The sequence below is a fragment of the Coloeus monedula genome (assembly GCF_965178545.1).
Source record: "Coloeus monedula genome assembly, chromosome: 35".
Taxonomy (NCBI): Eukaryota; Metazoa; Chordata; class Aves; order Passeriformes; family Corvidae; genus Coloeus; species Coloeus monedula.
The window spans coordinates 1,926,518-1,997,987 of record NC_138815.1 but is presented as its reverse complement, the minus strand read 5'-3'; the positions used below and the strand labels follow the sequence as shown (position 1 = coordinate 1,997,987).

Genomic DNA, 71,470 nt, shown 5'->3' with positions numbered 1-71,470 from the left:
CACCCGAGGGGAAAGGGCCTGACAGCCGAGAAGGCTGGGACTGGGTTTGTGATTGCTGCTACTGCCATAGTTGTTGCTGTTTTGTTGGGCTGGTTATATATATATATATAGAGAGAGAGAGAGAGTAAAGAACTGTTACTCCTATTTTCCCACATCTTTGCCTAAAGGCCCTTGATTTCAAAATTGTAATAACTCAGAGGGAAAGGGCTTATATCTGCCACTTCAAGAGAGGCTTCTGCCTTCCTTAGCAGACACCTGTCTTTCAAAACCAAGACAGAACTTGGCGCCCAACTGTGGGGCCTGAGTGCATTAAGAGATGGAGGTGAAAAAGGAATAACAGTTCCTGGATAACTTAATTTTGTGTGCTGGATATAGGAACCTTGTTAGGCAGCACTATGTGGTCTAGTTTACCCTGGTTCGGGTGGCATGTGGCCGTGGCTATATTCTTCCCCTTTGCAGCTCCTTACTTGAATATGGGTCCTCTGACTAAGGCTACCGTTGCTGTTTTCCAGCTTGCGCTATGGGTCGAGAAGGTGAGGAATTCATGGGTTTTTAACTTCCTCCGGAATGTGGGCACATGGATAAAGGGCTATCACACACTGAGCACATGTTTTTGGGGTTATGTTAACAATGGTACCTTCTGTGAGGAAATGACACCAGGGGAAGTTTTCCCCCAACCCCTCAACCAGTTTTTTGGGCCCACCCCATCAATTTTCAAAGGGTTTAGATTCCCTCTGAATACTAACCATCTGCTGCTGGTAGGCCTACTCTATTTAGCACTCAAGGATAAGTTGAGATTGGCTTGGATATCTACCCGGACACCAGCCCCAGAGACTAAAGATCCTGCCCCAGAACCTGACATGGCCCCAGAGAGTAGAGTTCCTACTCCAGAGCCTGATCCTGCGCCAGAACTTGTCACGGCCCCAGACACTAGAGATCCTACCCCAGAGCCTGACACAGCCCCAGACACTAGAGACCCTGCCCCACAGACTGATACCACCCAACAGTCCAGCTCAGAAATGGACTACCCAAACTGGGTGGGGGTACTGGCAAAAGGGATGCAGGAGATGTGCCAGGAGATGTGCCAGGTGAGCCAGGAGATGTGCCAGGAGATGGGCCAGGTGCGCCAGGAGATGTGCCAATTGCTAAGGGAATACACCTCCTCAGCTAGTGGAAAACCCTCTCCCTGCCCCAAAGAGGGTGAGTCCGATGGTACAGCAGTGAAACCCAGGTTTCAGCTGAACCACAAGGACAACCACAGCCAGCAGCAGTCGCCCCTGTGCAAAGGAGGAAGTGTAAGACCAAATCAGTACGACCAGTTAATGATGATGGGCAACCAGGGCCCTCACAACCAGCAGGAGAGCCAGAGCCAGAAATCATCACTGAGTCCCTGTCGTACGACAGTCTCCGCGCTATGCGAAAAGACATTGCGCGAAGGGGGCGTGAGCCTTATACAACCTGGCTGCTTCGGGTTTGAGACCTTATGGGCACAGGTGTGCAACTGGATAGTGGTGAGGCAAGGTAGCTGGGATCATTGACCCAGGACCCAGGTGTGGACCAGATATTTGTGAGGGAGCCAGGGCCCCTTTCTCTCTGGGAGCGGCTCTTAACGAGTGTGAGAGAAAGGTTCATTCACAAAGAAAGAATGCAGGAGTACCATCATAGAATGCAGTGGAAGACACTCGAGCAAGGGATTCAACAGCTAAGAGAGGTGGCAATATTAGAGGTACTCTAATATTGGGAGGGATGGACAGCATGATAATGACCCCGATAAGGTCAGGTGCACAGGACAGACGATGTGGAACCTGGCAAGGCTAGGGCCATTGCAATACACCACCTTCATTGCAACGATTGATGCTGACAATACCCGAGAAACAGTGGGCTCTGTTGCCAACAAGCTCAGGAATTATGACAGTATGGTCAATGGCCCGCTGAAAGCTCATGTCTCTGCTGTGGTCCAGGACCTCAAAGAGGAGATGAAGGAGATGAGGAAGGAAATGAGGGAGGAGATGAGGGAGGAGATGAGGGAGGAGATGAGAAAGATCAGTGTGGCACCAGTGCGAGTCACAAGCCCCCAGGTCAGAGAGAGAGGGTACACCCCACGAGCTGAGCTGTGGTTTTTTCTGTGCAAGCATGGGGAAGACATGAGAAGGTGGGATAGGAAACCCACCTCTGTCCTGGCAGCATGGGTGCATGAACTCAAGGATCTCTGGTGAAGAGATGTCCTTAGACATGGCCATTAAACAGGAGAGGTGGAAACACCTGAGTGAAGAGGGACATGAAATAATAGACAGAATAGTGGTAACACAAGGAGAGGGGAAGATCAGTGTTTCTTCTCCTGCCATCCGTACACTTCCTGGAAATTCCTGTTCTCTCCTGGTGGGAAAATTTGCCATTTCCTAAAAGCACTCAAATGACCCAGCTAATGAGGATGTGCTCGTGCACCTCGCAAGCTGCAGGTCCCTGACAGCCCCAGAGGGCTCCTGTCCCATAAACATCTGCTCTGCTCCAGTCTGAAACAGGGAGCAGCATCGTCCTGAGATCATCAGAGAGCTGAGGTTGGAAGGGACCTCAGCAAGTCTGCAGCCCAACCTGGCAGAAACTAGCTCAGACCAAGGCTTGATTTGCTCTGCATTGGAAAATCCCAAAGGGCAGGGACGGGGCAGCATCTCAGCACCTGGCTGAGCCCATGGGAACAAAGGCTTCCTCATGTCCTGGCTGAACCTCCCCTCATTCCCCTGCCACCCATTGGCTTTTGTCTCCCACCAGGCCCCCGGGGAAGAGCCTGGCTCTGTGTTCTCCATCACCTCCTGGGTGGCAGTGCCAGGCTGGGATGAGGAGCCCCTCAGCCTTCCCTTCTTGGGGCTGGACAAGGCCAGCTCCCTCAGCCTCTCCTCAGAGCCAAAGGGCTCCAGCCCCAGCTTGGAGGCCCTTCCCTAAGCCTGCTCCAGCTGCCAGACATCTTTGCTGCCCTGGGGAACCCAAACCAGGCCACAGTGACCGGGATAATGCACGTCCTTGATGTCCTGGTCACACAGCCCCGGCCCCTTTTCCCCATGTCCAGCTCTGGGGGTTGATTTGTGGAACCTCCTTGGGGGAGGCTGCAGCGCTGGGGGACAGGAGGGAGCTGGGGGGAGAGGGGACCCTGCTCTGCACGAGCAGCAGGGGAGACTTCTCTGGGGGGTGGAAATTTGCGGGGGGCTGGAGCAGAGTGACCAACCCAGTGACCTCCCACAGCCTCTCTGTGATGTCACACAGCCCCCCTGTGATGTCACAGCCCACTCTGCTATCACAGTTTGCTCTAGGATTTCACAGCCCTCTCTGTGATGCCACGGCATGCTCTGCGATGTCTCACAGCCCCCCTGGGATATCACAGCCCACTCTGTTATGTCCCACAGCTGCCCTGGCATGTCCAAGCCTGCTCTCTGATGTCATACAACTGCTCTGTGATGTCACACAACTGCTCTGTGATGTCACACAGTCCCCTCTATGATGTCGGAGCTGCTCAATGACCTCACATAACCCACTCTGTGGTGTCAGAGCCCACTCTGTGACCTCCCACAACCCATTCTGTGATATCACACAGCCCCTTTCTGACATCACTCCTGCTCTGTGCCTCTATCACACACAGCCACAGAGGTGCCTCTGTGACACAGCCCCCTCTGGGACATCCCACAGCCCCTCTCTGACCTCACAGCCCCCTCTCTGGAATGTATCCGTGATTTGTTAAATCCCGATATCCACGGATAAAAGACCCTCTAACTAATTAAAGTTAGAAAGTGGTCTGTTTATTCAGGCACCGGCGGGCAGCATGGGAGCAGCCTCCTAAAGACATGCCAGCCAAGTACAAGGTTCTCCGTTCTCTCTTGATTACTCAAAGTTTTACATCTTCTACATATGTATGACCCCAGCACCTCCCATCCTCTGCTTCATATTAAAATGAGATCATTGGTCTTTCACGCATGTGCAGTTTCTCTCTTGAATTGGGTCAGTGGTCTCGAATTGGGTCAGTGGTCCTGAAAGATGAAGCCAGGAATGCCTTCCTCACAGTGACCTTTTTACCTTCGTGCTGTCGGCAGGCCTTCATGACCTCTTGGCGCAGCTCAAGATCTCCTCCTTTTGATTAATTATTCTGAAACCCAGGAGCTGTTCTTTGTTCTGTTAGTTTCAATTTGTTTTGATGACAGTCCCTTGTCTCCTGCTGGCCTCAGGGCCAGGGCCGGCAGCCGTGGCCCAAGTGCTGCACAAGTTGGCTCTGTCAGGGCCTTGCAGCTGCTGCCCATCCCTCTGCCCTCTCCAGCCCAGGCTGTGCCACGCTGTCCCTGCCCTGCGCCTCTGTCCCTGCAGGCTGTCCTCATCCCCCCGGCTGCCCCACCTGGCTGGCCCCTTCCTTTGCTGGCAGCTCTGCCTCCTGCCTGCCTCTGCCTTGGCACACAAAGCCTTGCGCTTGATACCAAAAGGGTTCATTCCATTTTTACCGTGTCTGTGAACTTTTAGCAGAGGAACAAGGCATGCAGGGGCTGCTTTCCCAGCAGGGACGGTTGGACGAGAAGAAGAAGACACCTGGCTCAAGGGTGCAGTGCTAGAAAAAACAAGGACTGAATCTGGGAACTTGGGGTGGGTTTTAAGGAAATGGGTGAATTGTAATACGCATGTAGCGACTGTATGTGAGCAACACACTTGTAGAGTCACGTGTCCACGTAAGGTTAGGAGTTATCCCCTGCTGGAGCTCAGGCCTGAATAAATGATGCTCTCTTTAACACCAAATTAGTGTTTTAAGGAGTCTTATGCTGATATTTTGGAGATTTGGTGACAGCAGGGCCTCACAGAACCAAGGAGTCAACAGTGACACTGTGGGACCCCATGGAACCAATGGTCCATTGTCATAGTGCAGATCCAAGGATCCATGGTGGCACTGTGGAACCAAGGAGATGGTTGCTGACAGTATGAACGCTCATGGAACCATGAGCCACTGTGACACAGAGTGGCCACATGGAGCCAATGGGCCATTGTGACTCTGCAGATCCAAGGAGACCCTTGTGACTGAGGAACCTCATGGAACCAAGGGTCCATTGTGACCCTGTGGGGCCCTGTGGAACCAAGGGGACCACAGCGACATTGCGGGGCTTCATGGAACAATGGAGACCATGATGACACTTTGGGACCCACTGGAACCAAGGGGCCATTGTGACACTGCAGAGCCTCCTATAACCAAGGGGCCATTACAGCACGGCAGGGCCTCATGGAATCTAGGGCACCATTGTGACCCTGAGGGGCTCCATGGGACCAAGGGTCCATTCTGACACTGTGGATCCAAGGACACCATTGTTACATTAAAGGGCATCATGGAACCAAGGAAGCCATTGTCAGGAAAAATCAATCCACAAACACCAGAGGTTTATGTCCACAAAGGAGACAGAGGAGTCCCATTACTGTATTTGAATAAAGGGAGAGGCCATGGGGCATTCCCCTGGGGTCTGTCAAGTTGTTAGAGGATGCAGCCTCCTTTCTCTCCTGATTTCCTGGCCGCATTTCCCTCTCTCTTTCCCCATTGCCTGAGGTACTTGAGAGGTACAGACTTCCCAAATCGCTTAACACAGACCCCATCTAATGTATACCCCTCCCTTTTTTTTCCAATGGAATTTATGGTTCTTTCCATTGCTTCTTTCATCTCTCAGTATCCATCTTTACCTATCAGCAGACCCACCCTTTGTTTGTAAAGACAAATCCCTCTCACTCCTTCCATCAATCAGTGGAATTGCTCCCACTGTTTCTTTGACCCCTCAGTATCTGGCTTTTACCTATGAGCAGACCCACAGTTTATTTGCAAAGACAAATTGATCTCATTCCTTTCACCACTGTGGGCCAGTGGGGCTTCATGGAACCATGCAGACCATTGTGACACTTGGAGGCCTCGTGGAACCTAAGGACCATTGTGGCCCTGCAGGGCCTTGTGGAACCAAGGGCACAACAGTGACACTGTGAGGCTGCAAGGGACCAAGGGGGCATTCTCACACTGCAGAACCAAGGGTCCATTGTGGCACAGTGGGGCCTCATGAATCCAAAGGGCCATTTTGACACTTTGAGGCCTTGTGAAACCAAAGGACCCTTGTGGCACTTCAGGGCCTTGTGGAACCAAGGTGACCATAGTGATCCTGTGGGGCTCAATGGAACCAAGGGGCCCTTGTGACACTCTGGGGTCTCATGGAACCAATGGTCGACTGTGACACTGCAGGGCCTTATGGAATCACGGAGACTGTTGTGACACCACAGGCCCCATGGAACCAAGGGGCCATTGTGACACTTTGCGGCCCTATGGAACCAAGGAGTCCATTGTGACACCACAAGGCCTCATGGAAGCAAGGAACCATTGTGACACTATGGGACCTCCTCGGGCCAAGGGGCCGTTGTGTCACTGTGTGGCACCATGGAACCAAGGAGAGCATTGTGACACTACAGGGCCCCATGGAACTAAGGATTCATGTAACGGTGTGGGGACGCATGGAATCAAAGGTCCATGGTGATATTGCGGGGCCTCATGGAATTCAGAAGACCATTATGACACTTCAAGGCCTCCTTGAATCAAGGGGCTGTGAATGACTTTGTGGAACCACGGAGACCCTTCTGACATTGTGAATCCCCATGGAACCAAGAGTCCGTTGTGATACTGCGGTACCAAGGAGACCCCTGTGACACTGCAAGGCCCCATGGAAGCAAGGGGGGAACCATTGGGACACTGTGGGGCCCCATGGAAACAAGGGGCCAGTGTGACACAGCGAGGCCTCATGGAACCAAGAACCCAGTATGACACCAACATTGTGACACTGCGGGGCCCCGTGGATCCGAGGGAACAGGTAACAGGTGTGGTTGGCTTGGCCCGACTGCTCCAAGTGACCTTGGCATGTCAAGGGTCTCTTTCATGTGCCCCTGAAACTCTGGGCCTCTGGGCTTTCCTTCAAAGAGAAAAGAACTGTTCTTCAGGCACTCATGGCTGAAATGGGATTCTGCCTCCAAAATTCCCTATATCCAGGGATTGCTCCCAGTCAAAAGCTGCCATTACCAGCAAGTCTGGCTGCCCTTGGCTTCCTGAGAGCTGGCTCTCACCTGCCTTCGCACACTGGGGCTCTGGGCTTTCCTTCCTATAGAAAAGAACCATCCCTCCTGTCCCGGCACCCATGGCCAAAACTGGTAGTTCTCCTCCAAAATTGCCTAGATGCAAGGGTTTCTCCCAGACAAAAGCTGCCAGGACAGACAGCTCTGGCTGGCCTTGGCCTCTGGTTGTTGCCTCTAATCTGCCCCTGAAACGCCAGGGCTCTGTGCTTTCCTTCCTATGGGAAAGAACTGGCCTTCTCATCCAGGTGTTGGGAGAGTCCCAGACTGGTCAGGCTCAGCAGGGAAGATGTTGGGGTTTTAAGAGATCTAGGTTTTTTTCTGTTAAAGGAGTTTTCCCCTATTCTGTTAAGAGGACGATAAATCATTGGGTGCTTAAGAGAAGACAACAGGGCCTGGCCACTCTTTTGTTTCACCTGGGTGTGGGTTCAGTTCGCTCTCAGCGTCCGGAGTGAGAAGCTGGAGAGAAAGGAGCTGCTGGTTCCTTTTTTTCGGCCATTTTTCTTTCTGCTGGAAACAACGCCGGGATCCCAAAGCCTCTTTCCCTGCCCTGCTGGAGGCCGGGCTGTGGCCGCCCTGCCCCGCTCCTGCTTCGAGCTTTCGCTGCGTTGTAGCCGTGCTCGCCCTGCCTGCTCAGACCTCCGGGGGGTTCCCCGCTTGGATACATCTCATCTGCCACCCGGGATTTGTGTTTGTGCCTGCTGCTCCCGCCTGCCGTTCCAGCCTGTTGTTCCTGAGAGTCCAGGATCGGCTGCCCAGCGGTTTGGGAAGCCTTTGTTCCATCCTTCCCCGGGATCCCAGGGCACCGGTGCCGCGTGCTCCCCGAGCTCGCTCCGGAGCGCCCCCTGCAGCCGCGGGGGAACCATCGCACCTGCCTTGCTCACCGGGAGCCGCCAGCGCCCCTGCCGGCTGCGAGCGGAACTGCACCCGAGGGGAAAGGGCCTGACAGCCGAGAAGGCTGGGACTGGGTTTGGGATTGCTGCTACTGCCATAGTTGTTGCTGTTTTGTTGGGCTGGTTATATATATATAGAGAGAGAGAGAGAGAGAGAGTAAAGAACTGTTACTCCTATTTTCCCACATCTTTGCCTAAAGGCCCTTGATTTCAAAATTGTAATAACTCAGAGGGAAAGGGCTTATATCTGCCACTTCAAGAGAGGCTTTTGCCTTCCTTAGCAGACACCTGTCTTTCAAAACCAAGACAGAACTTGGCGCCCAACTGTGGGGCCTGAGTGCATTAAGAGATGGAGGTGAAAAAGGAATAACAGTTCCTGGATAACTTAATTTTGTGTGCTGGATATAGGAACCTTGTTAGGCAGCACTATGTGGTCTAGTTTACCCTGGTTCAGGTGGCATGTGGCCGTGGCTATATTCTTCCCCTTTGCAGCTCCTTACTTGAATATGGGTCCTCTGACTAAGGCTACCGTTGCTGTTTTCCAGCTTGCGCTATGGGTCGAGAAGGTGAGGAATTCATGGGTTTTTAACTTCCTCCGGAATGTGGGCACATGGATAAAGGGCTATCACACACTGAGCACATGTTTTTGGGGTTATGTTAACAATGGTACCTTCTGTGAGGAAATGACACCAGGGGAAGTTTTCCCCCAACCCCTCAACCAGTTCTTTGGGCCCACCCCATCAATTTTCAAAGGGTTTAGATTCCCTCTGAATACTAACCATCTGCTGCTGGTAGGCCTACTCTATTTAGCACTCAAGGATAAGTTGAGATTGGCTTGGATATCTACCCGGACACCAGCCCCAGAGACTAAAGATCCTGCCCCAGAACCTGACATGGCCCCAGAGAGTAGAGTTCCTACTCCAGAGCCTGATCCTGCGCCAGAACTTGTCACGGTCCCAGACACTAGAGATCCTACCCCAGAGCCTGACACAGCCCCAGACACTAGAGACCCTGCCCCACAGACTGATACCACCCAACAGTCCACCTCAGAAATGGACTACCCAAACTGGGTGGGGGTACTGGCAAAAGGGATGCAGGAGATGTGCCAGGAGATGTGCCAGGTGAGCCAGGAGATGTGCCAGGAGATGGGCCAGGTGCGCCAGGAGATGTGCCAATTGCTAAGGGAATACACCTCCTCAGCTAGTGGAAAACCCTCTCCCTGCCCCAAAGAGGGTGAGTCCGATGGTACAGCAGTGAAACCCAGGTTTCAGCTGAACCACAAGGACAACCACAGCCAGCAGCAGTCGCCCCTGTGCAAAGGAGGAAGTGTAAGACCAAATCAGTACGACCAGTTAATGATGATGGGCAACCAGGGCCCTCACAACCAGCAGGAGAGCCAGAGCCAGAAATCATCACTGAGTCCCTGTCGTACGACAGTCTCCGCGCTATGCGAAAAGACATTGCGCGAAGGGGGCGTGAGCCTTATACAACCTGGCTGCTTCGGGTTTGAGACCTTATGGGCACAGGTGTGCAACTGGATAGTGGTGAGGCAAGGTAGCTGGGATCATTGACCCAGGACCCAGGTGTGGACCAGATATTTGTGAGGGAGCCAGGGCCCCTTTCTCTCTGGGAGCGGCTCTTAACGAGTGTGAGAGAAAGGTTCATTCACAAAGAAAGAATGCAGGAGTACCATCATAGAATGCAGTGGAAGACACTCGAGCAAGGGATTCAACAGCTAAGAGAGGTGGCAATATTAGAGGTACTCTAATATTGGGAGGGATGGACAGCATGATAATGACCCCGATAAGGTCAGGTGCACAGGACAGACGATGTGGAACCTGGCAAGGCTAGGGCCATTGCAATACACCACCTTCATTGCAACGATTGATGCTGACAATACCCGAGAAACAGTGGGCTCTGTTGCCAACAAGCTCAGGAATTATGACAGTATGGTCAATGGCCCGCTGAAAGCTCATGTCTCTGCTGTGGTCCAGGACCTCAAAGAGGAGATGAAGGAGATGAGGAAGGAAATGAGGGAGGAGATGAGGGAGGAGATGAGGGAGGAGATGAGAAAGATCAGTGTGGCACCAGTGCGAGTCACAAGCCCCCAGGTCAGAGAGAGAGGGTACACCCCACGAGCTGAGCTGTGGTTTTTTCTGTGCAAGCATGGGGAAGACATGAGAAGGTGGGATAGGAAACCCACCTCTGTCCTGGCAGCATGGGTGCATGAACTCAAGGATCTCTGGTGAAGAGATGTCCTTAGACATGGCCATTAAACAGGAGAGGTGGAAACACCTGAGTGAAGAGGGACATGAAATAATAGACAGAATAGTGGTAACACAAGGAGAGGGGAAGATCAGTGTTTCTTCTCCTGCCATCCGTACACTTCCTGGAAATTCCTGTTCTCTCCTGGTGGGAAAATTTGCCATTTCCTAAAAGCACTCAAATGACCCAGCTAATGAGGATGTGCTCGTGCACCTCGCAAGCTGCAGGTCCCTGACAGCCCCAGAGGGCTCCTGTCCCATAAACATCTGCTCTGCTCCAGTCTGAAACAGGGAGCAGCATCGTCCTGAGATCATCAGAGAGCTGAGGTTGGAAGGGACCTCAGCAAGTCTGCAGCCCAACCTGGCAGAAACTAGCTCAGACCAAGGCTTGATTTGCTCTGCATTGGAAAATCCCAAAGGGCAGGGACGGGGCAGCATCTCAGCACCTGGCTGAGCCCATGGGAACAAAGGCTTCCTCATGTCCTGGCTGAACCTCCCCTCATTCCCCTGCCACCCATTGGCTTTTGTCTCCCACCAGGCCCCCAGGGAAGAGCCTGGCTCTGTGTTCTCCATCACCTCCTGGGTGGCACTGCCAGGCTGGGATGAGGAGCCCCTCAGCCTTCCCTTCTTGGGGCTGGACAAGGCCAGCTCCCTCAGCCTCTCCTCAGAGCCAAAGGGCTCCAGCCCCAGCTTGGAGGCCCTTCCCTAACCCTGCTCCAGCTGCCAGACATCTTTGCTGCCCTGGGGAACCCAAACCAGGCCACAGTGACCGGGATAATGCACGTCCTTGATGTCCTGGTCACACAGCCCCGGCCCCTTTTCCCCATGTCCAGCTCTGGGGGTTGATTTGTGGAACCTCCTTGGGGGAGGCTGCAGCGCTGGGGGACAGGAGGGAGCTGGGGGGAGAGGGGACCCTGCTCTGCACGAGCAGCAGGGGAGACTTCTCTGGGGGGTGGAAATTTGCGGGGGGCTGGAGCAGAGTGACCAACCCAGTGACCTCCCACAGCCTCTCTGTGATGTCACACAGCCCCCCTGTGATGTCACAGCCCACTCTGCTATCACAGTTTGCTCTAGGATTTCACAGCCCTCTCTGTGATGCCACGGCATGCTCTGCGATGTCTCACAGCCCCCCTGGGATATCACAGCCCACTCTGTTATGTCCCACAGCTGCCCTGGCATGTCCAAGCCTGCTCTCTGATGTCATACAACTGCTCTGTGATGTCACACAACTGCTCTGTGATGTCACACAGTCCCCTCTATGATGTCGGAGCTGCTCAATGACCTCACATAACCCACTCTGTGGTGTCAGAGCCCACTCTGTGACCTCCCACAACCCATTCTGTGATATCACACAGCCCCTTTCTGACATCACTCCTGCTCTGTGCCTCTATCACACACAGCCACAGAGGTGCCTCTGTGACACAGCCCCCTCTGGGACATCCCACAGCCCCTCTCTGACCTCACAGCCCCCTCTCTGGAATGTATCCGTGATTTGTTAAATCCCGATATCCACGGACAAAAGACCCTCTAACTAATTAAAGTTAGAAAGTGGTCTGTTTATTCAGGCACCGGCGGGCAGCATGGGAGCAGCCTCCTAAAGACATGCCAGCCAAGGACAAGGTTCTCCGTTCTCTCTTGATTACTCAAAGTTTTACATCTTCTCCATATGTATGACCCCAGCACCTCCCATCCTCTGCTTCATATTAAAATGAGATCATTGGTCTTTCACGCATGTGCAGTTTCTCTCTTGAATTGGGTCGGTGGTCTCCAATTGGGTCAGTGGTCCTGAAAGATGAAGCCAGGAATGCCTTCCTCACAGTGACCTTTTTACCTTCGTGCTGTCGGCAGGCCTTCATGACCTCTTGGCGCAGCTCAAGATCTCCTCCTTTTGATTAATTATTCTGAAACCCAGGAGCTGTTCTTTGTTCTGTTAGTTTCAATTTGTTTTGATGACAGTCCCTTGTCTCCTGCTGGCCTCAGGGCCAGGGCCAGCAGCCGTGGCCCAAGTGCTGCACAAGTTGGCTCTGTCAGGGCCTTGCAGCTGCTGCCCATCCCTCTGCCCTCTCCAGCCCAGGCTGTGCCACGCTGTCCCTGCCCTGCGCCTCTGTCCCTGCAGGCTGTCCTCATCCCCCCGGCTGCTCCACCTGGCTGGCCCCTTCCTTTGCTGGCAGCTCTGCCTCCTGCCTGCCTCTGCCTTGGCACACAAAGCCTTGCGCTTGATACCAAAAGGGTTCATTCCATTTTTACCGTGTCTGTGAACTTTTAGCAGAGGAACAAGGCATGCAGGGGCTGCTTTCCCAGCAGGGACGGTTGGACGAGAAGAAGAAGACACCTGGCTCAAGGGTGCAGTGCTAGAAAAAACAAGGACTGAATCTGGGAACTTGGGGTGGGTTTTAAGGAAATGGGTGAATTGTAATACGCATGTAGCGACTGTATGTGAGCAACACACTTGTAGAGTCACGTGTCCACGTAAGGTTAGGAGTTATCCCCTGCTGGAGCTCAGGCCTGAATAAATGATGCTCTCTTTAACACCAAATCAGTGTTAAGGAGTCTTATGCTGATATTTTGGAGATTTGGTGACAGCAGGGCCTCACAGAACCAAGGAGTCAACAGTGACACTGTGGGACCCCATGGAACCAATGGTCCATTGTCATAGTGCAGATCCAAGGATCCATGGTGGCACTGTGGAACCAAGGAGATGGTTGCTGACAGTATGAACGCTCATGGAACCATGAGCCACTGTGACACAGAGTGGCCACATGGAGCCAATGGGCCATTGTGACTCTGCAGATCCAAGGAGACCCTTGTGACTGAGGAACCTCATGGAACCAAGGGTCCATTGTGACCCCGTGGGGCCCTGTGGAACCAAGGGGACCACAGCGACATTGCGGGGCTTCATGGAACAATGGAGACCATGATGACACTTTGGGACCCACTGGAACCAAGGGGCCATTGTGACACTGCAGAGCCTCCTATAACCAAGGGGCCATTACAGCACGGCAGGGCCTCATGGAATCAAGGGCACCATTGTGACCCTGAGGGGCTCCATGGGACCAAGGGTCCATTCTGACACCGTGGATCCAAGGACACCATTGTTACATTAAAGGGCATCATGGAACCAAGGAAGCCATTGTCAGGAAAAATCAATCCACAAACACCAGAGGTTTATGTCCACAAAGGAGACAGAGGAGTCCCATTACTGTATTTGAATAAAGGGAGAGGCCATGGGGCATTCCCCTGGGGTCTGTCAAGTTGTTAGAGGATGCAGCCTCCTTTCTCTCCTGATTTCCTGGCCGCATTTCCCTCTCTCTTTCCCCATTGCCTGAGGTACTTGAGAGGTACAGACTTCCCAAATCGCTTAACACAGACCCCATCTAATGTATACCCCTGCCTTTTTTTTCCTATGGAATTTATGGTTCTTTCCATTGCTTCTTTCATCTCTCAGTATCCATCTTTACCTATCAGCAGACCCACCCTTTGTTTGTAAAGACAAATCCCTCTCACTCCTTCCATCAATCAGTGGAATTGCTCCCACTGTTTCTTTGACCCCTCAGTATCTGGCTTTTACCTATGAGCAGACCCACAGTTTATTTGCAAAGACAAATTGATCTCATTCCTTTCACCACTGTGGGCCAGTGGGGCTTCATGGAACCATGCAGACCATTGTGACACTTGGAGGCCTCGTGGAACCTAAGGACCATTGTGGCCCTGCAGGGCCTTGTGGAACCAAGGGCACAACAGTGACACTGTGAGGCTGCAAGGGACCAAGGGGGCATTCTCACACTGCAGAACCAAGGGTCCATTGTGGCACAGTGGGGCCTCATGAATCCAAAGGGCCATTTTGACACTTTGAGGCCTTGTGAAACCAAAGGACCCTTGTGGCACTTCAGGGCCTTGTGGAACCAAGGTGACCATAGTGATCCTGTGGGGCTCAATGGAACCAAGGGGCCCTTGTGACACTCTGGGGTCTCATGGAACCAATGGTCGACTGTGACACTGCAGGGCCTTATGGAATCACGGAGACTGTTGTGACACCACAGGCCCCATGGAACCAAGGGGCCATTGTGACACTTTGCGGCCCTATGGAACCAAGGAGTCCATTGTGACACCACAAGGCCTCATGGAAGCAAGGAACCATTGTGACACTATGGGACCTTCTTGGGCCAAGGGGCCGTTGTGTCACTGTGTGGCACCATGGAACCAAGGAGAGCATTGTGACACTACAGGGCCCCATGGAACTAAGGATTCATGTAACGGTGTGGGGACGCATGGAATCAAAGGTCCATGGTGATATTGCGGGGCCTCATGGAATTCAGAAGACCATTATGACACTTCAAGGCCTCCTTGAATCAAGGGGCTGTGAATGACTGTGGAACCACGGAGACCCTTCTGACATTGTGAATCCCCATGGAACCAAGAGTCCGTTGTGATACTGCGGTACCAAGGAGACCCCTGTGACACTGCAAGGCCCCATGGAAGCAAGGGGGGAACCATTGGGACACTGTGGGGCCCCATGGAAACAAGGGGCCAGTGTGACACAGCGAGGCCTCATGGAACCAAGAACCCAATATGACACCAACATTGTGACACTGCGGGGCCCCGTGGATCCGAGGGAACAGGTAACAGGTGTGGTTGGCTTGGCCTGACTGCTCCAACTGACCTTGGCATGTCAAGGGTCTCTTTCATGTGCCCCTGAAACTCTGGGGCTCTGGGCTTTCCTTCAAAGAGAAAAGAACTGTTCTTCAGGCACTCATGGCTGAAATGGGATTCTGCCTCCAAAATTCCCTATATCCAGGGATTGCTTCCAGTCAAAAGCTGCCATTACCAGCAAGTCTGGCTGCCCTTGGCTTCCTGAGAGCTGGCTCTCACCTGCCTTCACACACTGGGGCTCTGGGCTTTCCTTCCTATAGAAAAGAACCATCCCTCCTGTCCCAGCACCCATGGCCAAAACTGGTACTTCTCCTCCAAAATTGCCTAGATGCAAGGGTTTCTCCCAGACAAAAGCTGCCAGGACAGACAGCTCTGGCTGGCCTTGGCCTCTGGTTGTTGCCTCTAATCTGCCCCTGAAACGCCAGGGCTCTGTGCTTTCCTTCCTATGGGAAAGAACTGGCCTTCTCATCCAGGTGTTGGGAGAGTCCCAGACTGGTCAGGCTCAGCAGGGAAGATGTTGGGGTTTTAAGAGATCTAGGTTTTTTTCTGTTAAAGGAGTTTTCCCCTATTCTGTTAAGAGGACGATAAATCATTGGGTGCTTAAGAGAAGACAACAGGGCCTGGCCACTCTTTTGTTTCACCTGGGTGTGGGTTCAGTTCGCTCTCAGCGTCCGGAGTGAGAAGCTGGAGAGAAAGGAGCTGCTGGTTCCTTTTTTTCGGCCATTTTTCTTTCTGCTGGAAACAACGCCGGGATCCCAAAGCCTCTTTCCCTGCCCTGCTGGAGGCCGGGCTGTGGCCGCCCTGCCCCGCTCCTGCTTCCAGCTTTCGCTGCGTTGTAGCCGTGCTCGCCCTGCCTGCTCAGACCTCCGGGGGGTTCCCCGCTTGGATACATCTCATCTGCCACCCGGGATTTGTGTTTGTGCCTGCTGCTCCCGCCTGCCGTTCCAGCCTGTTGTTCCTGAGAGTCCGGGATCGGCTGCCCAGCGGTTTGGGAAGCCTTTGTTCCATCCTTCCCCGGGATCCCAGGGCACCGGTGCCGCGTGCTCCCCGAGCTCGCTCCGGAGCGCCCCCTGCAGCCGCGGGGGAACCATCGCACCTGCCCTGCTCACCGGGAGCCGCCAGCGCCCCTGCCGGCTGCGAGCGGAACTGCACCCGAGGGGAAAGGGCCTGACAGCCGAGAAGGCTGGGACTGGGTTTGGGATTGCTGCTACTGCCATAGTTGTTGTTGTTTTGTTGGGCTGGTTATATATATATATATAGAGAGAGAGAGAGAGTAAAGAACTGTTACTCCTATTTTCCCACATCTTTGCCTAAAGGCCCTTGATTTCAAAATTGTAATAACTCAGAGGGAAAGGGCTTATATCTGCCACTTCAAGAGAGGCTTCTGCCTTCCTTAGCAGACACCTGTCTTTCAAAACCAAGACAGAACTTGGCGCCCAACTGTGGGGCCTGAGTGCATTAAGAGATGGAGGTGAAAAAGGAATAACAGTTCCTGGATAACTTAATTTTGTGTGCTGGATATAGGAACCTTGTTAGGCAGCACTATGTGGTCTAGTTTACCCTGGTTCGGGTGGCATGTGGCCGTGGCTATATTCTTCCCCTTTGCAGCTCCTTACTTGAATATGGGTCCTCTGACTAAGGCTACCGTTGCTGTTTTCCAGCTTGCGCTATGGGTCGAGAAGGTGAGGAATTCATGGGTTTTTAACTTCCTCCGGAATGTGGGCACATGGATAAAGGGCTATCACACACTGAGCACATGTTTTTGGGGTTATGTTAACAATGGTACCTTCTGTGAGGAAATGACACCAGGGGAAGTTTTCCCCCAACCCCTCAACCAGTTTTTTGGGCCCACCCCATCAATTTTCAAAGGGTTTAGATTCCCTCTGAATACTAACCATCTGCTGCTGGTAGGCCTACTCTATTTAGCACTCAAGGATAAGTTGAGATTGGCTTGGATATCTACCCGGACACCAGCCCCAGAGACTAAAGATCCTGCCCCAGAACCTGACATGGCCCCAGAGAGTAGAGTTCCTACTCCAGAGCCTGATCCTGCGCCAGAACTTGTCACGGTCCCAGACACTAGAGATCCTACCCCAGAGCCTGACACAGCCCCAGACACTAGAGACCCTGCCCCACAGACTGATACCACCCAACAGTCCACCTCAGAAATGGACTACCCAAACTGGGTGGGGGTACTGGCAAAAGGGATGCAGGAGATGTGCCAGGAGATGTGCCAGGTGAGCCAGGAGATGTGCCAGGAGATGGGCCAGGTGCGCCAGGAGATGTGCCAATTGCTAAGGGAATACACCTCCTCAGCTAGTGGAAAACCCTCTCCCTGCCCCAAAGAGGGTGAGTCCGATGGTACAGCAGTGAAACCCAGGTTTCAGCTGAACCACAAGGACAACCACAGCCAGCAGCAGTCGCCCCTGTGCAAAGGAGGAAGTGTAAGACCAAATCAGTACGACCAGTTAATGATGATGGGCAACCAGGGCCCTCACAACCAGCAGGAGAGCCAGAGCCAGAAATCATCACTGAGTCCCTGTCGTACGACAGTCTCCGCGCTATGCGAAAAGACATTGCGCGAAGGGGGCGTGAGCCTTATACAACCTGGCTGCTTCGGGTTTGAGACCTTATGGGCACAGGTGTGCAACTGGATAGTGGTGAGGCAAGGTAGCTGGGATCATTGACCCAGGACCCAGGTGTGGACCAGATATTTGTGAGGGAGCCAGGGCCCCTTTCTCTCTGGGAGCGGCTCTTAACGAGTGTGAGAGAAAGGTTCATTCACAAAGAAAGAATGCAGGAGTACCATCATAGAATGCAGTGGAAGACACTCGAGCAAGGGATTCAACAGCTAAGAGAGGTGGCAATATTAGAGGTACTCTAATATTGGGAGGGATGGACAGCATGATAATGACCCCGATAAGGTCAGGTGCACAGGACAGACGATGTGGAACCTGGCAAGGCTAGGGCCATTGCAATACACCACCTTCATTGCAACGATTGATGCTGACAATACCCGAGAAACAGTGGGCTCTGTTGCCAACAAGCTCAGGAATTATGACAGTATGGTCAATGGCCCGCTGAAAGCTCATGTCTCTGCTGTGGTCCAGGACCTCAAAGAGGAGATGAAGGAGATGAGGAAGGAAATGAGGGAGGAGATGAGGGAGGAGATGAGGGAGGAGATGAGAAAGATCAGTGTGGCACCAGTGCGAGTCACAAGCCCCCAGGTCAGAGAGAGAGGGTACACCCCACGAGCTGAGCTGTGGTTTTTTCTGTGCAAGCATGGGGAAGACATGAGAAGGTGGGATAGGAAACCCACCTCTGTCCTGGCAGCATGGGTGCATGAACTCAAGGATCTCTGGTGAAGAGATGTCCTTAGACATGGCCATTAAACAGGAGAGGTGGAAACACCTGAGTGAAGAGGGACATGAAATAATAGACAGAATAGTGGTAACACAAGGAGAGGGGAAGATCAGTGTTTCTTCTCCTGCCATCCGTACACTTCCTGGAAATTCCTGTTCTCTCCTGGTGGGAAAATTTGCCATTTCCTAAAAGCACTCAAATGACCCAGCTAATGAGGATGTGCTCGTGCACCTCGCAAGCTGCAGGTCCCTGACAGCCCCAGAGGGCTCCTGTCCCATAAACATCTGCTCTGCTCCAGTCTGAAACAGGGAGCAGCATCGTCCTGAGATCATCAGAGAGCTGAGGTTGGAAGGGACCTCAGCAAGTCTGCAGCCCAACCTGGCAGAAACTAGCTCAGACCAAGGCTTGATTTGCTCTGCATTGGAAAATCCCAAAGGGCAGGGACGGGGCAGCATCTCAGCACCTGGCTGAGCCCATGGGAACAAAGGCTTCCTCATGTCCTGGCTGAACCTCCCCTCATTCCCCTGCCACCCATTGGCTTTTGTCTCCCACCAGGCCCCCAGGGAAGAGCCTGGCTCTGTGTTCTCCATCACCTCCTGGGTGGCAGTGCCAGGCTGGGATGAGGAGCCCCTCAGCCTTCCCTTCTTGGGGCTGGACAAGGCCAGCTCCCTCAGCCTCTCCTCAGAGCCAAAGGGCTCCAGCCCCAGCTTGGAGGCCCTTCCCTAAGCCTGCTCCAGCTGCCAGACATCTTTGCTGCCCTGGGGAACCCAAACCAGGCCACAGTGACCGGGATAATGCACGTCCTTGATGTCCTGGTCACACAGCCCCGGCCCCTTTTCCCCATGTCCAGCTCTGGGGGTTGATTTGTGGAACCTCCTTGGGGGAGGCTGCAGCGCTGGGGGACAGGAGGGAGCTGGGGGGAGAGGGGACCCTGCTCTGCACGAGCAGCAGGGGAGACTTCTCTGGGGGGTGGAAATTTGCGGGGGGCTGGAGCAGAGTGACCAACCCAGTGACCTCCCACAGCCTCTCTGTGATGTCACACAGCCCCCCTGTGATGTCACAGCCCACTCTGCTATCACAGTTTGCTCTAGGATTTCACAGCCCTCTCTGTGATGCCACGGCATGCTCTGCGATGTCTCACAGCCCCCCTGGGATATCACAGCCCACTCTGTTATGTCCCACAGCTGCCCTGGCATGTCCAAGCCTGCTCTCTGATGTCATACAACTGCTCTGTGATGTCACACAACTGCTCTGTGATGTCACACAGTCCCCTCTATGATGTCGGAGCTGCTCAATGACCTCACATAACCCACTCTGTGGTGTCAGAGCCCACTCTGTGACCTCCCACAACCCATTCTGTGATATCACACAGCCCCTTTCTGACATCACTCCTGCTCTGTGCCTCTATCACACACAGCCACAGAGGTGCCTCTGTGACACAGCCCCCTCTGGGACATCCCACAGCCCCTCTCTGACCTCACAGCCCCCTCTCTGGAATGTATCCGTGATTTGTTAAATCCCGATATCCACGGACAAAAGACCCTCTAACTAATTAAAGTTAGAAAGTGGTCTGTTTATTCAGGCACCGGCGGGCAGCATGGGAGCAGCCTCCTAAAGACATGCCAGCCAAGGACAAGGTTCTCCGTTCTCTCTTGATTACTCAAAGTTTTACATCTTCTCCATATGTATGACCCCAGCACCTCCCATCCTCTGCTTCATATTAAAATGAGATCATTGGTCTTTCACGCATGTGCAGTTTCTCTCTTGAATTGGGTCGGTGGTCTCGAATTGGGTCAGTGGTCCTGAAAGATGAAGCCAGGAATGCCTTCCTCACAGTGACCTTTTTACCTTCGTGCTGTCGGCAGGCCTTCATGACCTCTTGGCGCAGCTCAAGATCTCCTCCTTTTGATTAATTATTCTGAAACCCAGGAGCTGTTCTTTGTTCTGTTAGTTTCAATTTGTTTTGATGACAGTCCCTTGTCTCCTGCTGGCCTCAGGGCCAGGGCCAGCAGCCGTGGCCCAAGTGCTGCACAAGTTGGCTCTGTCAGGGCCTTGCAGCTGCTGCCCATCCCTCTGCCCTCTCCAGCCCAGGCTGTGCCACGCTGTCCCTGCCCTGCGCCTCTGTCCCTGCAGGCTGTCCTCATCCCCCCGGCTGCTCCACCTGGCTGGCCCCTTCCTTTGCTGGCAGCTCTGCCTCCTGCCTGCCTCTGCCTTGGCACACAAAGCCTTGCGCTTGATACCAAAAGGGTTCATTCCATTTTTACCGTGTCTGTGAACTTTTAGCAGAGGAACAAGGCATGCAGGGGCTGCTTTCCCAGCAGGGACGGTTGGACGAGAAGAAGAAGACACCTGGCTCAAGGGTGCAGTGCTAGAAAAAACAAGGACTGAATCTGGGAACTTGGGGTGGGTTTTAAGGAAATGGGTGAATTGTAATACGCATGTAGCGACTGTATGTGAGCAACACACTTGTAGAGTCACGTGTCCACGTAAGGTTAGGAGTTATCCCCTGCTGGAGCTCAGGCCTGAATAAATGATGCTCTCTTTAACACCAAATCAGTGTTAAGGAGTCTTATGCTGATATTTTGGAGATTTGGTGACAGCAGGGCCTCACAGAACCAAGGAGTCAACAGTGACACTGTGGGACCCCATGGAACCAATGGTCCATTGTCATAGTGCAGATCCAAGGATCCATGGTGGCACTGTGGAACCAAGGAGATGGTTGCTGACAGTATGAATGCTCATGGAACCATGAGCCACTGTGACACAGAGTGGCCACATGGAGCCAATGGGCCATTGTGACTCTGCAGATCCAAGGAGACCCTTGTGACTGAGGAACCTCATGGAACCAAGGGTCCATTGTGACCCCGTGGGGCCCTGTGGAACCAAGGGGACCACAGCGACATTGCGGGGCTTCATGGAACAATGGAGACCATGATGACACTTTGGGACCCACTGGAACCAAGGGGCCATTGTGACACTGCAGAGCCTCCTATAACCAAGGGGCCATTACAGCACGGCAGGGCCTCATGGAATCAAGGGCACCATTGTGACCCTGAGGGGCTCCATGGGACCAAGGGTCCATTCTGACACCGTGGATCCAAGGACACCATTGTTACATTAAAGGGCATCATGGAACCAAGGAAGCCATTGTCAGGAAAAATCAATCCACAAACACCAGAGGTTTATGTCCACAAAGGAGACAGAGGAGTCCCATTACTGTATTTGAATAAAGGGAGAGGCCATGGGGCATTCCCCTGGGGTCTGTCAAGTTGTTAGAGGATGCAGCCTCCTTTCTCTCCTGATTTCCTGGCCGCATTTCCCTCTCTCTTTCCCCATTGCCTGAGGTACTTGAGAGGTACAGACTTCCCAAATCGCTTAACACAGACCCCATCTAATGTATACCCCTGCCTTTTTTTTCCTATGGAATTTATGGTTCTTTCCATTGCTTCTTTCATCTCTCAGTATCCATCTTTACCTATCAGCAGACCCACCCTTTGTTTGTAAAGACAAATCCCTCTCACTCCTTCCATCAATCAGTGGAATTGCTCCCACTGTTTCTTTGACCCCTCAGTATCTGGCTTTTACCTATGAGCAGACCCACAGTTTATTTGCAAAGACAAATTGATCTCATTCCTTTCACCACTGTGGGCCAGTGGGGCTTCATGGAACCATGCAGACCATTGTGACACTTGGAGGCCTCGTGGAACCTAAGGACCATTGTGGCCCTGCAGGGCCTTGTGGAACCAAGGGCACAACAGTGACACTGTGAGGCTGCAAGGGACCAAGGGGGCATTCTCACACTGCAGAACCAAGGGTCCATTGTGGCACAGTGGGGCCTCATGAATCCAAAGGGCCATTTTGACACTTTGAGGCCTTGTGAAACCAAAGGACCCTTGTGGCACTTCAGGGCCTTGTGGAACCAAGGTGACCATAGTGATCCTGTGGGGCTCAATGGAACCAAGGGGCCCTTGTGACACTCTGGGGTCTCATGGAACCAATGGTCGACTGTGACACTGCAGGGCCTTATGGAATCACGGAGACTGTTGTGACACCACAGGCCCCATGGAACCAAGGGGCCATTGTGACACTTTGCGGCCCTATGGAACCAAGGAGTCCATTGTGACACCACAGGGCCTCATGGAAGCAAGGAACCATTGTGACACTATGGGACCTTCTTGGGCCAAGGGGCCGTTGTGTCACTGTGTGGCACCATGGAACCAAGGAGAGCATTGTGACACTACAGGGCCCCATGGAACTAAGGATTCATGTAACGGTGTGGGGACGCATGGAATCAAAGGTCCATGGTGATATTGCGGGGCCTCATGGAATTCAGAAGACCATTATGACACTTCAAGGCCTCCTTGAATCAAGGGGCTGTGAATGACTTTGTGGAACCACGGAGACCCTTCTGACATTGTGAATCCCCATGGAACCAAGAGTCCGTTGTGATACTGCGGTACCAAGGAGACCCCTGTGACACTGCAAGGCCCCATGGAAGCAAGGGGGGAACCATTGGGACACTGTGGGGCCCCATGGAAACAAGGGGCCAGTGTGACACAGCGAGGCCTCATGGAACCAAGAACCCAGTATGACACCAACATTGTGACACTGCGGGGCCCCGTGGATCCGAGGGAACAGGTAACAGGTGTGGTTGGCTTGGCCTGACTGCTCCAAGTGACCTTGGCATGTCAAGGGTCTCTTTCATGTGCCCCTGAAACTCTGGGCCTCTGGGCTTTCCTTCAAAGAGAAAAGAACTGTTCTTCAGGCACTCATGGCTGAAATGGGATTCTGCCTCCAAAATTCCCTATATCCAGGGATTGCTCCCAGTCAAAAGCTGCCATTACCAGCAAGTCTGGCTGCCCTTGGCTTCCTGAGAGCTGGCTCTCACCTGCCTTCGCACACTGGGGCTCTGGGCTTTCCTTCCTATAGAAAAGAACCATCCCTCCTGTCCCAGCACCCATGGCCAAAACTGGTAGTTCTCCTCCAAAATTGCCTAGATGCAAGGGTTTCTCCCAGACAAAAGCTGCCAGGACAGACAGCTCTGGCTGGCCTTGGCCTCTGGTTGTTGCCTCTAATCTGCCCCTGAAACGCCAGGGCTCTGTGCTTTCCTTCCTATGGGAAAGAACTGGCCTTCTCATCCAGGTGTTGGGAGAGTCCCAGACTGGTCAGGCTCAGCAGGGAAGATGTTGGGGTTTTAAGAGATCTAGGTTTTTTTCTGTTAAAGGAGTTTTCCCCTATTCTGTTAAGAGGACGATAAATCATTGGGTGCTTAAGAGAAGACAACAGGGCCTGGCCACTCTTTTGTTTCACCTGGGTGTGGGTTCAGTTCGCTCTCAGCGTCCGGAGTGAGAAGCTGGAGAGAAAGGAGCTGCTGGTTCCTTTTTTTCGGCCATTTTTCTTTCTGCTGGAAACAACGCCGGGATCCCAAAGCCTCTTTCCCTGCCCTGCTGGAGGCCGGGCTGTGGCCGCCCTGCCCCGCTCCTGCTTCGAGCTTTCGCTGCGTTGTAGCCGTGCTCGCCCTGCCTGCTCAGACCTCCGGGGGGTTCCCCGCTTGGATACATCTCATCTGCCACCCGGGATTTGTGTTTGTGCCTGCTGCTCCCGCCTGCCGTTCCAGCCTGTTGTTCCTGAGAGTCCGGGATCGGCTGCCCAGCGGTTTGGGAAGCCTTTGTTCCATCCTTCCCCGGGATCCCAGGGCACCGGTGCCGCGTGCTCCCCGAGCTCGCTCCGGAGCGCCCCCTGCAGCCGCGGGGGAACCATCGCACCTGCCCTGCTCACCGGGAGCCGCCAGCGCCCCTGCCGGCTGCGAGCGGAACTGCACCCGAGGGGAAAGGGCCTGACAGCCGAGAAGGCTGGGACTGGGTTTGTGATTGCTGCTACTGCCATAGTTGTTGCTGTTTTGTTGGGCTGGTTATATATATATATATATAGAGAGAGAGAGAGTAAAGAACTGTTACTCCTATTTTCCCACATCTTTGCCTAAAGGCCCTTGATTTCAAAATTGTAATAACTCAGAGGGAAAGGGCTTATATCTGCCACTTCAAGAGAGGCTTCTGCCTTCCTTAGCAGACACCTGTCTTTCAAAACCAAGACAGAACTTGGCGCCCAACTGTGGGGCCTGAGTGCATTAAGAGATGGAGGTGAAAAAGGAATAACAGTTCCTGGATAACTTAATTTTGTGTGCTGGATATAGGAACCTTGTTAGGCAGCACTATGTGGTCTAGTTTACCCTGGTTCGGGTGGCATGTGGCCGTGGCTATATTCTTCCCCTTTGCAGCTCCTTACTTGAATATGGGTCCTCTGACTAAGGCTACCGTTGCTGTTTTCCAGCTTGCGCTATGGGTCGAGAAGGTGAGGAATTCATGGGTTTTTAACTTCCTCCGGAATGTGGGCACATGGATAAAGGGCTATCACACACTGAGCACATGTTTTTGGGGTTATGTTAACAATGGTACCTTCTGTGAGGAAATGACACCAGGGGAAGTTTTCCCCCAACCCCTCAACCAGTTTTTTGGGCCCACCCCATCAATTTTCAAAGGGTTTAGATTCCCTCTGAATACTAACCATCTGCTGCTGGTAGGCCTACTCTATTTAGCACTCAAGGAGAAGTTGAGATTGGCTTGGATATCTACCCGGACACCAGCCCCAGAGACTAAAGATCCTGCCCCAGAACCTGACATGGCCCCAGAGAGTAGAGTTCCTACTCCAGAGCCTGATCCTGCGCCAGAACTTGTCACGGCCCCAGACACTAGAGATCCTACCCCAGAGCCTGACACAGCCCCAGACACTAGAGACCCTGCCCCACAGACTGATACCACCCAACAGTCCACCTCAGAAATGGACTACCCAAACTGGGTGGGGGTACTGGCAAAAGGGATGCAGGAGATGTGCCAGGAGATGTGCCAGGTGAGCCAGGAGATGTGCCAGGAGATGGGCCAGGTGCGCCAGGAGATGTGCCAATTGCTAAGGGAATACACCTCCTCAGCTAGTGGAAAACCCTCTCCCTGCCCCAAAGAGGGTGAGTCCGATGGTACAGCAGTGAAACCCAGGTTTCAGCTGAACCACAAGGACAACCACAGCCAGCAGCAGTCGCCCCTGTGCAAAGGAGGAAGTGTAAGACCAAATCAGTACGACCAGTTAATGATGATGGGCAACCAGGGCCCTCACAACCAGCAGGAGAGCCAGAGCCAGAAATCATCACTGAGTCCCTGTCGTACGACAGTCTCCGCGCTATGCGAAAAGACATTGCGCGAAGGGGGCGTGAGCCTTATACAACCTGGCTGCTTCGGGTTTGAGACCTTATGGGCACAGGTGTGCAACTGGATAGTGGTGAGGCAAGGTAGCTGGGATCATTGACCCAGGACCCAGGTGTGGACCAGATATTTGTGAGGGAGCCAGGGCCCCTTTCTCTCTGGGAGCGGCTCTTAACGAGTGTGAGAGAAAGGTTCATTCACAAAGAAAGAATGCAGGAGTACCATCATAGAATGCAGTGGAAGACACTCGAGCAAGGGATTCAACAGCTAAGAGAGGTGGCAATATTAGAGGTACTCTAATATTGGGAGGGATGGACAGCATGATAATGACCCCGATAAGGTCAGGTGCACAGGACAGACGATGTGGAACCTGGCAAGGCTAGGGCCATTGCAATACACCACCTTCATTGCAACGATTGATGCTGACAATACCCGAGAAACAGTGGGCTCTGTTGCCAACAAGCTCAGGAATTATGACAGTATGGTCAATGGCCCGCTGAAAGCTCATGTCTCTGCTGTGGTCCAGGACCTCAAAGAGGAGATGAAGGAGATGAGGAAGGAAATGAGGGAGGAGATGAGGGAGGAGATGAGGGAGGAGATGAGAAAGATCAGTGTGGCACCAGTGCGAGTCACAAGCCCCCAGGTCAGAGAGAGAGGGTACACCCCACGAGCTGAGCTGTGGTTTTTTCTGTGCAAGCATGGGGAAGACATGAGAAGGTGGGATAGGAAACCCACCTCTGTCCTGGCAGCATGGGTGCATGAACTCAAGGATCTCTGGTGAAGAGATGTCCTTAGACATGGCCATTAAACAGGAGAGGTGGAAACACCTGAGTGAAGAGGGACATGAAATAATAGACAGAATAGTGGTAACACAAGGAGAGGGGAAGATCAGTGTTTCTTCTCCTGCCATCCGTACACTTCCTGGAAATTCCTGTTCTCTCCTGGTGGGAAAATTTGCCATTTCCTAAAAGCACTCAAATGACCCAGCTAATGAGGATGTGCTCGTGCACCTCGCAAGCTGCAGGTCCCTGACAGCCCCAGAGGGCTCCTGTCCCATAAACATCTGCTCTGCTCCAGTCTGAAACAGGGAGCAGCATCGTCCTGAGATCATCAGAGAGCTGAGGTTGGAAGGGACCTCAGCAAGTCTGCAGCCCAACCTGGCAGAAACTAGCTCAGACCAAGGCTTGATTTGCTCTGCATTGGAAAATCCCAAAGGGCAGGGACGGGGCAGCATCTCAGCACCTGGCTGAGCCCATGGGAACAAAGGCTTCCTCATGTCCTGGCTGAACCTCCCCTCATTCCCCTGCCACCCATTGGCTTTTGTCTCCCACCAGGCCCCCGGGGAAGAGCCTGGCTCTGTGTTCTCCATCACCTCCTGGGTGGCAGTGCCAGGCTGGGATGAGGAGCCCCTCAGCCTTCCCTTCTTGGGGCTGGACAAGGCCAGCTCCCTCAGCCTCTCCTCAGAGCCAAAGGGCTCCAGCCCCAGCTTGGAGGCCCTTCCCTAAGCCTGCTCCAGCTGCCAGACATCTTTGCTGCCCTGGGGAACCCAAACCAGGCCACAGTGACCGGGATAATGCACGTCCTTGATGTCCTGGTCACACAGCCCCGGCCCCTTTTCCCCATGTCCAGCTCTGGGGGTTGATTTGTGGAACCTCCTTGGGGGAGGCTGCAGCGCTGGGGGACAGGAGGGAGCTGGGGGGAGAGGGGACCCTGCTCTGCACGAGCAGCAGGGGAGACTTCTCTGGGGGGTGGAAATTTGCGGGGGGCTGGAGCAGAGTGACCAACCCAGTGACCTCCCACAGCCTCTCTGTGATGTCACACAGCCCCCCTGTGATGTCACAGCCCACTCTGCTATCACAGTTTGCTCTAGGATTTCACAGCCCTCTCTGTGATGCCACGGCATGCTCTGCGATGTCTCACAGCCCCCCTGGGATATCACAGCCCACTCTGTTATGTCCCACAGCTGCCCTGGCATGTCCAAGCCTGCTCTCTGATGTCATACAACTGCTCTGTGATGTCACACAGTCCCCTCTATGATGTCGGAGCTGCTCAATGACCTCACATAACCCACTCTGTGGTGTCAGAGCCCACTCTGTGACCTCCCACAACCCATTCTGTGATATCACACAGCCCCTTTCTGACATCACTCCTGCTCTGTGCCTCTATCACACACAGCCACAGAGGTGCCTCTGTGACACAGCCCCCTCTGGGACATCACACAGCCCCTCTCTGACCTCACAGCCCCCTCTCTGGAATGTATCCGTGATTTGTTAAATCCCGATATCCACGGACAAAAGACCCTCTAACTAATTAAAGTTAGAAAGTGGTCTGTTTATTCAGGCACCGGCGGGCAGCATGGGAGCAGCCTCCTAAAGACATGCCAGCCAAGTACAAGGTTCTCCGTTCTCTCTTGATTACTCAAAGTTTTACATCTTCTACATATGTATGACCCCAGCACCTCCCATCCTCTGCTTCATATTAAAATGAGATCATTGGTCTTTCACGCATGTGCAGTTTCTCTCTTGAATTGGGTCGGTGGTCTCCAATTGGGTCAGTGGTCCTGAAAGATGAAGCCAGGAATGCCTTCCTCACAGTGACCTTTTTACCTTCGTGCTGTCGGCAGGCCTTCATGACCTCTTGGCGCAGCTCAAGATCTCCTCCTTTTGATTAATTATTCTGAAACCTAGGAGCTGTTCTTTGTTCTGTTAGTTTCAATTTGTTTTGATGACAGTCCCTTGTCTCCTGCTGGCCTCAGGGCCAGGGCCAGCAGCCGTGGCCCAAGTGCTGCACAAGTTGGCTCTGTCAGGGCCTTGCAGCTGCTGCCCATCCCTCTGCCCTCTCCAGCCCAGGCTGTGCCACGCTGTCCCTGCCCTGCGCCTCTGTCCCTGCAGGCTGTCCTCATCCCCCCGGCTGCCCCACCTGGCTGGCCCCTTCCTTTGCTGGCAGCTCTGCCTCCTGCCTGCCTCTGCCTTGGCACACAAAGCCTTGCGCTTGATACCAAAAGGGTTCATTCCATTTTTACCGTGTCTGTGAACTTTTAGCAGAGGAACAAGGCATGCAGGGGCTGCTTTCCCAGCAGGGACGGTTGGACGAGAAGAAGAAGACACCTGGCTCAAGGGTGCAGTGCTAGAAAAAACAAGGACTGAATCTGGGAACTTGGGGTGGGTTTTAAGGAAATGGGTGAATTGTAATACGCATGTAGCGACTGTATGTGAGCAACACACTTGTAGAGTCACGTGTCCACGTAAGGTTAGGAGTTATCCCCTGCTGGAGCTCAGGCCTGAATAAATGATGCTCTCTTTAACACCAAATTAGTGTTTTAAGGAGTCTTATGCTGATATTTTGGAGATTTGGTGACAGCAGGGCCTCACAGAACCAAGGAGTCAACAGTGACACTGTGGGACCCCATGGAACCAATGGTCCATTGTCATAGTGCAGATCCAAGGATCCCTGGTGGCACTGTGGAACCAAGGAGATGGTTGCTGACAGTATGAATGCTCATGGAACCATGAGCCACTGTGACACAGAGTGGCCACATGGAGCCAATGGGCCATTGTGACTCTGCAGATCCAAGGAGACCCTTGTGACTGAGGAACCTCATGGAACCAAGGGTCCATTGTGACCCCGTGGGGCCCTGTGGAACCAAGGGGACCACAGCGACATTGCGGGGCTTCATGGAACAATGGAGACCATGATGACACTTTGGGACCCACTGGAACCATGGGGCCATTGTGACACTGCAGAGCCTCCTATAACCAAGGGGCCATTACAGCACGGCAGGGCCTCATGGAATCAAGGGCACCATTGTGACCCTGAGGGGCTCCATGGGACCAAGGGTCCATTCTGACACCGTGGATCCAAGGACACCATTGTTACATTAAAGGGCATCATGGAACCAAGGAAGCCATTGTCAGGAAAAATCAATCCACAAACACCAGAGGTTTATGTCCACAAAGGAGACAGAGGAGTCCCATTACTGTATTTGAATAAAGGGAGAGGCCATGGGGCATTCCCCTGGGGTCTGTCAAGTTGTTAGAGGATGCAGCCTCCTTTCTCTCCTGATTTCCTGGCCGCATTTCCCTCTCTCTTTCCCCATTGCCTGAGGTACTTGAGAGGTACAGACTTCCCAAATCGCTTAACACAGACCCCATCTAATGTATACCCCTGCCTTTTTTTTCCTATGGAATTTATGGTTCTTTCCATTGCTTCTTTCATCTCTCAGTATCCATCTTTACCTATCAGCAGACCCACCCTTTGTTTGTAAAGACAAATCCCTCTCACTCCTTCCATCAATCAGTGGAATTGCTCCCACTGTTTCTTTGACCCCTCAGTATCTGGCTTTTACCTATGAGCAGACCCACAGTTTATTTGCAAAGACAAATTGATCTCATTCCTTTCACCACTGTGGGCCAGTGGGGCTTCATGGAACCATGCAGACCATTGTGACACTTGGAGGCCTCGTGGAACCTAAGGACCATTGTGGCCCTGCAGGGCCTTGTGGAACCAAGGGCACAACAGTGACACTGTGAGGCTGCAAGGGACCAAGGGGGCATTCTCACACTGCAGAACCAAGGGTCCATTGTGGCACAGTGGGGCCTCATGAATCCAAAGGGCCATTTTGACACTTTGAGGCCTTGTGAAACCAAAGGACCCTTGTGGCACTTCAGGGCCTTGTGGAACCAAGGTGACCATAGTGATCCTGTGGGGCTCAATGGAACCAAGGGGCCCTTGTGACACTCTGGGGTCTCATGGAACCAATGGTCGACTGTGACACTGCAGGGCCTTATGGAATCACGGAGACTGTTGTGACACCACAGGCCCCATGGAACCAAGGGGCCATTGTGACACTTTGCGGCCCTATGGAACCAAGGAGTCCATTGTGACACCACAAGGCCGCATGGAAGCAAGGAACCATTGTGACACTATGGGACCTTCTTGGGCCAACAGGCCGTTGTGTCACTGTGTGGCACCATGGAACCAAGGAGAGCATTGTGACACTACAGGGCCCCATGGAACTAAGGATTCATGTAAGGGTGTGGGGACGCATGGAATCAAAGGTCCATGGTGATATTGCGGGGCCTCATGGAATTCAGAAGACCATTATGACACTTCAAGGCCTCCTTGAATCAAGGGGCTGTGAATGACTTTGTGGAACCAAGGAGACCCTTCTGACATTGTGAATCCCCATGGAACCAAGAGTCCGTTGTGATACTGCGGTACCAAGGAGACCCCTGTGACACTGCAAGGCCCCATGGAAGCAAGGGGGGAACCATTGGGACACTGTGGGGCCCCATGGAAACAAGGGGCCAGTGTGACACAGCGAGGCCTCATGGAACCAAGAACCCAGTATGACACCAACATTGTGACACTGCGGGGCCCCGTGGATCCGAGGGAACAGGTAACAGGTGTGGTTGGCTTGGCCTGACTGCTCCAAGTGACCTTGGCATGTCAAGGGTCTCTTTCATGTGCCCCTGAAACTCTGGGCCTCTGGGCTTTCCTTCAAAGAGAAAAGAACTGTTCTTCAGGCACTCATGGCTGAAATGGGATTCTGCCTCCAAAATTCCCTATATCCAGGGATTGCTTCCAGTCAAAAGCTGCCATTACCAGCAAGTCTGGCTGCCCTTGGCTTCCTGAGAGCTGGCTCTCACCTGCCTTCACACACTGGGGCTCTGGGCTTTCCTTCCTATAGAAAAGAACCATCCCTCCTGTCCCGGCACCCATGGCCAAAACTGGTACTTCTCCTCCAAAATTGCCTAGATGCAAGGGTTTCTCCCAGACAAAAGCTGCCAGGACAGACAGCTCTGGCTGGCCTTGGCCTCTGGTTGTTGCCTCTAATCTGCCCCTGAAACGCCAGGGCTCTGTGCTTTCCTTCCTATGGGAAAGAACTGGCCTTCTCATCCAGGTGTTGGGAGAGTCCCAGACTGGTCAGGCTCAGCAGGGAAGATGTTGGGGTTTTAAGGGATCTAGGTTTTTTTCTGTTAAAGGAATTTTCCCCTATTCTGTTACTAGGACGATAAATCATTGGGTGCTTAAGAGAAGACAAAAGGGCCTGGCCACTCTTTTGTTTCACCTGGGTGTGGGTTCAGTTGGCTCTCAGCGTCCGGAGAGAGAAGCTGGAGAGAAAGGAGCTGCTGGTTCCTTTTTTTCGGCCATTTTTCTTTCTGCTGGAAACAACGCCGGGATCCCAAAGCCTCTTTCCCTGCCCTGCTGGAGGCCGGGCTGTGGCCGCCCTGCCCCGCTCCTGCTTCGAGCTTTCGCTGCGTTGTAGCCGTGCTCGCCCTGCCTGCTCAGACCTCCGGGGGGTTCCCCGCTTGGATACATCTCATCTGCCACCCGGGATTTGTGTTTGTGCCTGCTGCTCCCGCCTGCCGCTCCTGCCTGCTGTTCCTGAGAGTCCGGGATCGGCTGCCCAGCGGTTTGGGAAGCCTTTGTTCCATCCTTCCCCGGGATCCCAGGGCACCGGTGCCGCGTGCTCCCCGAGCTCGCTCCGGAGCGCCCCCTGCAGCCGCGGGGGAACCATCGCACCTGCCCTGCTCACCGGGAGCCGCCAGCGCCCCTGCCGGCTGCGAGCGGAACTGCACCCGAGGGGAAAGGGCCTGACAGCCGAGAAGGCTGGGACTGGGTTTGTGTTTGCTGCTACTGTCATAGGTGTTGTTGTTTTGTTGGGCTGGTTATATATATATACATAGAGAGAGAGAGAGTAAAGAACTGTTACTCCTATTTTCCCACATCTTTGCCTAAAGGCCCTTGATTTCAAAATTGTAATAACTCAGAGGGAAAGGGCTTATATCTGCCACTTCAAGGGAGGCTTCTGCCTTCCTTAGCAGACACCTGTCTTTCAAAACCAAGACAGAACTGGGCGCCCAACTGTGGGGCCTGAGTGCATTAAGAGATGGAGGTGAAAAAGGAATAACAGTTCCTGGATAACTTAATTTTGTGTGCTGGATATAGGAACCTTGTTAGGCAGCACTGTGTGGTCTAGTTTACCCTGGTTCAAGTGGCATGTGGCCGTAGCTATATTCTTCCCCTTTGCAGCTCCTTACTTGAATATGGGTCCTCTGACTAAGGCTACCATTGCTGTTTTCCAGCTTGCGCTATGGGTCGAGAAGGTGAGGAATTCATGGGTTTTTAACTTCCTCCGGAATGTGGGCACATGGATAAAGGGCTATCACACACTGAGTGCATATTTTTGGGGTTATGTTAACAATGGTACCTTCTGTGAGGAAATGACACCAGGGGATGTTTTCCCCCAACCCCTCAACCAGTTCTTTGGGCCCACCCCATCAATTTTCGAAGGGTTTAGATTCCCTCTGAATACTAACCATCTGCTGCTGGTAGGCCTACTCTATTTAGCACTCAAGGATAAGTTGAGATTGGCTTGGATATCTACCCGGACACCAGCCCCAGAGACTAAAGATCCTGCCCCAGAACCTGACATGGCCCCAGAGAGTAGAGTTCCTACTCCAGAGCCTGATCCTGCGCCAGAACTTGTCACGGCCCCAGACACTAGAGATCCTACCCCAGAGCCTGACACAGCCCCAGACACTAGAGACCCTGCCCCACAGACTGATACCACCCAACAGTCCACCTCAGAAATGGACTACCCAAACTGGGTGGGGGTACTGGCAAAAGGGATGCAGGAGATGTGCCAGGAGATGTGCCAGGTGAGCCAGGAGATGTGCCAGGAGATGGGCCAGGTGCGCAAGGAGATGTGCCAATTGCTAAGGGAATACACCTCCTCAGCTAGTGAAAAACCCTCTCCCTGCCCCAAAGAGGGTGAGTCCGATGGTACAGCAGTGAAACCCAGGTTTCAGCTGAACCACAAGGACAACCACAGCCAGCAGCAGTCGCCCCTGTGCAAAGGAGGAAGTGTAAGACCAAATCAGAACGACCAGTTAATGATGATGGGCAACCAGGGCCCTCACAACCAGCAGGAGAGCCAGAGCCAGAAATCATCACTGAGTCCCTGTTGTACGACAGTCTCCATGCTATGCAAAAAGACATTGCACGAAGGGGGGGCGTGAGCCTTATACAACCTGGCTGCTTCGGGTTTGGGGCCTTATGGGCACAGGTGTGCAACTGGATAGTGGTGAGGCAAGGTAGCTGGGATCATTGACCCAGGACCCAGGTGTGGACCAGATATTTGTGAGGGAGCCAGGGCCCCTCTCTCTCAGGGAGCGGCTCTTAGTGAGTATGAGAGAAAGGTTCATTCACAAAGAAAGAATGCAGGAGTACCATCATAGAATGCAGTGGAAGACACTCGAGCAAGGGATTCAACAGCTAAGAGAGGTGGCAATATTAGAGGTACTCTAATATTGGGAGGGATGGACAGCATGATAATGACCCCGATAAGGTCAGGTGCACAGGACAGACGATGTGGAACCTGGCAAGGCTAGGGCCATCGCAATACACCACCTTCATTGCAACGATTGATGCTGACAATACCCGAGAAACAGTGGGCTCTGTTGCCAACAAGCTCAGGAATTATGACAGTATGATCAATGGCCCGCTGAAAACTCATGTCTCTGCTGTGGTCCAGGACCTCAAAGAGGAGATGAAGGAGATGAGGAAGGAAATGAGGGAGGAGATGAGGGAGGAGATGAGAAAGATCAGTGTGGCACCAGTGCGAGTCACAGGCCCCCAAGTCAGAGCCCGTCGTCCCCCTGCTAGAGAGAGAGGGTACACCCCACGAGCTGAGCTGTGGTTTTTCCTGTGTGAGCATGGGGAAGACATGAGAAGGTGGGATGGGAAACCCACCTCTGTCCTGGCAGCGCGGGTGCATGAACTCAAGGAGGGAGGCACTAACCGAGGGGGTTCCACTAAGGTGAAGGTAGCCTCAGCCTCCCGTGACCGAGCTGCCAGGTATTACAGAAGGGAGGATGATATGTCAGATCCCCTTGAAGGTACCTCGAGCATGTACGCCCAGGGAAAGAATGATAACCAGGGCTAGAGGGGCCCTGCCTCTAGCCAGGAAGAGGCACGGGAGAACCGAGTTTTCTGGACGGTGTGGATTTGATGGCCTGGCACATCAGAGCCGCAAAAATGTGATCCATTGGTCGATACTGGGGCACAGTGTACTTTAATGCCATCGGGACATGTGGGGCCAGAACCTGTATCCATCGCTGGGGTGACTGGGGGATCACAGCAGTTGACCCTTTTGGAAGCTGAGGTGAGCCTGACTGGGAAGGAGTGGCAAAAGCATCCGATTGTGACCGGCCCAGAGGCCCCGTGTATTCTGGGCATAGACTTCCTCTGGAATGGCTATTACAAAGACCCAAAAGGACTCAGGTGGGCATTTGGGATTGCTGCTGTGGAGGCAGGGGGCATTAGGCAATTGAACACCCTGCCTGGACTATCAGAGAATCCTTCTGCAGTTGGGCTCCTGAAAGTGGAAGAGCAACGAGTGCCAATTGCCACCTCGACAGTGCACCGCCGGCAGTATCGGATAAATCGAGATGCTGTGATCCCCATCCACAAGATGATCCGTGAGCTGGAGAGTCAAGGGGGGGTCAGCAAGACCCACTCACCCTTCAACAGCCCCATCTGGCCTGTGCACAAGTCTGATGGGGAATGGAGATTGACTGTGGACTATCATGCCTTGAATGAAGTGACTCCACCGCTGAGCGCTGCCGTGCCGGACATGTTGGAGCTCCAGTACGAGCTGGAGTCCAAAGCAGTGAAGTGGTACGCCACTATTGACATTGCCAATGCATTTTTCTCCATTCCTCTGGCAGCAGAATGCAGGCCTCAGTTTGCCTTCACCTGGAGGAGTGTGCAGTACACCTGGAACTGACTGCCCCAGGGGTGGAAGCACAGTCCCACCGTCTGTCATGGACTGATCCAGGCTGCACTAGAAAAGGGTGAGGCTCCAGAACATCTGCAGTACATTGCTGACATCATTGTGTGGGGGAACACCGCAACAGAAGTGTTTGAGAGAGAGAATAATTCAAATTCTCCTGCAAGCTGGTTTTGCCATCAAGAAGAGCAAAGTCAAGGGACCTGCCCGAGAGATCCAGTTCCTGGGAGTAAAGTGGCAAGATGGACGGCATCAGATTCCCACTGAGGTCATCAATAAGATCACAGCAATGTCTCCACCGACCAACAAGAAGGAAACACAAGCTTTCCTAGGTGCCATAGGTTTCTGGAGAATGCACATTCCCGAGTACAGCCAGATCGTGAGCCCTCTCTACCTGGTTACCCGCAAGAAGAAGGATTTCCACCGGGGCCCTGAACAGCAGCAAGCCTTCGCCCAGATCAAGCAGGAAATTGCTCACGCCGTAGCCCTTGGCCCAGTCAGGACAGGAGCAGAGGTGAAGAACGTGCTCTACTCTGCAGCCGGGAACAATGGTCTGTCCTGGAGCCTCTGGCAGAAGTTGCCAGGTGAGACTCGGGGCCAACCACTGGGATTCTGGAGCCGAAGCTACAGAGGGTCTGAAGCCAACTACACTCCCACAGAGAAAGAAATCTTGGCAGCTTATGAAGGAGTCCAAGCTGCCTTAGAAGTAATCGGAACAGAGGCACAACTCCTCCTGGCACCCCGACTACCGGTGCTGGGGTGGATGTTCAAAGGAAAGGTTCCCTCCACGCATCACGCCACCGACACTACTTGGAGCAAATGGATCGCCCTCATCACGCAGCGTGCCCGAATTGGAAACCCAAGTCGCCCTGGGATCTTGGAAATAATTATGAACTGGCCGGAAGGTGAGACTTTTGGGTTATCTTCTGAAGAAGAAGAGGAGCAGGTGACACGTGCCGAAGAAGCCCCACCATATAACGAGCTACCAGAGAGTGAAAGACAATACGCCCTCTTCACTGATGGTTCCTGCCGAATTGTAGGTGCTAGCCGGAAATGGAAAGCCGCTGTATGGAGCCCCACATGACAAGTTGCACAGGCTACTGAAGGAGAAGGTGGATCGAGCCAATTTGCTGAGCTCAAAGCTGTCCAATTAGCTCTGGACATAGCTGAAAGAGAGAAGTGGCCAAAGCTCTACCTCTACACTGATTCATGGATGGTAGCCAACGCTTTGTGGGGTTGGCTGGAAAGGTGGAATAAGGCAAACTGGCAGCACAGAGGAAAACCAGTCTGGGCTGCTGAAGAGTGGAAAGACATTGCCACTCGGGTAGAGAAGCTATCCGTGAAGGTCCGTCATGTAGATGCTCACATCCTCAAGAGCCGGGCTAATGAAGAACATCGTGCCAACAAACAGGTAGATCAGGCTGCGAAAATAGAGGTGTCCCAGATAGACTTGGTTTGGCAACATAAAGGAGAGCTGTTCCTAGCTCGATGGGCCCATGATGCCTCAGGTCATCAGGGCAGAGATGCCACCTATAAGTGGGCATGAGGTCGAGGGGTGGATCTGACCATGGACAGTATCTCCCAGGTGATCCATGATTGTGAGACATGCGCTGCGATCAAGCAGGCCAAGCGGGTGAAGCCCTTGCGGTATGGTGGGCGATGGTCCAAATACAAGTATGGGGAGGCCTGGCAGATTGATTACATCACACTGCCTCAAACCCGCCAAGGCAAGTGCTGTGCTCACAATGGTAGAAGCCACCACTGGATGGCTGGAGATCTACCCTGTGCCTCACGCTACTGCCCGGAACACCATCCTGGGCCTGGAAAAGCAAGTCCTTTGGAGGCATGGCACCCCTGAGAGAATCGAGTCTGACAATGGGACTCATTTCAAGAACAGCCTTATAAGCACCTGGGCTAGAGAACATGGCATAGAGTGGGTGTACCACATCCCTTACCATGCACCAGCAGCTGGGAAGGTTGAGCGGTGTAATGGACTGCTTAAAACCACCTTGAAGGCACTGGGTGGGGGGACTTTCAAAAACTGGGAGGTGCATTTAGCAAGAGCCACCTGGTTAGTTAACACTCGAGGCTCCACCAGCCGAGCAGGCCCTGCCCAATCCGAACCCCAACAAACAACAGACGGGGATAAGGTTCCAGTGGTGCACATGAGAGGTATGCTTGGAAAAACTGTTTGGGTAAAGTCTGCCTTGAGCAAAGACAAACCCATCTGTGGGGTTGTTTTTGCTCAGGGACCAGGTTGCACCTGGTGGGTGATGCAAAGGCATGGAGAGACCCGATGCATACCGCAAGGAGACCTTGTTTTAGAGTGAACTACACGTGGCTCTGTACTTGTATCAGTATGAGTATGTATATATGTATATAATTTGGGTGATGCATGTATTTATATGGTTAAAAAGGTTAAGTTTCATGTAACATGTTAGTATGGGAAAAAATTCAAGGTGGATAATGTTGGGGTTTTAAGAGATCTAGTTTTTTTCTGTTAAAGGAATTTTCCCCTATTCGGTTACTAAGACGATAAATCGCTGGGTGCTTAAGAGAAACAAAAGGGCCTGGCCACTCTTTTGTTTCACCTGGGTGTGGGTTCAGTTCACTCTCAGCATCCGGAGAGAGAAGCTGGAGAGAAGGGAGCTGCTGGTTCCTTTTTTCGGCCGTTTTTCTTTCTGCTGGAAACAACGCCAGGATCCCAAAGCCGCTTTCCCTGCCCTGCTGGAGGCCGGGCTGTGGCCGCCCTGCCCCGCTCCTGCTTCCAGCTTTCGCTGCGTTGTAGCTGTGCTTGCCCTGCCTGCCTAGACCTCCGGGGGGTTCCCGTTTTGGATACATCTCATCTGCCACCCGGGATTTGTGTTTGTGCCTGCTGCTCCCGCCTGCCGCTCCAGCCTGCTGTTCCCGAGAGTCCGGGATCGGCTGCCCAGCGGTTTGGGAAGCCTTTGTTCCATCCTTCCCCGGGATCCCAGGGCACCGGTGCCGCGTGCTCCCCGAGCTCGCTCCGGAGCGCCCCCTGCAGCCGCGGGGGAACCATCGCACCTGCCTTGCTCACCGGGAGCCGCCAGTGCCCCTGCCGGCTGTGAGCGGAACTGCACCCGAGGGGAAAGGGCCTGACAGCCGAGAAGGCTGGGACTGGGTTTGTGTTTGCTGTTACTGTCATAGTTGTTGTTTTGTTTGACTGGTTATATATATATATAGAGAGAGAGAGAGAGAGTAAAGAACTGTTACTCCTATTTTCCCACATCTTTGCCTAAAGGCCCTTGATTTCAAAATTGTAATAACTCAGAGGGAAAGGGCTTATATCTGCCACTTCAAGGGAGGCTTCTGCCTTCCTTAGCAGACACCTTTCAAAACCAAGACAGAAGGGCATGTGGCAAATCCTCCTGCAGCCATTGCAGGCCCTGGCAGGACAAGGCAGGGGTTGCAGAAGCCCTGTGGGAGGGAAAAGAAGGGCATGTTGTGTGCCCAGACTCCAGCCAGGCCTGTGCCAGGCTCTGCTGGGGTCTCCTCAGAGCCAGGTTGGTGGGAGCTGGGCTGAAGAAGTGGAACATGGGGTGGGTGGGAATTGGGCTGAACAATGAGGGTCAAATGTCATCCATGGTACAGAGTCCTCTTGGCAGCCACTCCCTGGTGCCATCCCTCAGTGGCCAGCCCTTGAGCACCACTGGGGAACATTTCTATTATCTCTGCAATGGGATGAAATGCACTTTCAACTCCTTTGTGGATGCTGCCAAGTTGCAGGGAGTCTGTGACCAAAGTCATCTAGTTAATGGTGACTGCAAAACATAATTGGGCAAGAGGACTGAGTTGGATCAATTTGTCTTGCCATCAGGTGCCAACCAAGCCACAAGAAAAGGGAGAAAAAACATATGCATCAGAAGAAAGGCAGTTCAATAGAGAAAAAGACCAAAAACCAACCAAAAATACCAAAGCAAAACCCACCCAAAACCACACAAATACCCCACAAACAAACCAACCACAAAAAGCAAAAACCGCAAACAGAGGCAAAGCAAATGCACAGGAAGTCTCCTATCAGCAGAAAATCCTCAACCACCTCGAGGCAGGAGAGGGTTCTGTATGTGAAGGTGCTGTTTGAATAAAAAATGTCTTAAAAAAGAAATTAATGCCCTCCACCTCCTGCTTCTCTCAGTTTCTTGCTGATCATGGTGTGACACGGAATGGAACATCCCTGGGGTCAGTCCAGCCCAGCTGTCCCATCCCTGTTCCCTTGGGAACACTTGCCCACCCCAAGCCCCTTGGCTGGGGGGTTGCAGACACCCCTCATGTGGGGCGAGCACTGTGACAAGGACAGTAGGACAGAACAACATTAACTCTGATCAAGGACAGTAGGACAGAACAGCACAGCCTTGGAGAAATAGATAGCACTTCTGATAAGGGCTACACCTATGTCCAATAAAGTCCAAGGAAGTGGGGATAGCTAATGAATATGTAATCAGTGTGTCTGATATAAACTCTGGTCACTCCATGCTCAGTGCACTCAAATGCATGAAGGATCACCCAAGTGACCACCATGCTGTAATAAAGAATAGCTGCTTTCAAATCCTCCAAACTGTGTGAGAAGGTTTCTCTCCAGCAGATTTCAGTAGCAGTGGTGCCCTTGACTCCATGATGCCCCACAGGTTCACAATGGCTCCTTGGTTTCAGGAGGCCCTGCTGTATAACAATGGAGCCTTGGTTCCCTTAGGCTCCATACTGTCCAAATGGCCTCCTTGGTTCAGCTCTGCCACAATGTTCTCCTTGGTTCCACGAGGCCTTGGTGTGTCACAACAGCCCCTTGGTTCCATGAAGTGCCATAGTGTCCCCGTGGTCTCTTGGATCCGCAGTATCGCAATTGGTTACAAGCAGCCCCGCTGTGTCACAATGAATATTTGGTTCCACAGGGCCCTGCAGTGTCACAATGGCCCCTTGGTTCCATGAGGTTTGTACCGTCAACAATGGTCTCCTTGGTTCCGTAGTGTGAAAATGGCCCCTTGCTTCCATAAGGTTCCTCCGTGTGGTCTCCCTGGCTCCCTGAGGTTCTGCAGTGTCACAATGTCCCATAGTTTCCATGAGGTTCATTACGATTATCGATGTCCTTTTTTCCACTGAGGCCCAGATTTTCACAATGGCCCCTTGGTTCCATGAGGTTCCGGAGTGTCACCATGGTCTCCTTTGATCTGCATTGTCATAATGGACAATTGCTTCCATGAGGCCCCGCTGTGTCACAATGGCCCCTTGGTTCCATAGGTTTTCTATTGTAACAATGGACTCCTTGATTCTATGAGCTCCCCTGCTTTTTGCAGAGGTGTCTTTGGTTCCAACAAGGCCCCGCTGTGTCTCAGTGCACCCTGGCTTCCATGCGCATCTGGAGTATCACAAAGGCTCCTTGGTTCCATGAGGTCCTGCCGTGTCACAATGGATCCTGTGATCCATGAGGCCCTACAAAGTCATCATGGAACCTTGGTTCCATGAGGTTCCATTGTGTCCCACTGGTTGCCTTGGTTCCATGAGTTTCCTTAGTGTCACAATACTCTCCATGCTTCCATTAGGCTTTGCTTTGCCACAATGGTCCCTTTGTTTCCATGCGGCCCCGCTGTGTCCCAATGGACGTATGGTTCCATGAGGTTCCGTGCTGTCCCCATGGTCTTCTTGAATCCGCAGTGTAACAATGGACCATTGGTTCCATGCGGCCTGGCTGTGTCACAATGGGCTCCTTGATTCCATGATTCCCCACGGTGTCACCATGGAGTCTTTTTTCTAGGAGGTTCTGTACTGTCACAATTGTCTCCTTGATGCCATGAGCCCCTGCAGTGTCACAATGGCTCCTTGGTTCCATGAGGAACACAAAAGCTTTGCATCAACATTGAGCAACAGCTGCTGAACACACCTGGGAACATGTGCTTGCATCAAAAGCGGGCTTAAAGCTGAGAATGGCACCAGCAGCTTCCATCTGCAACAGAGCCAGGGAAAGGACAGGGACAGAGAATTCAGTGGAAAGACTCTGACAATTCTGCTCCCAGAGATCATTCCTGCTCACAGTGTCCCTTCTAGAAAGGGGACATCACTGCAGGCAGCCTGGACTGAGCATGTGGGGTTTGTTGTTTAGGAAACCATGTCAGGCTTTTCCATTCTTTCCTTACAAACAGGAAAACTTCTCCTGGGCCTGTGTGCAGGCAGAGCCCTGAGGAGAGCACGTGGCACATGGTGCAGTGGGCTGGGACAGCCAGCTGCAGAGCTCAAGGGAAGAAGCCCAAAGTGTCACAATGGCTCCTTGGCTTCATGTGCATCACCTGTGTCACAATGGTCTCCTTGATTCCATGAGGCCCCACTGGGTCACAATGGCTCCTTGCTTCCATGAGATTCCGCAATGTCACCATGGTCTCCTTCGATCCGCATTGTCATAATGGACAATTGCTTCCATGTGGCCCCGCTGTGTCACAATGGCCCCTTGGTTCCATAGGTTTTCTATTGTAACAATGGACTCCTTGGTTCTAGGAGCTCCCCTGCTTTTTGCAGAGGTGTCTTTGGTTCCAACAAGGCCCCGCTCTGTCTCAGTGCACCCTGGGTTCCATGCGCATCTGGCTCCTTGGTGTTGCAAAGGCTCCTTGGTGTTGGGGTCTCCCGCCCCGCCACGTAGCCCTGGGAGAGGGACACTGGGGGGGAGGCACGGGGTTTCCCTGCCGAGTGTCAGCCTCGTTCCCCATTGGTTGGTTTGTGTTTCCCTGCGCAGGCAAATGACTCTTGGTCCTGTGACTGTAACAGTTCCTCTGCAGAGCTCCGGCCATGAGGCTGGAGAAATAAACATCTCTGAAACATCTACCAAGAATCTATGCACATATATATTTCTTTTCCACGGGACTGCTGGTTTGATATATGTGTTTTACAGTATCCCCGCTGTAACAAATGATGGAGAATTGTGAGCAGAACCATCCCCGATCCCTAAGAGACTGATTTGTGTGAGTAAACCCTAGAAACTTTGGATTCCTCTTCTTGGTTTTGTTTTGCTATTCCATCTCTAAACTATGGAGGAATCGTGGGAAGACTCTTGGCTCTCAGAGCCGCATATGGACATTTATCTTAAAAAGATTCTTGAACAACCATTTGTATATTTTAGCTTGATTCAAGCTCAAAAAGAACTGAAACACTTCCTGGCATGGTTGTTTAAGAACTTTTTCTCTGTTTCTTGGGATTTAATTCTTACCAAGGGCTTTTGGAAGACTGCTTGGACACAGTTAATATTTGAGTCAAAATACATGCCGATGGAATAATATTTTCATGAATATTATTTAATTACCACGACTGTTGAGCAATGTCAGCTGTGTCTTGGCGAAGGGAAGTGTGCCTCAGGGACCGTGTGGCCCAGGCCACGTGCATCGAGTGCTCTGCGAGCAGCAGTGAGGCAGTTCCCGCATGCGGGCAGAGCCACGCGAGCTGCAGTGTTGGCGGTGGAGCGAGGCGCAGCGGGAGCGGCACGACCCGGCGGTGCCCGCCCGGCCCCGCACAGCGCGTGGTGGAGTGAGCCCCGTGAACGCCCGGCCGAGAGGGGCAGTGCACGGGCGGCGCTGGTGGCGGTGGCGGTGGAGCGGAGCCTTGCCCAGCTGAAACGTGCGCTGGAGCAGGGCATGGGGGGGTCGTCGTTCGGGGGCCCGGCCAAGACGTGGATGCAGCGCCTGGCATCAGCAGCGAAGCTGCGACCAGAGGAGGCGACGCACAGAGAACTGAGCGGCGCGGCCCAGCCCGGCCCGCACGGCCCCGAATGCGACCCTGGGAAGAGCGCGCAGGCATGAGCAGCTCCGGCGGCCCTGGCAGCACTTGCAGCCCTGGCAATTCCAACACGGGAGCAAGCGAAAGAGAAAGCAAGAACACAGCGAGACAGAAAACAGCAGCCACTCAGAAAAAGGAAAAGATCATAGTAGCTAAGATCTTAGGGATAGTAAAATGGTATAATGTTAAGCAAAATTATGGTTTTATAACAAGGTGTGACAAGCAGCAAGACATATTCTTGCAGAGAACTGCTATTAAAAAGAATAACCCTGAAAAATGCATCCCAAGCTTGGGAGATGGAGAGGTGGTGGAATTCAAAATTGTACAAGGTAGAAAAGGGTTACAAGCATCAGAAGTCACCGGGCCTGATGGTGTTCCTGTAAAAGGCAGTATATATGCTAAAAATCGCAGTCATGTTAGACAGTATCTCCATTATAAGCCCCCCCTACAGTCTCCCTTTCCTAATCCCACCTTTCCCTCCTACCCTATATCCTATTACCCCCAGTGTATTCCCAATCTGTTTTTTCATCCATGGTTTCCCTCACAAAACCATACCTTTGCCAATTGTTTCCCCAAAAATCCCTTTCCAATGCCAAGTGGGGGATGAAAAGGGGGAGGAAAGAAATGAAACCCTCTCCTGCCTCAGTTTCCCCACAAAGCATGCTCAGAGAGTTCTGTCTCCCTTCTGTCAGCCCTAAGATGTTCCAGAGAATCTGTTTGGACATTTCAAGACTCAGGAGGGTGGCTTGTTTTGTTTTGAAACTGTTCTTGTTGTTTTCAATGTTAAATTTTAAATCTCTTTTGTTAAAAATAAACAGGTGAAATGTCGGGGCCTCCTCCCCCTGCCATGTAGCCCTGGGAGAGGGGCCCTGGGACAGAGATGGGGTTTCCCTGCCCCTGGTCAGCCTCGTTCCCCATTGGTTGTTTTGTGTTCCCCTGCGCGGGCAAGGACCCTCGGGTCCGGGGATTGAGGAGTTCCTCGGCAGAGCCCCGGCCGTGCGGCTGGAGAAATAAACATCTCTGAAACATCTACCAAGAGTCTGTCCATATATATATTTATTTTCTACAGGCCTCCTGGTTTGATACAGCATGTTACAGTATCCCCACTGCAACAAGCCTGACCCCTAAATGGGAGTTCAGAATAAAAAGGGAGAATTTTGTCCCAAAAAGGGGACTTTGGAGCCAAAAAGAGGCAGTTTGGATCCAAAACATGGGAGTTTGTGTCCAAAAATGGAGAATTTGGGGCCAAAAAAGGGGAATTAGGGCGCCCAGATGGGAAGTTTGGACTCCAAAAGGAGAATTTGGCCCAAAACTGGAAGTTTGAGCATCAAACAGGGGAAGTTTCTACCTAAAAAGGGGAGTTTGGAATAAATAAAATGGGACTCCGACCCCTAAAAAGGGGAATTTGGCTTCAAAAAGGATGAGTTTGGTCCCAAAAGGGGGACTTTGGACCCAAAACAGAGCAGTTTGGATTGAAAACATGAAAGTTTGTGCCAAAAAGGGAGAATTTGGGGCAAAAAAAGGGGCATTTGGGTGCCCAGATGAGAAGTTTGGAGCCAAAAATGAGAGTTTGGCTGCCAAAAGGGACAGTTTGGCCCAAAGCTGGGGGGTTGAGCACCAAAAAGGGGCAGTTTGGATTAAAAAGAACCCTGGGAGCCAGACCCCTTAATGGGAGTTCAGCATAAAAAAGGGAGAATTTTGTCCCAACAAGGGGACTTGGGAGCCAAAAAGAGGCAGTTTGAATCAAAAACATGGGAGTTTGGGTCCAAAAAGGGAGAATTTGGGGCTGAAAAAGGGGCATTTGGGTGCCCAGATGGGAGTTTGGACCAAAAAGGGACAGTCTGGCCCAAAGCTGGGGGTTTGAGCACCAAAAAGGGGCAGTTTTGACCTAAAAAGGGGAGTTTGGATTTAAAACAATGGGAGCCTGACCCCTAAAAGTTCAACCCAGAGGACCCAATGAGATCCAGGGGGGAAATTTGGGGCTGAGAAGGGTGATTTGGGATGAAAAAGGGGAGTTTGGCTCCCCAAAATGGGCATTTGGGTCCAAAAAGGGGGAATTTGGGTCCAAAAAAGGGGAATTTGGGTGCCCAGATGAGAAGTTTGGACTCAAAACTGGGGGAATTTGGACCCAAAAGGGACAGTTTGGCCCAAAGCTGGGGGTTTGAGCACCAAAAAGGGGCAGTTTCAACCTAAAAAGGGGAGTTTGGATTTAAAAAACCCTGGGAGCCGGACCCCTAAATGGGAGTTCAGCATCAAAAAGGGAGAATTTTGTCCCAAAAAGGGGAATTTGGAGCCAAAAAGGGGCAGTTTGGATCCAAAAAAATGGGAGTTTGGGCCCAAAAAGGGAGAATTTGGGGCCAAAAAAGGGGAATTAGGGTGCCAAGATGGGAAGTTTGGACCCAAAAAGGGAGAATTTGGCCCAAAGCTGGGGGTTTGAGCACCAAAAAGGGGCAGTTTCAACCTAAAAAGGGGAGTTTGGATTTAAAAAAATGAGAGTCTGACCCCTAAAAAGGGGAATTTGGCCTCAAAAAGGACGAGTTTGGTCCCAAAAGGGGACTTTGGAGCCAAAAAGAGGCAGTTTGGATCCCAAACATGGGAGTAGCCTTAACCTCAGCTTGAGCACAAATTTGGGTTATGTTAAAGTCAAGTTTAAAATCTTTAACTGCACATCTTTCTATTTTAAGTCAGAACTCAGAACAGCCAGTTAAGCATCTGTCACAGCATTCTGGGCCAATTTGGGTAAATTTCACGGGTTCTTGGTGAGCCCCATGGAATCCATCTTGAACAAATGCATATTCACATCCCCAGATGTTCCTTCCTTCCCAAACAGTCGCATTTGTAATTTTTAACATCTGACTCAGGGACCGACGAGAGTGAAAGTCATAAGCTTTCCTTGGACATTTATGTACACCAGTCACCTTATATGCATGCAATGTTGCATTTCCTTCTGTAGCTATGGCTACAACAATAATCACAAAAAATTGCCATTTTCCAAATGATGCTCATTTGACTATTCATTTTAAAAGGTGTTAAGCTATGCTAACATTTCACCCACACTCTATTCACTTTCCTGAGTAAGTTTTAATTTCAGTTCATTGTCACTCGGCGTCACTTTCCAGAATCTTTCAGGAGCTTTCTTCACTCGGGTGTGATGAATCCAGGCAGCTTGTTCTTTGATCCTGATTGCAGGAAAGGTGGTCAGGAGCACCTGGAATGCTCCTTCCCACTGTGGTTCTGGGGTCTTTTCTGCAAAAGATTTAACATAGACATAATCTCCGGGTTGTACATCATGTACTGCTCCGTCTGATTCTCTGTTTCGAGCCCTAGCTGCATGTTCTTCAATTTCTTTGAGCTGTTTGTTTAGGGCCATCATGTATTTGTGTAGGGTTTCCTCCCCGACTTGGGTGGGGGTGATGCCTTCTTGGACCCTCTATGGCCTCCCGTACAATATTTCAAAAGGACTCAATTTCTCTTTTACTCTCAGCTTGGTTTGAATTCGTAATAATGGCAATGGAAGAACCAAGGCCAAGGTAATTTTGTCACTTGTCTTAATCTTGTAACTTGCTGCTTAATCAAATGGTTCATTTTCTCTACTTGGCCACTCGACTGAGGATGATCTGGAGTGTGGAGTTCCCAATCTCTGCCTCAGTGGTGGTTAATTTGCTGCACAATTTTTGAAATTAAGTGTGGCCTCTATCTGAGGACATTGTGGCTGGGACTCCAAAACGCACTGCTATTTCCTGTAACAATACTTTGGTTACTTCTCGTGCTTTGGCAGTTCTGGTGGGGAAAGCTTCTGGCCATCCTGAAAAGGAATCTGTTAACACCAACAGGTACCGATCTCCCCCTTTCCTGGGCAGCTCTGAGAAATCAATTTGCCATTGCTGCCCAGGCCCATGAGGCCCCGCAATATCACCATGGACCTTTGATTCCATGAGTCCCCACACCGTTACATGAATCCTTAGTTCCATGGGGCCCTGTAGTGTCACAATGGACTCCTTGGTTCCATGGTGCCACACAGTGACACAACGGCCCCTTGGCCCGAGGAGGTCCCATAGTGTCACAATGGTTCCTTGCTTCCATGAGGCCTTGTAGTGTCACCATGGACTCCTTGGTTCCATGGGGCTGCAAAGTGTCACAACAGTCTCCGTGATTCCATAAGGCCCTGCAGTGTCACAGTCGACCATTGGTTCCATGAGACCCCACAGTGTCACAAGGGCCCCTTGGTTCCATTGAGCCCCACAGGATCACTATGGTCACCTTGGTTCCACAAGGCCCTGAAGTGCCACAAGGGTCCTTTGGTTTCACAAGGCCTCAAAGTGTCAAAATGGCCCTTTGGTTTCACAAGGCCCCACTGTGCCACAATGGACCCTTGGTTCTGCAGTGTGAGAATGCCCCCTTGGTCCCTTGCAGCCTCACAGTGTCACTGTTGTGCCCTTGGTTCCACAAGGCCCTGCAGGGCCACAATGGTCCTTAGCTTCCACGAGGCCTCCAAGTGTCACAATGGTCTGCATGGTTCCATGAAGCCCCACTGGCTCACAGTGGTGAAAGGAATGAGATCAATTTGTCTTTACAAACAAACTGTGGGGTCTGCTGATAGGCAAAGATGGATACTGAGAGATGAAAGAAGCAATGGAAAGAACCATAAATTCCATTGGAATAAAAAAAAGGGAGGGGTATCCATTAGATGGGGTCTGTGTTAAGCAATTTGGGAAGTCTGTACCTCTCAAGTACCTCAGCCAATGGGCAAAGAGAGAGGGAAATGCAGCCAGGAAATCAGGAGAGAAAGGAGGCTGCATCCTCTAACAACTTGACAGACCCCAGGGGAATGCCCCATGGCCTCTCCCTTTATTCAAATACAGTAATGGGACTCCTCTATTTCCTTTGTGGACATTAACCTCTGGTGGTTTTGGGTTAATTTTCCTGACAATGGCTTCCTTGGTTCCATGATGCCCTTTAATGTAACAATGGTGTCCTTGGATCCACGGTGTCAGAATGGACACTTGGTCCCATGGAGCCCCTCAGGGTCACAATGGTGCCCTTGATTCCATGAGGCCCTGCCGTGCTGTAATGGCCCCTTGGTTATAGGAGGCTCTGCAGTGTCACAATGGCCCCATGGTTCCAGTGGGTCCCAAAGTGTCATCATGGTCTCCATTGTTCCATGAAGCCCTGCAATGTCACTGTGGTCCCCTTGGTTCCAAAGGGCCCCACAGGGTCACAATGGACCCTTGGTTCCATGAGGTTCCTCAGTCACAAGGGTCTCCTTGGATCTGCAGAGTCACAATGGCCCATTGGCTCCATGTGGCCACTCTGTGTCACAGTGGCTCATGGTTCCATGAGCGTTCATACTGTCAGCAACCATCTCCTTGGTTCCACAGTGCCACCATGGATCCTTGGATCTGCACTATGACAATGGACCATTGGTTCCATGGGGTCCCACAGTGTCACTGTTGACTCCTTGGTTCTGTGAGGCCCTGCTGTCACCAAATCTCCAAAATATCAGCATAAGACTCCTCAACACTAATTTGGTGTTAAAGAGAGCATCATTTATTCAGGCCTGAGCTCAAGCAGGGGATAACTCCTAACCTTACGTGGACACGTGACTCTACAAGTGTGTTGCTCACATACAGTCGCTACATGCGTATTACAATTCACCCATTTCCTTAAAACCCACCCCAAGTTCCCAGATTCAGTCCTTGTTTTTTCTAGCACTGCACCCTTGAGCCAGGTGTCTTCTTCTTCTCGTCCAACCGTCCCTGCTGGGAAAGCAGCCCCTGCATGCCTTGTTCCTCTGCTAAAAGTTCACAGACACGGTAAAAATGGAATGAACCCTTTTGGTATCAAGCGCAAGGCTTTGTGTGCCAAGGCAGAGGCAGGCAGGAGGCAGAGCTGCCAGCAAAGGAAGGGGCCAGCCAGGTGGGGCAGCCGGGGGGATGAGGACAGCCTGCAGGGACAGAGGCGCAGGGCAGGGACAGCGTGGCACAGCCTGGGCTGGAGAGGGCAGAGGGATGGGCAGCAGCTGCAAGGCCCTGACAGAGCCAACTTGTGCAGCACTTGGGCCACGGCTGCTGGCCCTGGCCCTGAGGCCAGCAGGAGACAAGGGACCCTTGCAGCCCTGGGGCCTCAGGGCCTCCTTGTCCCTGCTCAGCAGCCTGGCAGGGGCTGCCCCATGGTGCTGCCCTTGGCACTGCCCATCCCCACATCCCAGTGCCCCGGCAAGAGCCCTGAGCACTGAGGGAGGGACAGGATCTGCCTTGCCAGGGGCTGGGGCTCAGGCCTTGGCCCTTTGCATTCCTGAAACACATCCAGCTTTGCTCAGCATCAGAGACACCTTGCCCTTGCTTGTCCCCCCCTGTCATCACTGCCTGCAGTGTTCTGCTCTCACTGGAACCTGGGGACACTTTCTCAGTCCTGTCCCTCACTGGGACCCATTAAAACTTCAAGAAACTACAGAGTTTGATTGTGACTTTGAATTCCTGAGAGGTTTCTTCATCTCCCTCTCAGGGACTGATGTTCAGGGCGTCAGCACCAGAGCCCCGAGAGGGTCATTACAGTCCTTGTGCTGTGTCTGTGCTGCTGAGCTGGGCCGGGCTCCTGGCACAGAGGCAGCTCCTGGCAAGCGGCAGCGCTGCACAGAGACAGCTCTGGCCAGGAGCAGCTCCTGGGCACAGCCCAGCAGGGCTGGGCCACTGCCTGCAGCCAGCCCGGGCACAGCACAGAGGCACAGAGAGCTTCAGTCAGTCAGGACTGGGAAGATGCTGAGAAGTGACTGCGCGAGAATCATGGCCAGCCCTTGACACAGGAAGCCTCTGGCTGCAGGACAAGGCAGCTGCAGCTCCTGCAGTGATCTCCTCAAGCTGCAACATCCCAATGCCTACAGATTCTGTAAGTCCATCCTCTGGTTATCTCCTGGCTACAGCAGCCAGGGGTGCCCAGGGCTGTCCTGCAGAGCAGGGTCCTGCAGCCCAGGGCGCTGAGCTGGGGCAGGGACTCTGCTGCCTGCCAGGGGCAGCTCTCAGCCGGCCCGGGGAGCTGCTCTCAGTGCTGGGGGACAAGGTGTGGGTGGAAGGAGACAGCTGGTCAGGCTTGCAAGTGTTCTTCTTGTGTGGTGGGGATGCTGCATTGTTCAGGACTGCTCCCAGCAGGACATTTAACTCCAGGATATTCCCTAGTAGATTATACAGGGAGCATAGCAAGGCAGGGAATGCATAAAAGGGAAGAATCCTGATTTTTAATTGACTGCTCTGGGTTGCCTGGAAGGGAAATTGCACATGGATGTTCATCTCTCAGTTCAGGTTGGGAAAAATCAAAAAATTTTTCTCTGAGATCTGAAGAAACCGGGCAGTGACAGAAATCAGCACAGGGTCCCTTCCAGGCAATATCAGCATCGCTTTTGCAGCCTCCTCAGGGGTGCTCTGACTTTGGCATCAGAGCCTGCAGAGCCAGAGCTGCCCCTGGGCAGTGGCCTGGGCTGGGAGGGGTCTGCAGGGCAGAGCTGAGCCCCCAGGGCCGGGCTGGGCTCTGGCAGCACTGGCAGGGCCCAGGCCTGGGCACAGGGAGCAGCTGCTGGCAGGGACAGCCCCAGGCAGCAGAGCCCTGGGCAGGCAGTGGGGGGAAAGTGCCACCAAGCTGGGCTGGGATGTTGAAAGTCCTCTGCAAAGCCAACTATTCCATGATTACTTTTTCACAGATGCCCATGGCCAGAGGCAGCAAATGTCCAACAGCAGCTCCATCAGCCACTTCCTCCTGCTGCCACTGGCAGACACGCGGCAGCTGCAGCTCCTGCACTTCTGCCTCTTCCTGGGCATCTCCCTGGCTGCCCTCCTGGGCAACGGCCTCATCATCAGCACTGTAGCCTGCGGCCAGAACCTGCACAGCCCCATGTTCTTCTTCCTGCTCAACCTGGCCCTCACCGACCTGGGCTCCATCTGCACCACTGTCCCCAAAGCCATGCACAATTCCCTCTGGGGCACCAGACACATCTCCTACTCAGCATGTGCTGCTCAGCTCTTTTGCTTTGTGTTCTTCATCACAGCAGAGTATTGTCTCCTCACTGTCATGTGCTACGACCGCTACGTGTCCATCTGCAAACCCCTGCACTACGGGATCCTCCTGGGCAGCAGAGCTTGTGCCCACATGGCAGCAGCTGCCTGGGCCAGTGCCTTTCTCAATGCTCTGCTGCACACAGCCAATACATTTTCCCTGCCCCTGTGCCAGGGCAATGCCCTGGGCCAGTTCTTCTGTGAAATCCTACACATCCTCAAGCTCTCCTGCTCACACTCCAGCCTCCAGGAACTTGGGCTCATTTGGGTTAGTTTATCCTTAGGTTTTGGCTGTTTTGTGTTCATGGTTTTCTCCTATGTGCAGATCTTCAGGGCCGTGCTGAGGATCCCCTCGGAGCAGGGACAAAGGCACAAAGCCTTTTCCACGTGCCTCCCTCACCTGGCCGTGCTCTCCCTGTTTGTCAGCACTGTCATTTTTGCCTACCTGAAGCCCCCCTCCATCTCCTCCCCATCCCTGGATCTGGCCCTGTCACTTCTGTACTCGGTGCTGCCTCCCGCCCTGAACCCCCTCATCTACAGCCTGAGGAACCAGGAGGTCAAGGCTGCAGTGTGGACACTGATCGCTGGACGGTTTAAGAAACATTAAACTGGTTGCCAATTGCTGCAAATCACTTGTAATAAAACTCGTCTTTGATAGTTCTTGTTGGTTTGGTTCTGGGGTTGTTTTTTCTGTCTTCAGTTATTTATTGTTGTCCACAAAGCAAGAGCAATATTTCTTCCACTTCTCCTTTTGTTTCTCTCCACCTTGGCTGTGGCCCCAGACTGTGTCAATGAGGAGCTGTGCTCTCGGTGCCTTTAAATGAACTCAAGGATGTGCCAGCAAAGTTTCCAGCAGAGATGCCCCTTTAGTTGCCTTGTGTGGAGCTGCAGCAGCAATGTCTGTGTGCAGAGCTGGGGGCAGATCAGGGGGGCACAGCAGCGGTGGCCAGGAGCAGCAGCCCTTGGTGCTGCCAGTGCTGCTCCCGTGCCACTGCCCCGCTGCCCTCCTGCCCCTCGTGTTGCTGCAGGGCCTGAGTGCTCTGGGGCTCGCTCCCAGCCCTGGGCTGGCAGTGCCGGGGCTGCAGCAGGGACAGGCCATGGGCACTGCTGGGGCAGCGCTGACGCCTCAGGGCAGGGCCTGGGGGCTCCAGGCTCCTTGCCCGGGCTCTCTCAAGAGCACGCCCAGGCCAGTGCTCAGCAAAGAAAACCCCCGTGAGCAGCCCCAGGATGGCCGTGGGCAGGGTGGGGGCAACCAGCAGGGCTGGTGCTCTGCAGGGTCCCTGGGGGAGCCGGGAAGGAGCAGCAGAGCAGGGCCTGATCCATCCCCCCTGCGCTGGACACCCCCGGGCAGCGTCCCAGAGCGGCCTCATGCAGCTGCCAGCAACATCCCCCCTCTGCAGCCCTGGCCTCTGCCCAGCTCCCAGAGGGGCTGGATCCTTGCAGGCACACACACGGCACGACTGGCTCAGGAGCCCCTGTTTGCACTGCACAGCCCAGGCGTGAGCACCCCACGCTGTTGCTGTGGGGAGATGAACCTGAGTGAGCACAAATGCCATCAGCCCCTGGGGGCCAGCAAGGGCTGGGGGACGGCAGGGAAACCTCTCAGCTTTGTCGGGGCCTCTCAAGTCAGCCAGAAAGTTTGTTCCCATCAGCTCTGAGTTTCCTGTCCCACTGCAGACATTGTTGCTCAGAGCCAGGGCTGCCTGCAGCCACCCCCAAAGAGCCCTGAGCATTTCCTCTGCTTCACCTTTGCTTTCTTTCCTCTCTCCTGCTCCACATTTCTTGCTCTTGCCCATCCCTGTCCCCTCCCCTGCAAACAGCCCAGCCCTGTTTGCCCTTTCCTCTCTGGCCCCACTCCCCATTGCAGTTCCTGCCTTGGCACCACGGTCCCTTGGGGAGCAGGATCATCCTACAAGTGCTGCAGGAATTGTCTGCAGGGCCCTGCAGTGCCTCGAGCTGTTCCCTTGCCAGAGGCACCACAGGCCAGGGGGGCACATCTGGGCTGCTGTGTCTGGCTGTGGGGCTCCCTGTTGTGGGGCAGGGAGGAGGAGCTGGAGAGGCTCTGCAGGACTGACAGGATGGGCTTTGGGGCCCGTGTGGAGAAGCTGAGGGACAGGGGCTGCTGGACCTTCTCAAGAGGAGGCCCAGGGCTCATCCTGCAGCTGCTTCAAGGGGGGTTTCAGAGAATCACAGAATCAACCAGGCTGGAAAAGACCTTGGACATCATCAAGCCCAAGCCGTGCCCTGACACCTCCTTGTCTCCCCTGAGCCTCCTCTTCTCCAGGATAAACAACCCCAGCTCCCTCAGCCGCTCCTCACAGCACTTGTGTTCCAGACCCCTCACCAGCCTTGTTGCCCTTCTCTGGACACGCTCCAGCCCCTCAGTGTCCTTCCTAAATTGGGGGCCCAGAACTGGACCCAGCACTCGAGGTGCGGCCGCACCAGTGCCCAGTCCAGGGGAAGAATCCCTGCCCTGGTCCTGCTGGCCACTCCATTCCTGATCCAGGCCAGGAGCCAATGCTCTTCTTGGCCACGTGGGCACACTGCTGGCTCATGTCCAGCCTGCTGTCCATCAGTGTCCCCAGGTCCCTTTCTGCCTGGCCGCTGTCCAGCCACTCTGTCCCCAGCCTGTAGCGCTGCAGGGGTTGTTGTGGCCAAAGTGCAGGACCTGGCACTTGGTCTTGTTGAAGCTCCCATGGTTGGATTTGGGCCCTGGATCCAGCCTGTGCAGGTCCCTGTGCAGAGCCCTCCTACCCTCCAGCAGATCCACACTCACACCCAGCTTGGTGTCATCTGCAGATTTGCTGGTGGTGGACTCAATGCCCTCGTCCAGATCATCAGTGAAGACACTGAAATCCACACTTGGGGAGCTCATCCAGCAGCTCCCTCATCCCGGTTAAGTAGCTCAGCTTTTTCCTCATTTTAGTTCCTAAATTCCCTCCCCCATCTAACAGAGAATGGAGGTTCTCCTTGCCCTTCCTTTGCCATTAATGTGTTTATAAAAGTATTTTTTGTTGTCCTTCACAGAAGTGGCCAGATTGAGTTCTAACTGGGCTTTTGCCTCTCTACTTTTTTTTCCTACATGACCTAAAAACTCCCTTAAACATTTCCTGAGATACCTTGTTGGGGAAGACGAAACAGGAAGGCCTTATAAATATGATTGCCTGACAAAAGATTTTGGGAATATGAAAACTATAAGTGACATCGAAATGAAAGCCACCTTTGAGATACCAAGTCTTAGTTACTGAACAACTGGAAAACAATGGTATGGCCAACTGAATGTAATCCCCTCTTGATTGAACAATACCCTCTGCTTGCAGGCAGGTCCAAGGGTCAGAGCAGACCCTACTAGCTCAGCAGAAGGGGTCCAAAGAGTAGTTTTTAGAAGTTAAGATGTAACACTCTATGGTAATATAAGAACTCTTATAGGCTGTATGTAAATGCTAGAGGATTTGTATCTTGTATTAGATTGGTTAGTGACAATTAGAATATTCAGTACAGAAGATGATTTATTGTATTGTAACCAGGACTTCAGACACTCATGCTCTCTCTTACTATACACTCTTACTATACTCTCTTACTAGACACTTTTTACTACACTCGTGCTCTCTCTTACTATACACTCTTGCTATACACTCTTACTGTAGACTCTTACTATTCTCTCTTTGCTTACCCGCTTACTCTCTTGCTCTCTTGGGCCTGCTCAGAGCTGCCAGCTGCAGCTCTAAGCAGTGCCCCTGTACCCACGCCCTTTGCAATAAACCGCATGTTCCAAGATCTGACTACAGAGATCTCTCGTCACCATCCACCCGTCTCCATCCGTCCCATCCGTCCGTCTATGCCCGGTCCCGACCGACCGAACCACCCAAGCTCCTACAATACCTGACCCTCCTTCCAAAGGTGATGCACCCTCTTTTTTCCCTGAGTGCCTTCAAAAGCTCCTTGCCCATCCAGGCTGTTTGTTTTCCTCCTTGGCTCATCTTTTGGCACACAGGGACAGTCTGTTGCTTCCCCTTCAAGATTTCTGTTTTGAAGCACTTCCATCTTTCCTGGACCCCTTTGTTTTTAAGGGCTGCTTCCCAAGGAACTCTCCAAATAAGTCTCTTGAATGGGCCAAAGTCTGCTGTGGCTTTTGTCGAGGCGGACAGAACAGCACACACTTGTTGTAATCCAAAGTGGTAGAAGTTTTAATTTTCTCTCCTGCTATTCTTACACCTCTTCACAATGGCTGTGGCCTATTGAGATTGGCTGCTGGGCAAACAATGACAAGGCTGTCTAACAAGCAATGACCATTCAGGCAGTAAAACAATCAGCTGTACAAGCAAAGGTAGAGCTGCTACATATGATCCACAAGCTCTTCCTTGTACACTCTCAAGGTCCCATTACAAGAACATCCTCTCCTTGTGTCCAGAACATCTTCTCTCATGGATTATCTTCTTGGCCTTCTCTGTGGCTTTCACTGAAGCTGCAAAATGTCCCTGTCATATTCTCACGGGTCAATTCTGACTGTCTTTAGGTCTCATTCTGTGAGGCCCCAGTCCAGCTGTCAGCCTCATCAGCCCAGCAGTGAGATTTGTGTCCCCTGGCTGTGGCTGCTGTCCCTGGCACTGAGGCCCATGAGCAGACACCAGTTCCTGCCAGCCCCAGGGCTTGTGGCCTCCTCCCGCAGCCCACAGAGCTTTGGAGGGCTCCTGCTGCTCTCCTGCCCTCCCCATCCCACACCCCACATCCCAGTGCTGCGGGACAGCCACGAGCATCCTGTGAGGCCACCGATGCCCATTGCCAGGGGATGGGGTCAGGGCTTGGCTGTGCTGCTTGGCCAAGCCCAGGCAGGGCTTTCACAGCCCCATCCCAGAGCCCATTTCCCACCTGGAGCCGGGGGTGCCTCTGAGTTCTGCTTCCCCAGCCCCAGGGACGCTCTCCTTGTCTGCTCATTGCCCCCACGGTCTCTTGGCAGCGATGGCCTCAGTGGGGGCTGCTGACATCCTCAGCAACCTGGAGGTTGCTGCTCAATTTTACTTCTGCAGAGGCTTCTTCAGCCTTCAGCTCTTCAGGTCAGGAATTCAGTGCCAAAGGACCATTAACATTCAAAACACCCTCACAAGAAAAGCCCCCGGGAATCACTAGAGTCTTCAATTCTTTTGTGGTAATTAGAGCGATTCCAGAAGTGTTTTCAAAGTGAACATATTATATTAAAAAATTAATGAAATAGTATATTTTTCCACAGTTTATTCTTTTCCTGTTTATACATTAACAATTCAAAACACCCTAACAGGACAAGCCCCTGGGAATCATATCTGCCTTCAATTCTTTTGTGGTTAATTAGACAGATTTCAGAAGTCTATTCAAAGTGAATGTACTGTGGTAACAATACAAGGAGAAATGATTTCTCTTCTGTGCCCTGTTTACCTTCTTCCTGTTATACACTGATATCGGGGATCTCCAGCTGATATTGATCCTGGCTCCTCCTAATGCAGTCGGAATAGATCTGAACATCAAGGCCCTTTATGGCTGACAATCAATCACACTTTGTCCCTACCCCCACCCCACCATTTCCCTCCTCCAACCCCTGGCACTCAGAGCAGCCTCGTGCAAAGCTGAGCTTCCTCCACTCCAGGCTGTGCCTGCAGCTTTCAGCTCCTTGGCACCAACTCCCACCTGCTCTCCTTGGAGAAGGAGCTGCCCAAGACACAGAGGGATGTTCATTTCTTGTCAGCAAACAAACCAAGGGAAGGCACAGCTCCATAAAAAACAGAAGTCCAGCCCAAGGAGTGCTGGGGAATGGAGTCACATCCAGGGCTGGCCCCAGGGCTCAGCATTGGGGCCAGCTCAGTTCAATCTCTTTCTTGCTGATCTGGACGAGGGCATCGAGGGCACCCTCAGCCAGGTCCCAGGTGACCCCAGGCTGGCTGGGAGTGTGGCTGTGCTGGAGGGCAGGAAGCTCTGCAGAGGGACCTGGACAGGCTGCAGCGATGGGCCCAGGACAGCTGGATGAGGTTCACCAAGGCCAAGGGCCGGGTCCTGCCCTGGGCTCACAACCACCCCAAATCCCTGACTGGGCCCTGCCCCTGATCCCCACAGCCTGTCCTGTTCCCTTCATCCCTCCATTGCCAGGGACTTTCTGGGACTTTCTGGGACAGGGGAGCTCTGCTCTGGGTATGGAAGGAGGTCTGAGTGCCACCACTGGAGTGGGAACCACAACTCATCAGGTTTGTGTCCTTTGGGGTCAGGAACTGCTGAGACTCAGAGGCACAGAAAGTTTCTCTTCATGGCCCACATCAAAAAATGGAAACATGATACAATTTAAAAACCATCAAAACTCTTCCCTCAGCTTTGAGAGAGGTCCCAGCAACATCTGAATTTTCCACCATTCTCAAGGGATTTCTGTAAAGGAACAGTTTTATACCAAGACATAAGAAAAGGTGATTCTAAAAGATAGAAACACAATTAAGGTGTTGACTGATGAGTTATTTAAACTTCAGAAAGTCTGGGAAACTCCCTGATGCTCCAAGTATGAAGGCAGTCAATGGAGAGGCACTGGAATGAACTAGAGAGGAACTGGAGGAGGAAATCTGGGAGCAATGGGAAGGACACAGATCCTGCTGCTCTGGTGAACAGATGTCCTTAGACATGGCCATTAAACAGGAGAGGTGGAAACACCTGAGTGAAGAGGGACATGAAATAATAGACAGAATAGTGGTAACACAAGGAGAGGGGAAGATCAGTGTTTCTTCTCCTGCCATCCGTACACTTCCAGCAAATTCCTGTTCTCTCCTGATGGGAAAATTTGCCATTTCCTAAAAGCACTCAAATGACCCAGCTAATGAGGATGTGCTCGTGCACCTCGCAAGCTGCAGGTCCTTGACAGCCCCGGAGGGCTCCTGTCCCATAAACATCTGCTCTGCACCAGTCTGAAACAGGAAGCAGCATCGTCCTGAGATCATCAGAGAGCTGAGGTTGGAAGGGACCTCAGCAAGTCTGCAGCCCAACCTGGCAGAAACTGGCTCAGACCAAGGCTTGATTTGCTCTGCATTGGAAAATCCCAAAGGGCAGGGACGGGGCAGCATCTCAGCACCTGGCTGAGCCCATGGGAACAAAGGCTTCCTCATGTCCTGGCTGAACCTCCCCTCATTCCCCTGCCACCCATTGGCTTTTGTCTCCCACCAGGCCCCCGGGGAAGAGCCTGGCTCTGTGTTCTCCATCACCTCCTGGGTGGCAGTGCCAGGCTGGGATGAGGAGCCCCTCAGCCTTCCCTTCTTGGGGCTGGACAAGGCCAGCTCCCTCAGCCTCTCCTCAGAGCCAAAGGGCTCCAGCCCCAGCTTGGAGGCCCTTCCCTAACCCTGCTCCAGCTGCCAGACATCTTTGCTGCCCTGGGGAACCCAAACCAGGCCACAGTGACCAGGATAATGCACGTCCTTGATGTCCTGGTCACACAGCCCCGGCCCCTTTTCCCCATGTCCAGCTCTGGGGGTTGATTTGTGGAACATCCTTGGGGGAGGCTGCAGCGCTGGGGGACAGGAGGGAGCTGGGGGGAGAGGGGACCCTGCTCTGCACGAGCAGCAGGGGAGCCTTCTCTGGGGGATGGAAATTTGCGGGGGGCTGGAGCAGAGTGACCAACCCAGTGACCTCCCACAGCTTCTCTGTGATGTCACACAGCCCCCCTGTGATGTCACAGCCCACTCTGCTATCACAGTTTGCTCTAGGATTTCACAGCCCTCTCTGTGATGCCACGGCATGCTCTGCGATGTCTCACAGCCCCCCTGGGATATCACAGCCCACTCTGTTATGTCCCACAGCTGCCCTGGCATGTCCAAGCCTGCTCTCTGATGTCATACAACTGCTCTGTGATGTCACACAGTCCCCTCTATGATGTCGGAGCTGCTCAATGACCTCACATAACCCACTCTGTGGTGTCAGAGCCCACTCTGTGACCTCCCACAACCCATTCTGTGATATCACACAGCCCCTTTCTGACATCACTCCTGCTCTGTGCCTCTATCACACACAGCCACAGAGGTGCCTCTGTGACACAGCCCCCTCTGGGACATCACACAGCCCCTCTCTGACCTCACAGCCCCCTCTCTGGAATGTATCCGTGATTTGTTAAATCCCGATATCCACGGACAAAAGACCCTCTAACTAATTAAAGTTAGAAAGTGGTCTGTTTATTCAGGCACCGGCGGGCGGCATGGGAGCAGCCTCCTAAAGACATGCCAGCCAAGTACAAGGTTCTCTGTTCTCTATTACTCAAAGTTTTACATCTTCTATATATGTATGACCCCAGCACCTCCCATCCTCTGTTTTGTATTAAAATGAGATCATTGGTCTTTCACGCATGCGCAGTTTCTCTCTTGAATTGGGTCGGTGGTCTCCAATTGGGTCAGTGGTCCTGAAAGATGAAGTCAGGAATGGCTTCCTCACAGTGACCTTTTCACCTCCTTGCTGTTGGCAGGCCTTCATGACCTCTTGGTGCAGCCCAAGATCTTCTACTTTTGATTAATTATTATGAAACCCAGGAGCTGTTCTTAGTTCTATTGGTCTCAGTTAGTTTCAATTTGTTTTGATGACAGTTCATTTATTCTGTTTCCTCCTACAAACAAAACTTTTAACACAATATCATGGCAAATAATACATCACTTAGCTCTGGCTTAGGCATCTACTAATCATAAACTTACCTTTTTTTTCTACTCCATAACTTAGTTATAAAAATTTCTCCTAATTCTTCATTAGAATTTTAACCTTTTAGAACCTTGACTTAGTCACCCCATGGGGAATCATGGAACCAAGGAGCCCATTGTGACACAGAGAGGCCGCATGGAACCAATGGTCCAATGTTACACTGCGGATTCAAGAAGACCATGGGGACAGCACGGAACCTCATGGAACCATATGTCCATTGGGACACAGCGGGGCCTCATGGACACAAGGGGACCATTGTGGCAAAGCCGGGCCTCATGGAACCATGGAGAGCATTGTGACATTGTGGGGAATCATGGAAGCATGGAGAGCATTGTGACACTAAGGAAACTCATGGAACCAAGGCGGCCACTGGGACACAATGGAACCACATGGAACCAAGGCTCCATGATGACTTTGTAGGGCCTCCTGGAGCACAGGATCCATTGTGACACTGCGGAACCTCATGGAACCAAGGAGCCATTGTGACACAGTGGGGCCTCATGGAATCAAGGAGACTACTGTGACACAGGTGATGCACATGAAGCCAAGGAGCCATTGTGACACTTTGGGCTTCTTCCCTTGAGCTCTGCAGCGGGGTGTCCCAGCCCACTGCACCATGTGCCACGTGCTCTCCTCAGGGCTCTGCCTGCACACAGGCCCAGGAGAAGTTTTCCTGTTTGTAAGGAAAGAATGGAAAAGCCAGAGCAGGTTTCCTAAACAACAAACCCCACTCAGGAGCCACATGCTCAGTCCAGGCTGCCTGGAATGATGTCCCCTTTCTACAAGGGACACTGTGAGCAGGAATGATCTGTGGGAGCAGAATTGTCGCAGTCTTTCCACTGAATCCTCTGTCCCTGTCCTTTCCCTGGCTCTCTGTTGCAGATGGAAGCTGCTGGTGCCATTCTCAGCTTTAAGCCCGCTTTTGATGCAAGCACATGCTCCCAGGTGTGTTCAGCAGCTGTAGCTCAGTGTTGATGCAAAGCTTTTGTGTTCCTCATTTTGTGTTCCTCACCAAGGAGCCATTGTGACACTGCAGGGGCTCATGGGATGAAGGAGACAATTGTGACAGTACAGAACCTCCTAGAAACAAGACTCCATTGTGACACCGTGGGGAATCATGGAATCAAGGAGCCCATTGTGACACAGAGAGGCCGCATGGAACCAATGGTCCATTGTTACACTGCGGATTCAAGAAGACCATGGGGACAGCACGGAACCTCATGGAACCATACGTCCATTGGGACACAGCGGGGCCGCATGGAAACAAAGGGACCATTGTGGCAAAGCAAAGCCTAATGGAACCATGGAGAGCATTGTGACACTAAAGAAACTCATGGAACCAAGGCAACCAGTGGGACACAATGGAACCTCATGGAACCAAGGCTCCATGATGATTTTGTAGGGCCTCATGGATCACAGGATCCATTGTGACACGGCAGGACCTCGTGGAACCAAGGAGCCTTTGTGATACTCCAGATGCGCATGGAAGCCAGGGTGCACTGAGACACAGCGGGGCCTTGTTGGAACCAAAGACACCTCTGCAAAAAGCAGGGGAGCTCATAGAATCAAGGAGTCCATTGTTACAATAGAAAACCTATGGAACCAAGGGGCCATTGTGACACAGCGGGGCCTCATGGAAGCAATTGTCCATTATGACAATGCAGATCAAAGGAGACCATGGTGACACTGCAGAACCTCATGGAAGCAAGGAGCCATTGTGACACAGTGGGGGCCTCATGGAATCAAGGAGACCATTGTGAAAATCTGGGCCTCAGTGGAAAAAAGGACATCGATAATCGTAATGAACCTCATCGAAACTATGGAACATTGTGACACTGCAGAACCTCAGGGAGCCAGGGAGACCACACGGAGGAACCTTATGGAACCAAGGGGCCATTTTCACACTACGGAACCAAGGAGACCATTGTTGACGGTACAAACCTCATGGAACCAAGGGGCCATTCTTATACAGCGAGGCCTCATGGAACCAAGGGGCCATTGTGACACTGCAGGGCCCTGAGAACCAAATATTCATTGTGACACAGCGGGGCTGCTTGAAACCAATTGCGATACTGCGGATCCAAGAGACCACGGGGACACTACGGCACTTCATGGAACCAAGGGGCTGTTGTGACACACCAAGGCCTCGTGGAACCAAGGAGAACATTGTGGCAGAGCAGAACCAAGGAGGACAGTATGGACCCTAAGGGAGCCAAGGCTCCATTGTTATACAGCAGGGCCTCCTGAAACCAAGGAGCCATTGTGAACCTGTGGGGCATCATGGAGTCAAGGGCACCACTGCTACTGAAATCTGCTGGAGAGAAACCTTCTCACACAGTTTGGAGGATTTGAAAGCAGCTATTCTTTATTACAGCATGGTGGTCACTCGCGTGATCCTTCATGCATTTGAGTGCACTGAGCATGGAGTGAACAGAGTTTATATCAGACACACTGATTACATATTCATTAGCTATGCCCACTTCCTTGGACTTTATTGGACATAGGTGTAGCCCTTATCAGAAGTGCTATCTATTTCTCCAAGGCTGTGCTGTTCTGTCCTACTGTCCTTGATCAGAGTTAATGTTGTTCTGTCCTACTGTCCTTGTCACAGTGCTTGCCCCACATGAGGGGTGTCTGCAACCACCCCCAGCCAATGGGCTTGGGGTGGGCAAGTGTTCCCAAGGGAACAGGGATGGGACAGCTGGGCTGGACTGACCCCAGGGATGTTCCATTCCGTGTCACACCATGATCAGCAAGAAACTGAGAGAAGCAGGAGGTGGAGGGCATTAATTTCTTTTTTAAGACATTTTTCTTTCAAACAGCACCTACACATACAGAACCCTCTCCTGCCACAAGGTGGTTGAACATTTTCTGCTGATAGGAGATTTCCTGTGCAGTTGCTTTGCCTCTGTTTGTGGCCTTTGATTTTTGTGGTTGGTTTGTTTGTGGGGTTTTTGTGTGGTTGTGGGTGGGTTTTGCTTTGGTATTTTTGGTTGGGTTTTGGTCTTTTTCTCTATTGAACTGCCTTTCTTCTGATGCATATGTTTTTTCTCCCTTTTCTTGTGGCTTGGTTGGCACCTGATGGCAAGACAAATGTATCCAACTCAGTCCTCTTGCCCAATTATGTTTTGCAGTCACCATTAACTAGATGAGTTTGGTCACAGACTCCCTGCAACTTGGCAGCATCCACAAAGGCATTGAAAGTGCATTTCATCCCATTGTAGAGAGAATAGAAATGTTCCCCAGTGGTGCTCAAGGGCTGGCCACTGAGGGATGGCACCAGGGAGTGGCTGCCAAGAGGACTCTGGACCATGGATGACATTTGACCCTCATTGTTCAGCCCAATTCCCACCCACCCCATGTTCCACTTCTTCAGCCCAGCTCCCACCAACCTGGCTCTGAGGAGACCCCAGCAGACCCTAGCACAGGCCTGGCTGGAGTCTGGGCACACAACATGCCCTTCTTTTCCCTCCCACAGGGCTTCTGCAATCCCTGCCTTGTCCTGCCAGTGCCTGCAATGGCTGCAGGAGGATTTGCCACATGCCCTTCTGTCTTGGTTTTGAAAGGTGTCTGCTAAGGAAGGCAGAAGCCTCCCTTGAAGTGGCAGATATAAGCCCTTTCCCTCTGAGTTATTACAATTTTGAAATCAAGGGCCTTTAGGCAAAGATGTGGGAAAATAGGAGTAACAGTTCTTTACTCTCTCTCTCTCTCTCTATATATATATATAACCAGTCAAACAAAACAACAACTATGGCAGTAACAGCAATCCCAAACCCAGTGCCAGCCTTCTCGGCTGTCAGGCCCTTTCCCCTCGGGTGCAGTTCCGCTCGCAGCCGGCAGGGGCGCTGGCGGATCCCGGTGAGCAGGGCAGGTGCGATGGTTCCCCCGCGGCTGCAGGGGGCGCTCCGGAGCGAGCTCGGGGAGCACGCGGCACTGGTGCCCTGGGATCCCGGGGAAGGATGGAACAAAGGCTTCCCAAACCGCTGGGCAGCCGATCCCGGACTCTCGGGAACAGCAGGCTGGAGAGGCAGGCTGGAGTAGCAGGCACAAACACAAATCCCGGGTGGCAGATGAGATGTATCCAAAACGGGAACCCCCACGAGGTCTAGGCAGGCAGGGCAAGCACAGCTACAACACAGCGAAAGCTCGAAGCAGCAGCGGGGCAGGGCGGCCACAGCCCGGCCTCCAGCAGGGCAGGGAAAGCGGCTTTGGGATCCTGGCGTTGTTTCCAGCGGAAAGAAAAATGGCCGAAAAAAGGAGCCAGCAGCTCCTTTCTCTCCAGCTACTCTCTCCGGATGCTGAGAGTGAACTGAACCCACACCCAGGTGAAACAAAAGAGTGGCCAGGCCCTTTTGTTTCTCTTAAGCACCCAGCGATTTATCGTCTTAGTAACCGAATAGGGGAAAATTCCTTTAACAGAAAAACCTAGATCTCTTAAATCCCCAACATTATCCACCTTGAATTTTTTCCCATACTAACATGTTACATGAAACTTAACCTTTTTAACCATATAAATACATGCATCACTCAAATTATATACATATATACATGCTCATACTGATACAAGTACAGAGCCACGTGTAGTTCACTCTAAAACAAGGTCTCCTTGCGGTATGCATCGGGTCTCTCCATGCCTTTGCATCACCCACCAGGTGCAACCTGGTCCCTGAGCAAAAACAACCCCACAGATGGGTTTGTCTTTGCTCAAGGCAGACTTTACCCAAACAGTTTTTCCAAGCATACCTCTCATGTGCACCACTGGAACCTTATCCCCGTCTGTTGTTTGTTGGGGTTCGGATTGGGCAGGGCCTGCTCGGCTGGTGGAGCCTCGAGTGTTAACTAACCAGGTGGCTCTTGCTAAATGCACCTCCCAGTTTTTGAAAGTCCCCCCACCCAGTGCCTTCAAGGTGGTTTTAAGCAGTCCATTACACCGCTCAACCTTCCCAGCTGCTGGTGCATGGTAAGGGATGTGGTACGCCCACTCTATGCCATGTTCTCTAGCCCAGGTGCTTATAAGGCTGTTCTTGAAATGAGTCCCATTGTCAGACTCGATTCTCTCAGGGGTGCCATGCCTCCAAAGGACTTGCTTTTCCAGGCCCAGGATGGTGTTCCAGGCAGTAGCGTGAGGCACAGGGTAGGTCTCCAGCCATCCAGTGGTGGCTTCTACCATTGTGAGCACAGCACTTGCCTTGGCGGGTTTGAGGCAGTGTGATGTAATCAATCTGCCAGGACTCCCCATACTTGTATTTGGACCATCGCCCACCATACCGCAAGGGCTTCACCCGCTTGGCCTGCTTGATCGCAGCGCATGTCTCACAATCATGGACCACCTGGGAGATACTGTCCATGGTCAGATCCACCCCTCGACCTCATGCCCACTTATAGGTGGCATCTCTGCCCTGATGACCTGAGGCATCATGGGCCCATCGAGCTAGGAACAGCTCTCCTTTATGTTGCCAAACCAAGTCTATCTGGGACACCTCTATTTTCGCAGCCTGATCTACCTGTTTGTTGGCACGATGTTCTTCATTAGCCCGGCTCTTGGGGATGTGAGCATCTACATGATGGACCTTCACGGATAGCTTCTCTACCCGAGTGGCAATGTCTTTCCACTCCTCAGCAGCCCAGACTGGTTTTCCTCTGTGCTGCCAGTTTGCCTTATTCCACCTTTCCAGCCAACCCCACAAAGCGTTGGCTACCATCCATGAATCAGTGTAGAGGTAGAATTTTGGCCACTTCTCTCTTTCAGCTATGTCCAGAGCTAATTGGACAGCTTTGAGCTCAGCAAATTGGCTCGATCCACCTTCTCCTTCAGTAGCCTGTGCAACTTGTCATGTGGGGCTCCATACAGCGGCTTTCCATTTCCGGCTAGCGCCTACAATTCGGCAGGAACCATCAGTGAAGAGGGCGTATTGTCTTTCACTCTCTGGTAGCTCGTTATATGGTGGGGCTTCTTCGGCATGTGTCACCTGCTCCTCTTCTTCCTCAGAAGATAACCCAAAAGTCTCACCTTCCGGCCAGTTCGTAATTATTTCCAAGATCCCAGGGCGACTTGGGTTTCCAATTCGGGCACGCTGCATGATGAGGGCAATCCATTTGCTCCAAGTAGTGTCGATGGCGTGATGCGTGGAGGAAACCTTTCCTTTGAACATCCACCCCAGCACCGGTAGTCGGGGTGCCAGGAGGAGTTGTGCCTCTGTGCCAATTACTTCTAAGGCAGCTTGGACTCCTTCATAAGCTGCCAAGATTTCTTTCTCTGTGGGAGTGTAGTTGGCTTCAGATCCTCTGTAGCTTCGGCTCCAGAATCCCAGTGGTCGGCCCCGAGTCTCACCAGGCACCTTCTGCCAGAGGCTCCAGGACAGACCATTGTTCCTTGCTGCAGAGTAGAGCACGTTCTTCACCTCTGCTCCTGTCCTGACTGGGCCAAGGGCTACGGCGTGAGCAATTTCCTGCTTGATCTGGGCAAAGGCTTGCTGCTGTTCAGGGCCCCGGTGGAAATCATTCTTCTTGCGGGTAACCAGGTAGAGAGGGCTCACGATCTGGCTGTACTCGGGAATGTGCATTCTCCAGAAACCTATGGCACCTAGGAAAGCTTGTGTTTCCTTCTTGTTGGTCGGTGGAGACATTGCTGTGATCTTATTGATGACCTCAGTGGGAATCTGATGCCGTCCATCTTGCCACTTTACTCCCAGGAACTGGATCTCTCGGGCAGGTCCCTTGACTTTGCTCTTCTTGATGGCAAAACCAGCTTGCAGGAGAATTTGAATTATTCTCTCTCTCAAACACTTCTGTTGCGGTGTTCCCCCACACAATGATGTCATCAATGTACTGCAGATGTTCTGGAGCCTCACCCTTTTCTAGTGCAGCCTGGATCAGTCCATGACAGACGGTGGGACTGTGCTTCCACCCCTGGGGCAGTCAGTTCCAGGTGTACTGCACACCCCTCCAGGTAAAGGCAAACTGAGGTCTGCACTCCGCTGCCAGAGGAATGGAGAAGAAGGCATTGGCAATGTCAATAGTGGCGTACCACTTCACTGCTTTGGACTCCAGCTCGTACTGGAGCTCCAACATGTCTGGCACGGCAGCGCTCAGCGTTGGAGTCACTTCATTCAAGGCACGATAGTCCACAGTCAATCTCCATTCCCCATCAGACTTGTGCACAGGCCAGATGGGGCTGTTGAAGGGTGAGTGGGTCTTGCTGACCACCCCTTGACTCTCCAGCTCACGGATCATCTTGTGGATGGGGATCACAGCATCTCGATTTGTCCGATACTGCCAGCGGTGCACTGTCGAGGTGGCAATTGGCACTCGTTGCTCTTCCACTTTCAGGAGCCCAACTGCAGGAGGATTCTCTGATAGTCCAGGCAGGGTGTTCAATTGCCTAATGCCCTCTGCCTCCACAGCAGCAATCCCAAATGCCCACCTGAGTCCTTTTGGGTCTTTGTAATAGCCATTCCAGAGGAAGTCTATGCCCAGAATACACGGGACCTCTGGGCCGGTCACAATCGGATGCTTTTGCCACTCCTTCCCAGTCAGGTTCACCTCAGCTTCCAAAAGGGTCAACTGCTGTGATCCCCCAGTCACCCCAGCGATGGATACAGGTTCTGGCCCCACATGTCCCGATGGCATTAAAGTACACTGTGCCCCAGTATCAACCAATGCATCAGATTTTTGCGGCTCTGATGTGCCAGGCCATCAAATCCACACCATCCAGAAAACCCAGTTCTCCCGTGCCTCTTCCTGGCTAGAAGCAGGGCCCCTCTAGCCCTGGTTATCATTCTTTCCCTGGGCGTACATGCTCGAGGTACCTTCAAGGGGATCTGACATATCATCCTCCCTTCTGTAATACCTGGCAGCTCGGTCACGGGAGGCTGAGGCTACCTTCACCTTAGTGGAACCCCCTCGGTTAGTGCCTCCCTCCATGAGTTCCACACCCGCGCTGCCAGGACAGAGGTGGGTTTCCCATCCCACCTTCTCATGTCTTCCCCATGCTCACACAGGAAAAACCACAGCTCAGCTCGTGGGGTGTACCCTCTCTCTCTAGCAGGGGGACGACGGGCTCTGACTTGGGGGCCTGTGACTCGCACTGGTGCCACACTGACCCTCCTCATCTCCTCCCTCATCTCCTCCCTCATTTCCTTCCTCATCTCCTTCATCTCCTCTTTGAGGTCCTGGACCACAGCAGAGACATGAGTTTTCAGCGGGCCATTGATCATACTGTCATAATTCCTGAGCTTGTTGGCAACAGAGCCCACTGTTTCTCGGGTATTGTCAGCATCAATTGTTGCAATGAAGGTGGTGTATTGCAATGGCCCTAGCCTTGCCAGGTTCCACATCGTCTGTCCTGTGCACCTGACCTTATCGGGGTCATTATCATGCTGTCCATCCTTCCCAAAGAGTACCCCTACTACTGCCACTTCTCTTAGCTGTTGGATCCCTTCCTCGAGTGTCTTCCACTGCATTCTATGATGGTACTCCTGCATTCTTTCTTTGTGAATGAACCTTTCTCTCACACTCGTTAAGAGCCGCTCCCAGAGAGAAAGGGGCCCTGGCTCCCTCACAAATATCTGGTCCACACCTGGGTCCTGGGTCAATGATCCCAGCTACCTTGCCTCACCACTATCCAGTTGCACACCTGTGCCCATAAGATCCCAAACCCGAAGCAGCCAGGTTGTATAAGGCTCACGCCCCCTTCGCACAATGTCTTTTTGCATACCGCGGAGACTGTCGTACGGCAGGGACTCAGTGATGATTTCTGGCTCTGGCTCTCCTGCTGGTTGTGAGGGCCCTGGTTGCCCATCATCATTAACTGGTCGTACTGATTTGGTCTTACACTTCCTCCTTTGCACAGGGGCGACTGCTGCTGGCTGTGGTTGTCCTTGTGGTTCAGCTGAAACCTGGGTTTCACTGCTGTACCATCGGACTCACCCTCTTTGGGGCAGGGAGAGGGTTTTTCACTAGCTGAGGAGGTGTATTCCCTTAGCAATTGGCACATCTCCTGGCGCACCTGGCCCATCTCCTGGCACATCTCCTGGCTCACCTGGCACATCTCCTGGCACATCTCCTGCATCCCTTTTGCCAGTACCCCCACCCAGTTTGGGTAGTCCATTTCTGAGCTGGACTGTTGGGTGGTATCAGTCTGTGGGGCAGGGTCTCTAGTGTCTGGGGCTGTGTCAGGCTCTGGGGTAGGATCTCTAGTGTCTGGGGCCATGTCAGGTTCTGGGGCAGGATTAGGCTCTGGGGTAGGAACTCTACTCTCTGGGGCCATGTCAGGTTCTGGGGCAGGATCTTTAGTCTCTGGGGCTGGTGTCCGGGTAGATATCCAAGCCAATCTCAACTTCTCCTTGAGTGCTAAATAGAGTCGGCCTACCAGCAGCAGATGGTTAGTATTCAGAGGGAATCTAAACCCTTTGAAAATTGATGGGGTGGGCCCAAAGAACTGGTTGAGGGGTTGGGGGAAAACTTCCCCTGGTGTCATTTCCTCACAGAAGGTACCATTGTTAACATAACCCCAAAAATATGCACTCAGTGTGTGATAGCCCTTTATCCATGTGCCCACATTCCGGAGGAAGTTAAAAACCCATGAATTCCTCACCTTCTCGACCCATAGCGCAAGCTGGAAAACAGCAATGGTAGCCTTAGTCAGAGGACCCATATTCAAGTAAGGAGCTGCAAAGGGGAAGAATATAGCCACGGCCACATGACACCCGAACCAGGGTAAACTAGACCACATAGTGCTGCCTAACAAGGTTCCTATATCCAGCACACAAAATTAAGTTATCCAGGAACTGTTATTCCTTTTTCACCTCCATCTCTTAATGCACTCAGGCCCCACAGTTGGGTGCCAAGATCTGTCTTGGTTTTGAAAGACAGGTGTCTGCTAAGGAAGGCAGAAGCCTCCCTTGAAGTGGCAGATATAAGCCCTTTCCCTCTGAGTTATTATAATTTTGAAATCAAGGGCCTTTAGGCAAAGATGTGGGAAAATAGGAGTAACAGTTCTTTACTCTCTCTCTCTCTCTCTATATATATATATAACCAGCCCAACAAAACAGCAATAACTATGGCAGTAACAGCAATCACAAACCCAGTGCCAGCCTTCTCGGCTGTCAGGCCCTTTCCCCTCGGGTGCAGTTCCGCTCGCAGCCGGCAGGGGCGCTGGCGGCTCCCGGTGAGCAGGGCAGGTGCGATGGTTCCCCCGCGGCTGCAGGGGGCGCTCCGGAGCGAGCTCGGGGAGCACGCGGCACCGGTGCCCTGGGATCCCGGGGAAGGATGGAACAAAAGCTTCCCAAACCGCTGGGCAGCCCATCCCGGACTCTCGTGAATATCAGGCTGGAACGGCATGCTGGAGCAGCAGGCACAAACACAAATCCCGGGTGGCAGACGAGATTTATCCAGATGGGGAACCCGCCGGAGGTCCAGGTAGGCAGGGCGAGCACGGCTACAACACAGCGAAAGCTCGAAGCAGCAGCGGGGCAGGGCGGCCACAGCCCGGCCTCCAGCAGGGCAGGGAAAGAGGCTTTGGGATCCCGGCGTTGTTTCCAGCGGAAAGAAAAACGGCCGAAAAAAGGAGCCAGCAGCTCCTTTCTCTCCAGCTTCTCTCTCCGGACGCTGAGAGCCAACTGAACCCACACCCAGGTGAAACAAAAGAGTGGCCAGGCCCTTTTGTCTTCTCTTAAGCACCCAATGATTTATCGTCCTAGTAACAGAATAGGGGAAAATTCCTTTAACAGAAAAAAACCTAGATCCCTTAAAACCCCAACATCTTCCCTGCTGAGCCTGACCAGTCTGGGACTCTCCCAACACCTGGATGTGAAGGCCAGTTCTTTCCCATAGGAAGGAAAGCACAGAGCCCTGGCGTTTCAGGGGCAGATTAGAGGCAACAACCAGAGGCCAAGGCCAGCCAGAGCTGTCTGTCCTGGCAGCTTTTGTCTGGGAGAAACCCTTGCATATAGGCAATTTTGGAGGAGAAGTACCAGTTTTGGCCATGGGTGCCGGGACAGGAGGGATGGTTCTTTTCTATAGGAAGGAAAGCCCAGAGCCCCAGTGTGTGAAGGCAGGTGAGAGCCAGCTCTCAGGAAGCCAAGGGCAGCCAGACTTGCTGGTAATGGCAGTTTTGACTGGAAGCAATCCCTGGATATAGGGAATTTTGGAGGCAGAATCCCATTTCAGCCATGAGTGCCTGAAGAACAGTTCTTTTCTCTTTGAAGGAAAGCCCAGAGGCCCAGAGTTTCAGGGGCACATGAAAGAGACCCTTGACATGCCAAGGTCACTTGGAGCAGTCGGGCCAAGCCAACCACACTTGTTACCTGTTCCCTCGGATCCACGGGGCCCCGCAGTGTCACAATGTTGGTGTCATATTGGGTCCTTGGTTCCATGAGGCCTTGCTGTGTCACACTGGCCCCTTGATTCCATGGGGCCCCACAGTGTCCCAATGGTTCCCCCCTTGCTTCCATGGGGCCTTGCAGTGTCACAGGGGTCTCCTTGGTACCGCAGTATCACAACGGACTCTTGGTTCCATGGGGATTCACAATGTCAGAAGGGTCTCCTTGGTTCCACAAAGTCATTCACAGCCCCTTGATTCAAGGAGGCCTTGAAGTGTCATAATGGTCTTCTGAATTCCATGAGGCCCCGCAATATCACCATGGACCTT

At 52.7% G+C, this 71,470-nt stretch overlaps 1 protein-coding gene across 1 annotated transcript; it reads left to right on the top strand.

The window, feature by feature from the left end:
• Positions 1-50,812: 50,812 nt before the first annotated feature.
• Positions 50,813-51,748, top strand: LOC309583996 (olfactory receptor 14J1-like; the record flags this gene model as incomplete). Its single annotated transcript, XM_082299886.1, has 1 exon — positions 50,813-51,748. The coding sequence occupies one exon, from the start codon at positions 50,813-50,815 to the stop codon at positions 51,746-51,748; it is 936 nt and encodes a 311-aa protein (XP_082156012.1).
• Between the last annotated feature and the right edge of the window lie 19,722 nt (positions 51,749-71,470).